The sequence below is a fragment of the Microtus pennsylvanicus genome, chromosome 14, assembly GCF_037038515.1.
Source record: "Microtus pennsylvanicus isolate mMicPen1 chromosome 14, mMicPen1.hap1, whole genome shotgun sequence".
Taxonomy (NCBI): domain Eukaryota; kingdom Metazoa; phylum Chordata; class Mammalia; order Rodentia; family Cricetidae; genus Microtus; species Microtus pennsylvanicus.
The window spans coordinates 31,197,961-31,258,908 of record NC_134592.1 but is presented as its reverse complement, the minus strand read 5'-3'; the positions used below and the strand labels follow the sequence as shown (position 1 = coordinate 31,258,908).

The 60,948-nt window shown below is 50.1% G+C and overlaps 2 protein-coding genes across 4 annotated transcripts in view; one reads left to right on the top strand and one right to left on the bottom strand.

Annotated features, from left to right (window-relative positions):
- The first annotated feature begins 15,455 nt into the window (after nucleotides 1-15,455).
- Nucleotides 15,456-42,930, top strand: Vsx2 (visual system homeobox 2). Of its 2 annotated transcripts, none has more exons than XM_075948083.1 (5): nucleotides 15,456-16,098; nucleotides 17,349-17,433; nucleotides 21,830-21,953; nucleotides 39,819-39,999; nucleotides 40,678-42,922. In XM_075948083.1, exons 1-5 carry the CDS (start codon nucleotides 15,729-15,731, stop codon nucleotides 41,058-41,060), a joined length of 1,143 nt encoding a protein of 380 aa, XP_075804198.1. In that variant the 5' UTR covers nucleotides 15,456-15,728; the 3' UTR covers nucleotides 41,061-42,922. The 2 variants fall into 2 exon arrangements, with proteins under 2 accessions (XP_075804198.1, XP_075804199.1); XM_075948084.1 differs by having other exon boundaries at nucleotides 15,615-16,098; nucleotides 40,735-42,930.
- Nucleotides 42,931-50,215: 7,285 nt separating this feature from the next.
- The window catches only part of Abcd4 (ATP binding cassette subfamily D member 4), a 14,563-nt gene continuing 3,830 nt past the window's right edge, over nucleotides 50,216-60,948 (bottom strand). For both annotated transcript variants that reach the window (XM_075947869.1, XM_075947871.1), the window contains exons 5-19: nucleotides 60,205-60,321; nucleotides 59,766-59,891; nucleotides 59,151-59,201; nucleotides 56,797-56,891; nucleotides 56,417-56,538; nucleotides 56,247-56,338; nucleotides 56,020-56,109; nucleotides 53,855-54,063; nucleotides 53,629-53,720; nucleotides 52,953-52,989; nucleotides 52,583-52,632; nucleotides 51,845-51,897; nucleotides 51,481-51,557; nucleotides 50,843-50,958; nucleotides 50,216-50,686 (exon numbers count right to left, since the gene is read on the bottom strand). In XM_075947869.1, the coding sequence (XP_075803984.1) occupies nucleotides 50,618-50,686; nucleotides 50,843-50,958; nucleotides 51,481-51,557; nucleotides 51,845-51,897; nucleotides 52,583-52,632; nucleotides 52,953-52,989; nucleotides 53,629-53,720; nucleotides 53,855-54,063; nucleotides 56,020-56,109; nucleotides 56,247-56,338; nucleotides 56,417-56,538; nucleotides 56,797-56,891; nucleotides 59,151-59,201; nucleotides 59,766-59,891; nucleotides 60,205-60,321 (1,396 nt within the window). In that variant the 3' untranslated portion in view covers nucleotides 50,216-50,617. The remainder of the gene's footprint in view (nucleotides 50,687-50,842; nucleotides 50,959-51,480; nucleotides 51,558-51,844; nucleotides 51,898-52,582; nucleotides 52,633-52,952; nucleotides 52,990-53,628; nucleotides 53,721-53,854; nucleotides 54,064-56,019; nucleotides 56,110-56,246; nucleotides 56,339-56,416; nucleotides 56,539-56,796; nucleotides 56,892-59,150; nucleotides 59,202-59,765; nucleotides 59,892-60,204; nucleotides 60,322-60,948) is intronic.

Genomic DNA, 60,948 nt, shown 5'->3' with positions numbered 1-60,948 from the left:
CTTCTTTAAAGTGGGTGTTCTTCATAGCAGTCCCCACCTCCAAGGGTTCCGTGAGGGTTAAATCAAGAACGGAAGAAAAGCGCTCAGTACTCTTGAGTGCAGAGTGGGCACTAAGTCAACACGTCCTAGTTGCTGCTCAGTGTCTGTCTGTCTGTCTGCTTCCAGACAAGAGTGCCTAAGCTCAGGGACTGACTTCTCCCCTGCCCAGGCTGGCCTTGAACTCACAGAAACCCTCTTCTGGCTGGCTTCTCCTCTTGGTATTGAGTGGACAGACAGGCCCGCATAGGACTCTCTCAGCTCTAGTCGCCACACCAAAGGGCCCAAAAGACAGGACTAGTATAGCTTACCTAAAACTTGCCCTCCCTGGAGAGATCCATGGCCCACAGCAGGCGCATGTGAGGGGCGGGACTGTGGCAGTCGGGTCTGGGCAGTACACCCATGCGGTGGGCACAAGTGGATATTCTTCCAGGCCGGCCGACACACCATGGATCAAGAGGCGGGTTGTCAGAGGAAGCGGGCATACTGACAAGGTGTGCGGCTGACGTGGGTGACCAGGGCCACCACAGGTAGGACTCTGAAGGGCGTGGTCTGTGGTACAGAGGATGGGATCCTCCCCAAATGTGTAGAGAGACAAAGAATGTGTGCAGTGTTTCTTGATTAGCCCGCTGAGATTCCCCCAAACTTTCCTAGTTATCAAAGCTTCTTTTGAGACAGGGTCTCGCGTATCCTAGGCTGGCCTGAGACTCAATACAGAACCAGGATGACCTTGAACTTCTGATTATCCTGTCTTGACCTCCTGCTTGGACGACTGGCATGAGCCACCTACCCAGTGCTTCTTACATGGTAGGCTGATTACCAACTGAACTGCATCACCAGCCTTCTCTGGTCATGGAGAGAAATCAGTCCAAGAACCTGTGGGCCGCCCTTCAGTACAGAGGATTAGTTCCAGGACACCCATAGCAAAGCTGCACAAGCCCCTTATATTTGATGGCAGAATATTTGCACGTAACTCAAGAGTGTTCTTCAAAACACCTTAACTCCTCTCTCTATTACTTAACTATACAATATGAGTTCTGTGTAAACTGCGTGGTTGTGTTATTATTATGTTATGCTATATTACTAAAGGACAAGAAAGATATGTCCATGTTCCCTGAAGGTGCAGTTTTTCTGAACATTGTCCATCCACGCTTTCTTGAATTCAGGACTGTAGAACTCATGGATAAGGAAGGCCAGTGTATTTGACAGGGGCCCTAGGTCAGACTCCTAAACAGGAAGTTTCTGTATCTGTGTCCTCCCACTCAGGTCAGGGCCTGGAGTTGCAGTGATCTATAGGAATGGGCTGACTGGTGACTCCCATCTTCCCCAGCACCCCTGACACCCAGCAGCATAGAGTCCAGAACACATCCGTCCATATTGCAATGGGGGGTAGGGCTCGGAGAAGCTCCCAGGCCAGCCCAGGCTGTGGGATAATTTGATATTCAAATCCTGGCAAAGACCTGCTTCAAATTGCTACAAATTAAGCTGATTTTGGCCCTCTGGATGAGGGATTTGCTCCTGTGGATCAGCCTTCCCAGGACTTGATGAGGTCAGATGACAGAAGAAGGGACAAGAGAGAGAGAGCCCGGGGGGCTGGGAAATTGCGGGACGTGGGCAGCCGAGATCCTGAGGTTAAGGGAGATTCCCCAAAGGCTCAAAAAACATCTCTGCCGGGGCGGCAGAGCATCTGGTCCCAAATGGGTCAGTGCTGTCCCCCAGATTTCCAGGAAAGCCCAGCCCCTTGCTGTACACAGACAGTCGGTGTAAGTCCACTGTCCAAGGCGTCCAAGGCAGAGCTGATCACTCATTTCCCTGGGGAGGAAACAGGGGCTCTGAGGGTTGAGACGGGGATGACTCTGCAGACCAGACTTGCAGGCCAACTTGCAGTGTGACCTTGAGCCGTTAACCCCTCTTCTAAGGTGTATTAGCCATGCACACACGGTAAAAGGCACACAGCCAGTATTCTGTAAACACTGGCCAGGATTCTAGACAAAGCCTGAGGTTCAAGGTGGCTGAACAGGGGGACCAGAGCCAGGGATACTCTGGGTCTCTCTCAGTTGCTCAGGGAAGCATCAATCCCCTGCCTTCTCCTCGCTCTGCCTCCCTCCTGAGCAGACACCCCCTCACCCATGCAGCACCTCATCTCCATCTGCTTGATCAGGGCCTGGACTGTATATTGCAGCAATTTTAAATTGCACCATTAAAGATTTTATGCTGGAGACGTTAAAATTAAAAAGATCTATGTGCAAAGAGTCACAACGAATTTAATCAACTTGATTTAATAGAAAACAGCAAATGGAATTTATGATGCTCCAAAAGACAACGGATTTTTTTCCCCACAAAAAAAATTATAATAAAAAGCACTTTGTAGAAAACAGAAAGTGGAGTGGGGGGGGGGACTCCTCATCTGAGAGTTTAGAGGGGGGACTCCCCATCTGAGAGTTTACCAGAACCTAATCTGGGGAGAACAACGTTGGCTGGAGCGGTTTGTCTGCTAATCCCAGCTGCCATTAAAATATTAAAGCTAAATCTAATCGTCTCTTTATCCAAAATAAGCGACTTTTGTGTGGAGAGAAAACGTCTAACCCCTTAGGAGGAGAATTAGTCCTAATGCATCAAATGGAATTCGGTCCAGGCTGAGGCGAAATAGGGTTTAGAAGCAAATGAGACGGTAATAGAACTAAAACCCAGAATGACAAATTAAAAACCCTCATTTACACGAATTAAAACGGCTCACAAAAGGGATAGAAACCCAGCCCTGCCCTCCTCAACCCCTAGGCTGCTTCACCACCTATGCCTCCCCCATCTCATCACCTAGTTCATTGTCACCCACCTGCAGCTCCCACCGCGTGACCTCTTCCTGCCCACCTCTGCCATCCTAGATGCTTCCAGGCTGAAGTACACAGCGTTCCCCGTGCAAACCCAAGCCGGAGTCTGGCATAGCCTCACCCATGTCCCAGTGTGTCCCTCACCATGGATCCCCCTGCCTCAGCCCCCTGAGTGCTGGGATTTATAGCATGCTCCACCATCTCCTGTTAGCTTTCGGAAGTAGGGATTACAACCCCTGTCCTCACACAGCTTCCATCCCCAGCCTTGGCCCCTCATGGTTATCACCTGGCCTAGTTCCCGTGGACTTCATGAGGAAATGCCATATGGAAAGCTCTAGAACAGGCCTGGTACGTGGCGACCACTTGCAGGTTCTCATTTATGGCACCTTTCAAGACCTCACAGCTGCTCAGACACTGAGACACCTGGGGAACTAGGCCTCTGCGCCTGGGGAAGAGAGAACATTTAGCAAGGATCCCACGGAGAAGCATAGTGGGTGACCAGCAGCCAACTCGGAACACCAGGGAGGATCACCTCCCCGGGTTGTCACTCATAGGGGCCAACCCATATGTTCTGGCCTCTCATCAAGCAGCCCCCTGTCTCAGTGTTAGCATTGTAGCTCCTCCTTCATGCCCAGTCCCCATGGGACTTGCTGGTCAAGCTCTGAGTCCTCTCACATTAAAACAAAATCCTGCTTATGTGTATCTCAGGGGAGAGACTGTGTCCGCAGAAGTCTCAAGGGCCTCTCTGTACATACCCCGTCACGGATTCATGGAACCTGGGTACACATGAACCTGACAACTTTCCTCTTCTGAGCCTATTTGGACTGCAGAGAGGAGAGGGTGCGGGCCTTTGTGGGCACTTCAATTGCATGGCATCCTCGAATCCTCCCCACCCCTCATTTTTGTTTTTATTTCTGTTTTTGTTTTTTTTTTCAAGACAGGGTTGCTCTGTGTAGCCCTGGCTGACCTTGAACTCAGAGATTGCTGCCTCTGCGTCCAGAGTGCTGGTGTTAAAGGTGTGCACCACCATGCCAGGCCTCTCGGGATGGTTTTTAGCATAGTTTGTTTTTCTCACTAGTTTTTGTTTTCTTGCTCTTTTACCTAGACTGGCCATACCCTCACTCCAGTCCTGTCTTGAGCTTGAAATCTTCCTGTCTCAGTTCTCCAGGTAGCTAAGATTACAGACTTGGCAATAGTTTTCTTTGCATCTGTAATGTCTTACTTTTCGTTTCTTTCTTTCTCTTCTTTTGCTTGTGGTTTGTTGTTGTTTTGTTTTGTTTTTTGTTTCTCTGTGTAGCCCTGGCTATCCTGAAACCTGCTCTGAAGACCAGGCTGGCCTCAAACTCAGAGATCTTTCTAGGGAGCTGGAGAGATGGCTCAGTGGTAAAGAGCACTGGCTGCTCTTCCAGAGGACCTGGGTTCAATTCCCAGTGTCCATATGACAGTTCATAACTTTCATAACGGCAATTCCAGTGATTTGTCACCCTCACAAGACATAGATGGAGGCAAAACACCAATGCACATGAAGTAAAAATAAATAAATCAGAGATCCTACTGCCTCTGCCTCCTGAGTGCCCCCATTAAGGGCAGGCGTCTCTGCCACCTTGCATTGTCTTACTTTTCAACACAAACATGTATGGTAGTAACAATAAATCTGTGCTTTGAATAAATCCTGGCATTGAACCGCTCAAATTCCTGTGACTCATCTAACTCACAGGCAGGGAACCTGCTACACTAGCAGCAGCAGACTCAGCAGGGTTAGAATCCCATGATCCCCTGCAGGAGGAAGGCAAGGAAGAAGTGACCATGACTGCTCAGCGAGTGGGCAGTCGAGCGGCCTGTAAGGCTCTGCCCCTCACATGAAGGCTGGGGTGACAGACATTCCTAGTTGTCAACATCTGGAACAGACCAAAGCCCAAGGGCCGGCTGCACCCATGTGGGATTTTTCTTGACGGGACTATTTGAAGTTAGAAGACCCAACTTTAATCTGGACTACAGCTTCTGCTGGCAGCCTATAGGAAAGACACAGAAGAAGGAAGCTTACTTTCCTGGCCTGTTTGCTCTTGCCCTTGCTGGCAAGTTCATTCCTTCCCCCAGCATTAGAGTCTACTTCGTTGGGAATCCATCATATACTGAAGGTCAACTGAGACATTCAGCCTTGTAGACTGAACAATTAAGGGATTCTTGGACTTTCTTTTGGTAGACAGCCATTGTTGAACTAGCCAGACCACAGCCTATAAACCACTCTAATTATTTCCTTTTATATGTGTGTGTGATATGATAGAATGTATATATGTATATATTATTACATCATTACTATATATATTTTCTACCCTGACTAATACAGTGGGGAGGTGAAGGGGTTCTACAATCACACAGCAATGGTAGAAGGAGAAGACAGAAGGAGGCCCTGGGGTTCAACCGTGCATATAGGTGTGCTGTATTAGGGTTCTCCAGAGTAACAGAACTTATAGAATTAATATATATATATCCCTAATAAATCCTAGTAAATTGATAAATTCTAATAAATCATTTCTATAAAGGGGATTTATTAGAATGACTTGCAGGTTGTCATCAGCTAATCCAATAGTGGCTGCATATAAACGGGAGATCCAAGACTCCGGTAGTTGTCAGGCCACGAGGCTGAATGTCTCATCTAGTCTTCAGCATGCCCCGGAATTCCCAAGACTTAAGCTCTAATGCCACCAGTGGAGGAATGGGCTTCCTAGGGTGGGCTGCCAGCAGAAGGTGAGGTACAGATTTTAAAGGTGGATCCTCGTTAGAAGTGGGTCTTTCCACTTCAAATGATGTAATTAAGAAAAAAAATCCCTCACAGATATGCCCAGTCTTTTGAGTTGTAGTTAATTCCAGATGTAGTCAAGTTGACAACCAAGAATGGCCATCACTGGTGCCTTCTGAGAGGAGGCAGAAATGAGCCCATAGGCAGGTAGGTACCCAGGGTTCTTTGCGTGCTGGATTGAGGCACTGGAAAAGAAGGGAGTGACTCTGAAGTGCCTGAAGCTCAGGGCCCAGAGCAGATAACCAATGGCCCTGAAACGATGACACACGTTCCTGGAGCTGACTTACCCTCAGCCAGATGGACTTAGTGAGAGGAGACTCACAGAGCTGGGGGCGGGGCTTCGTGGTGGGCGGGACTTGGTGGTGGGCGGGACTTCGTGGTGGGTGTCTGCCTAGCATCCCTGCACTCCATCTCCAGCATAAGCAAAAGAGAGGGCAAGAGAGAGAGCTGCAAAGATCCCGTCAGCCAGGGGTTCTTCTCACGACTATTCTGAGTTGGGTTTATTCCATATCGCCATCTTTTTAACTCCATCTTTATTCTCCTAGAGCATGCGCGCAAGTGATTTTTCTCATTCTTCAGTGTCTTTATGACTGCCTGGGGACAGAGTGGAGTTGTCGAGGTGACCAGATTGGCTGAAGAAACTGGACTTTCGGAGTCCCCCTATGACTCAGTTCAAGACCCATCTCTGCCTCTCACTTCCCTGTGTCCCTGGACAAGCCTCTATCTGAGGCTTCTCTCCAATGGGAGTTATGACAGACAACACGCATCTTAACGAAGCTCACCTTTAGCTGCAGGTGACAGAACCCAACTGAGAGAGAACACTGGAGTGTGGAATGATCTCCAGTAGGGTGCAAGCGACCCTTGAGCCTCCACAGCAACAGGACGAAGGACTCGTGGTGTCCTGCTTCCCCCAGCTGGGGATGGGGTTGGGAACCTACCGCTCTACCACAGAACTGCCTTCATCCAGGAAACACAAGCTGACCCAGCTCAACCTAAGGACCTAGTGCGATCATGACGGTTTGGCTCAGTCTCCAGTCACCTTGACCTCTGCCAGGAGACGGCTTGTTTTGTTCATTATCAGTCTCAGAATGAGCTATGTGAAGTGAATCCTGAACCGAACCTTAGTTTAGGCAAGGCCAGAGTCTTAGTTAGGGTTTATTGCTGTGAAGAAGAGACACCATGACCATGGCAGCTCATATAAAGGAAGACATTTAATTGGGGCTGGCTTACAGTTCAGAGGTTTAGTCCATTATTAGCATGGCAGCATGCGGGCAGCATGCGGGCAGCCATGGTGCTGGAGAGGTAGCTGAGAGTTCTACATCCGGATCCACAGGCAGCAGGAAGAGACAATGAGCCATGAGGCCTGGTTTGAGCTTCTGAAACCTCGAAACCCACGCTGTAATAACACACTTCTTTCAACAAAACCACATCTACTCTAACAAGGTCACACTTTCTAATAGTGCTGCTTCTTATGGACCAAGCATTCAAACATGAGTCTGTGGGGGCCATTCCTACTCAAACCTCCACAGCCGGGTGCCAGGGTCGATTCAGGGACCCTGGGGGAGAGAGAAAGTCCCTACGGTGTAGAAATCGTTTGCTACATAGCATTTGTAGAAGTTGTGGATTGCTAAACAGATTCAGTCTTCTTGCTGTACAACCCTACTCATTGTGTCCAAACACACCGTGACACAGCTACTTAGCTGACCAGCTGTGGCCACACGGCGGCTCAGTTTCCTCATCTGTGACAGTAAGAAGAATCAGCATCTGCACCCCTTCAGTTTCTCTGTGACTGTTAAATGAGATAATCCATGTATTAATGCCCCACAGAATGGCTGGCACTTAGCAAGCGCTCAATAAATATTAATTGAGATTGAGAAGCGACTATAAATCTCAACAGATAAGTGTGAACGCTATGTAAATGCCAGATAGCAAAATACCAAGTCAACAGGAATAAATCTCAGGTGGGTCTTCACAAGACTGAAGTGGAGAAAGGCAGGCAGAGGGGCTGTAACTGTGGACAAGAATGAGGCAGAAAAAATAACTAATACTTGTGGGTAAAGGGCTGAGAGCATCTGGATCACCATCTGTAGTCAAGAAGCAGATGAAGGGATTTCTAAGTGATCCTTTTCTATCTCCTGGGCTCTTTCATGAGTGTTTGTCTCCCAGAGCCTGCAAAGAAAGCCAGGGCCGGCATCACTGTCCCCATTTTACAGATAAGGGAACTGAGGCACAGAGGAGTTTAATGACCACCCAGCTGGAAGGACACCTGCTGTGGGATAGTGCTCTGGTACCTGTAAAGATTTGTCACTCGTATTGGTTTAATAAAACGCTGATTGGCCAGTAGCCATGCAGGAAATATAGGTGTGGCAACCAAACTAGGAGAATTCTGGGAAAAGAAAAGGCAAAGACATAGTCACCAGCCATATACATAGGAAGCAAGATGAGAATGCCTTATTGAGAAAAGGTACCAAGTCATGTGGCTAAACATAGACAAGAATTATGGGTTAATTTAAGTTGTAAGGGATAGTTATTAATAAGCCTGAGCTAATAGGCCAAATAGTTTATAATTAATATAAGCCTCTGTGTGTTTCTTTTGAACTGAACAGCTGCAGGACTGGGCAGAACAGAAACTTCCATTCACAGGCACTGCAAGTCAACTGGGATCAGAACCATATCCATACTCTCATTGGGCAAAGGGTGCTAGGCATCCAGGGAAAGATTCTCCCGACAAAGCAGGAGGCCAAGGTTGGTGAGGACTAGGCATGACCCCCACAATAATAAAATCCATCGCAGGACTTTACAACAGTATTTCATGAAATCCACATGATGATCCCATAACAAAGGTTTTGTCATTCCCATTGAGCTAGGGGTGATAGTTTATGCCTATCGGGGTGCCCTCTGTCCCTAGACTAACCCTGTCTCCTGCTTTTGACCCTCAGTGCCCATGACCCTGCAATGCTCCTTTCAAGGGCTAGCCTGCTCTCAACCTTTCCCTCTGGCCTCTTTGCCTTCTGGGTCATCCTAAGAAAAATCCTCATGGCCTCTCCCTAAAGCCTGTACACTTGCTACTAAGATCTGGACAGCATGCGCTCATGCTTTGGTTGCAAGCCTGACCCCTAGCATCGCAATATTGGAATGCAGCAGAACCTCTCAGGGATGGCCCTGGCCATAGGGTAAATCTTGTCACTGGAGCCTTGCCCTCGGAAGAAAAGATGGCAGACCTGCCATCAAAAGAAACTGTGGGGCCCTGTCTCTATCTTTCTTCCTCTCACTTCCTGACCATGGTGAGGTAAGCAAATCATTTTCTCTTGTATTCTCCCCAGGGGGTACTGCCCAACGGTCAGTCCAAAACCAACAGACTAGCAATGAAGCATCTAAAACCTGCCCCAAAGCGATCCCTTTCTCTTCCAAGTTCATCAGCTCAGGTTTTCTTTGCTCTTTAGTTTGTTTTATTTATTCATTTGATTTTTTTTGTTTGTTTGTTTGGTTTTGGTTTTTGAAACAGAATCTTGCTATATAGTCCTAGCTGTCCTGGAAACTCACTCTGGAGACCAGGCTGACTTTGAACTCACAGCGATCCACCTGCCTCTGCCTCCTGTGCTGGAATTAGTGGTGTGTACCACCATGCCAAGCTTCAAGAGTTTTGTTGCAGTAATAGAAAGTTAATTAACAACAGGAGTTCTGCTTTCTTTTCTACTATATTATTGTCTTTTTGTGAAACGGGGTCTTGCCTAGATTACATTTCTCTTGCTAACAAAAATAGTATCTTGGGGAGAAGAGATGGCTCAGTGGTTAAGAGAACTGGCTGTCTTCCAGAGGACCCACAATGTCCCCATACAACCATCTGTAACTCTACTCCCAGGGCCTTGATGCCCTCTTCAGGCCTCCATAGGCATGGTTCACATACACATTAAGTAAAAATAAAGCCTTGCCAGGAGGTGATGGCACATGCTTTTAATCCCAGTACTCAGGAGGCAGAGGCAGAGGCAGATGAATCACTGAGTTCGAGGCCAGCCTGGTCTACAGAGTGAGTTCCGGGACAGCCAGGGCTACACAGAGAAACCTTGTCTTGGAGGGTGAAAAAAAAAAAGAAAAACAGATAAAAATCTTTCAAAGCCAGGCGGTGGTGGCGCATGCCTTTAATCCTAGCACAGGGGAGGCAGAGGGAGGCGGATCTCTGTGAGTTCAGGGCCAGCCTGGTCTATAAGAGTGAGTTCCAGGATAGGCTCCAAAGCTACAGAGAAACCCTGTCTCAAAAAACAAACAAACAAAAAAACAAAACAAAACAAAAATCAAGGTACTTGGGAAGATTCGTTGAGATGGTATGAATAAAGCCAGGAGGCTGGAAAGGTGACTCCATGGTTGGAAACACTAGGTATTTTGGGGGACCTGGGTTCACTTCCCACAGGGCAGCTCACCAGCATCTCCAGTTCCAGTTCCAGAAGATCCAGCGCCCTCTTCTGGCGCCTGTGGGCACTACATGCACATGGTGCACAGACATACATGCAGGCAAAACACCCAAACCCACTAGGTAAAAATAAATAAATCTAAAAACCATTTAAAAAAAGAAATCCAAAACTTAACAAACGCTCATTGTGTGTAAATTAAACATGAGTCAAAAGCCCTCTTGAAAGGACTGAGGGTTAACTTACAGATAGAGCATTTGCCTGGCACCCATGAGGTCCTGCATTTGACTGTCCATGTGGAAAAAAGAAAAACCCTCTCCTGGCATTAGGCTCTTTATTGAACAAAGAGAGCAGATCACACCCAGCATCTGAGGACAGAAGGAAAGAGCAGGCAGCTTGGGTGTGGGCCCATCCTCACGCTTGCGCTTGCTCTCGGGGGAGAACTGTCCAGCCCGAGAAAGATGAAGTTCATCTCCCAGGAGCAAGCCCCCGATAGACGAGAGCGTTTCGGAAAGTACAGCACAGTCCCGGGTGGCAGATTTATAATGGGATTAATGGTTCAAAACCTTCTCCTTTGCTTCCTCGCAGTGTCCAGCCCCTCCCCAAAATGTGTTGCTCGCTGAGTGCTCGGCATTGACTCCAGGACACAGCAGCTGGGGCGAAGGATTTGGCTTAGGGCAGGAGCCTGGGAAGACAGACACTGGGGCCACCCCGACACAGCAAACTCCCTTCTCCCTGATCTCCACCTCTGAAGTTTTATTCACACAGACCTCCTGAACTCTCAGCAGGGCTCAGTGGATTAAATGTGTTAAGAGGCCTGGCAGCCATGAATAATAGCAGGAAGGACTATAAGGAATTGAGTCCTCAAAGCCAGGCTCCATGCTTCATGCTGTAAGACTGCCCACTCTGGGGCTGGAGAGATTGCTCAGCAGTTAAGAGCACTTGCGGCCGTCCTGGAGGGCTCACTCTTGGTTCCCAGCACTGTCATGGCAGCCCTCAACTGTCTGTCACGTTGGTTCCACGAGGTTCAATACCCTCTTCCAACTTCTCAGGCACCAAGCATGTAGGTGGTGCACACGCATACATGCAGGTAAATATTCATATGTAGATTCTGGAAGGCTGGTTTTACTGTGACCCCTGTTTTGCAGGTGAAGAAACTAAGGGTGCAGAGAGTTTGGATGGCTTTCCCAAAATTACTAAGCAAATTCTAGAGCAAAGGTCAAAACCCCGGCAGCCTAACCCATGACCTTGACCTCTGCGTGGACCCAGGGTCAGGGGATACAGACCACTCTGGGGTTATCGGGTTAGGTGGTTTGTTGTTAAATTGTTTTGATTGGTTGTGGCAGAGTCCCAAATTGCCCTTGAAACTTGTGGCAATCCTCCTGTATCAGCTTCCCAAGTACTGAGGCTACAAGCCTGTCCCCATGCCTCTGCTTTATAGGTAAATCAAAGGAGGCTGAGGAAGAAGTTAAAATGACTTGATGCAAGCAGAGCCAGGATTTGAATCCACTCTGACCAGATTAAACGTCTCGGGTAGGGCACAGTTTACTTCTCCCAAGACCTAGCCCAAGCTTTCGGGAACAATCTTTCTCTGTAGACATCCTCCATACCTCACAAATACCTCACAAATGACTTTTTACGTGCAGGAGTTGAAACGGGGTCTCATTTGACACAGACTGGCAAAACTTGCTGTGTAGCTAGAAATAACTTTGATTTTGTAATCTTCCTACCTCTGCCTCCCAAAGTCTCAGATTACAGACCTGAACAACCACACCCAGTGGGTAGCTGTGGTCAAAGCAGAATGTGGCAGCCCCCCTTACCCTGTACCTTAAAATCAATTGAGGGTCGCAGTTCCCAGGGTCTCTTTGGCTTCCTGCTGATGCAGGTCCCTCCCTCCATCTGAAACCTCTGGCAAAGGTGTTTCTCAGACAGTCAAAGGCCACCCCTGTTTGTAACCTCCTGGGACAGAGTGGTCACTCTTGGGATTGGGGACTTGCAGCTTCGGAAATAAGGACTGGTCAAGAGATTTCTCATCCTTGTCTCCTGGCAAGAGCCACCATCATCACTCACTCCCTTACTCTCCATCATTCATGCCCTTGCCCATCGGCTGGCATCTGGCTCCGTGCAGCGGCCTCACAATAAGTCAGAGATGTGACAGATGCCATTAGCATAACCTTTCCTTCTCTCCTCCCAGAGCAGGCTGGCATGGGGCATGGAGAGGAGGCCCAGAGAGGTACAGAGTCAAGAGAGAATAGTTTTTTTGTTTTGCTTTGTTGTTGTTGTTTTTGGTTTTTGAAGACAGGATTTCTCTGTGCAGCAGCTCTAACTGTTGTGGGAACTCACTCTGTAGACCAGGCTGGCCTTGAACTCACAGAGATCCACCTGCCTCTGCTTGCCGGGTGATTGGATTAGAGGCACGCGGCACCACTGTCCTGCAAAAGAGAATAGTTTCTGACTATGAGTGTTGGGGGCTGTCTGGCCTTCATGGCTCACTCACTTGCTGAAGTCTCCGGGAACCTGAGTTTCTGTCTCCACAGAAAGGAGGTGGAAATTCCTCCTGCACACACCCACAAGGCAGCACAACTCAGCATGGCCGGGAGCTCTGCTCTCAGCATTGTTAGTTATGGGAGCGGTTCTGAATTCCATGAATACAGGTGAAAGATACTTTGAAATTGCAGACCTCCTGCTAAGCCAACTTCCACATGTGGTAAGCCAGGTGTTTGGGGAAATGCACCTGACCCCAGAACTCGGGAGTTGGAGGCAGGAGAGTCAGGAGTTCAAGGTCAACTTGGGTATGTGGAGGAATTGTGAGGATATAGGAGCCCCATCTCACAAAAGCCTCAAAAACAGTAATAAAGCCTTCCACAAAATCAAAATCCAAACCAAAACACATTCCCTAATAGGATGTAGTAAGGACCAAAGACTGGACTGAGAGGCCCGAAAGATGTTTATGCACAGGGACAATGACAACATAACGGCTGTGATATGGTGTTCTTGGAGTGACTGGCACTCATCTCCGCTGCTTCTGCTCAGCGAGGGAAGGAGACACCTCACAACAATACTGTTAGCAAGGCCTAGCTGTACTTGGGTTTGTTTCTTTTTCATGTGTTCATGATTCACCTGTGCATTTTTCACATCTGTGCAAGTGTGCATGTATGTGAATGCACACACACTTAGGGAACAGACGGTTAACCTAGGATGGTTTTTTTTGGGGGGGGGTTGTTGTTGGGTTTTGTTTTAGGTTAGAATTTTTTTTTTCTTTTCAAGACTGGGTTTCTCTGTGTTACAGCCCTAGCTATCCTGGAACTACTTTGTAGACCAGGTTGGTCTCAAACTCACAGAGATCTGCCTCTGTCTCCCAAGTGCTGGGACTAAAGGTGTGCACTACCACCTCCTGGCTGTGAATGTTCTTTCTCTAGATACTCCGGGTTTTGTTTAGTTTTTTTTGTTTTGTTTTGTTTTTTTGACAGGATCTCTCCCTAAGACCCAGAGGTGGCTGATTAGACTAGACTGGAAATATAGTTTCTTTTCCTATTGTTGTGGTAAACATTCTGACAGAAGTAACTCAAGTGCAAAGACACTTCCCTCTTTGCTGGGGAATTGGAGGCAGCAGAAGCTTGAAGCCTCTGGTCCTATTGAATCCGAAATCGGGATGGAGGAGACTGATGAGTGTGCCGGGCTGCTTAGCTCCTCCCCTTGTTGCTTTACTTTCTGTATGTATAGGTTTTGCCTACATGTGTGTCAGTAGCCAAGGGGGCCAGAAGAGGGTGTTGGATCCTCTGGAACTGGAGTTATAGACAGTTGTTAGCCACCGTGTGTGTGCTGGGAATCAACTCAGATTCTCTAGAAAAGCAGTCAGTACTCTTTTAACTGCTCAGCCATCTCCCCAACCTCCTGACTTAGAGTCCAGGACCTCAACCAGGACAACATATGGCTCAAAGTGAGAGGGTCTTTCCGCCTCAATTAATGCAATCAAGATATAGATAGATATATAGATATTTAAATTTTTAAATTAGCTGGGTTGTGGTAGCACACATCTTTAATCCCAGCACTCAGGAGGCAGAGGCAGTCGGATCTCTGTGAGTTCGAGGCCAGTCTGGTCTACAAGAGCTCGTTCCAGGACAGGCTCCAAAGCTACAGAGAAACTCTGTCTCCAAAAACAAAAAACAAATCACATGTTCTGCACAGTGGGTAGGATAGTCCCAGAAGAAATAAGACAATCTCCAGTTCTGGAAGGTGATAGAAGCACTAACACTAACTGGAGGGACCATAGCATGTATGGTCACATGTTCACCTTGGCTAGTGACACTTGGAACAGGCTCTGATCTGAGACCTGAAGCGATGATACAGGAGAAACCAATAGCACCGCCTCCAACTCAGGGATCCATCCCGCCTACTCTCCAGGTGAAAGTCCCAGGCCGCCTGGAGCAGTGTCCTTATACTTCTCACTACGTTTCAGCTGGCACCACTGACCGCCCTTCTGCAGCTAGTGGAGAAGGAGGGCGTCAGAGGTGCCCCACCAAGTGGGGCAAGCGGTTTACTTTTCATTACCCTTCTACAAGGGCAATCCCAAGGCAATCCCAATTTCTGCCTTGAACTCCGAAGCCCCCTTTGTCTTACCTCTGGTTTGGGGCAGAACTCAAAGCTGCTAACTGAATGACTGGACCACAGAATAAATGAAGACCATCTATGAGTGAGGTTGGCCACACCTCGTGCTTATTCTATGGAGATCTTCAGAAACACGTAGCTGATCGGTCAAGTTGGCCTCAGATAAAATCCCGGCCCTTGGGAGGATAATGCGGGAGAATAATGAGTTTGAAAATAGACTGTAGAGACAGATTCTGTCCTTAAAAACCAGGAAGAAAGCAAAAGAAAGGAAGGGCAAGGAGAAAGGGCTAGGGAGAAAAGGGGAAGGGAGGAAGCTCCCATCCTTGTCGAAGAAAATCCTACCTGTTCCCCTTTCCCAACAGGGCCTGATCCCTCTAAGGGACCCCAGTATTTATTGAGCAGCTGTTCTGAACTGGGGAGACAAGCCACATAGCTCTCTCTCCACAGGCTTAATCCAATTCCCGTACCCCGTTCCCACCAAACAGTTCAGGGCCCTCCAGCCTTCCTTGTCCCGTATTTGAGTCTATTTGAGGCTGCTGAGTTAAGGGAGGGAGGAGGTCTCCTAGCCTCTAGTCTCAAGTCTGCAGCCTATCCCAACGCGCGCCCCCCACCAGGGTTCTGTCTCAGTTAACCTTGGGACTGGTCCCAGGGAGGTTATACAACTCATAGCCCCTATCCACTGAGTCTCCTGGAACAACCTCAAACCTAGCTGTTTCTCCTCGCCCCGCCCCCCGCGGGATCCCTGCCCAAGGGTACCCTTCAGAGCCCACCACTCTTGGGCCTGCAGCGCCCTGGCCCCTAGGTGCCGGTGGCGGCGGGAGCTGCCAGCTTTTTGGAATTCCTAATCGCTCCTGGCCCCGGTGATTGGCTGTTCAGCTCTGACCCCACTTGGGCAGCCGCCTGGTTGGATAAAAAGGGAATCTCCTTGGGGCTCCAGAGCATTAGACACCGGAGGGGGCACCTGGGACCAACTTCGCGGAGCGGGGAGCCCGGCGGGGGGGTTGGGGGAGCAAAAGACCCGCGGCCTCAGCCCCTCCAAAGAACCGGGAGATGACGGGGAAAGCGGGGGAAGCTCTGAGCAAGCCCAAATCTGAGACAGTGGCTAAGAGTACCTCGGGGGGCGCCCCGGCCAGGTGCACAGGTTTTGGCATCCAGGAGATCCTAGGCTTGAACAAGGAGCCTCCTAGCTCCCACCCGCGGGCTGCCCTCGACGGCCTGGCCCCGGGGCACTTGCTGGCTGCGCGCTCCGTGCTCAGTCCGGCAGGAGTGGGCAGCATGGGGCTGCTGGGGCCCGGGGGACTTCCCGGCTTCTACGCACAGCCCACCTTCCTGGAAGTGCTGTCCGATCCGCAGAGCGTCCACTTGCAGCCACTAGGCAGAGCGTCGGGGCCGCTTGACACCAGCCAGACGGCCAGCTCGGGTAGGTGAGGGCGAGGCAGCTCGCCTGCCACTCTGCTTGGAGAGCCGCAGCCCTGCGCTGTGGGCTCTTGCCTGCGGGCCCGCGACCTCCCCCGGGAGGAAAAGTTCTTGCAGGCCAACAGATCTCAGCCCAGGCCTGGTGTCAGAGGGCCCCGGCCAGCGATCTGGAACTCAGGGTTTTCAAATTCAGCTTGTCCGACCCCCTACTCCGTTCTTGTGAACTAGTGTCTGACCCTGCTCGATCGCATCTGTGGGTTGGGGCCCCTCTAGATGCTGAGCTCTAGGTGGCCAAGTCCTTGTCGCATCATCTCCCAGGGAGCTTAGCTAGAGGGCCCCAGGTCTGCTGCTCCGCCCGTGGCCAGGGCCTACGCTCCAGAAGCATGATGCTACTCCTTGGGCTGGCGGGACAGGAAAGCGGGGCTGGCCCTGGCCCTTGCCCCTGTGTCCAAAGTTGTCTCCTTTTCCTCCCCTCTTCTCCGTTCCAACCCCATGTATTGCTCAGCTGAAGATCGATGTCCTTCCCCTGCGACCTGGGAAAATAAAGCCACCATGGCAGCCAAGGGGCATCCCTCAGATCCAACCTAAGCGGCACTCTGTATTGGATCCCAGTTTTTCTCTGGATTAGGGACCCTGGATGAGCTCCCCTTGGCCCTTTCAGGGCCACTTTCCCTGCGGTGTGTTCCAGCTCACCGGCTCTTAGTCATTCAGATTTTTCGTGCCTTTGTTTATTATGTATTAAATGTAGAAGGGACAACGAAAAGTGGTTCGTTGCAGGCTCTCCGTACTCGAACAGAAAAACATTTCGTGGGTGCCACGAAAGAGACAGCGAACCCGCAGTCTCCAGACCTTTCCAGAGCCCGATCTCCCCTCCAGCAGGCCCCCATTCCTTGGGTCAACTTTTCGACCTGGGACTTGGACTTGGCTGTTGCCGCCGCAGGGCAGAGCACCTACCGGGGTCCCTGAGACCTCAGAGCCTACCTCATTCTCCCACGACCGGGCCAGTCACCGAGCCTGGGCCTTGGCCTTTCTTGCAAAGAAATTTGTTCAAAATTTCTGGCTTCAGAAACAGACCCGGGGAGGGTCAGCCCGGGCTTAGGGATGGGAATGGTTGCCCAGGCCCGGGAGGTCTTAGTAGAGACCACAGGCCAGCGCCACTCTCCTAGGCTGTGGAAGGTGGGGTCCTCACCATTTTTTGCGGCTCTGCGGAGCGCACTCCCCATTCCGCCTCCTGCCTCTCCGCCCGCTTTTCAGATTCCGAAGATGTTTCCTCCAGTGACCGAAAAATGTCCAAATCGGCTTTAAACCAGACGAAGAAACGCAAGAAGCGGCGACACAGGTAAGGGCCGCATGGTTCTTTCTTGCCCCCATCTCTAGCTTCCTTCTCCCGGACTGGGTCACCCAGATTTTGTTCTCTGCGGAGGGCAGATGTGAGGGCCCCGGCTGCACCAGGGCAAAGACACCTGCGTGGTTTGCCAGAGCCTGTCCTGGGGCCCTGGCACTCGGTGAGGTTGACTGTGTAAGCCGGAGCAGCCGCACCATTTCGGCTTTCTCCTTGTGCTGGAGAACGGAAAGACCAGTTGGGGGCCAAACCTGAGTTGGAAGGGTGTCGGGGCGACTCCAGACCCCTGCATTGATCAGAAAGTCACAGACCCGGTGGGGAGCAGATAAACAAACTCCCACCTCCCGCTGGAGCCAGATTCGTGCAACCTCGGCTCTGGACGCCCCTTCCTCCTAAACCGCCCCATGTCTTGCCAACTCTTCAGTTTTCCGTTGCAATCGTCCCCTCCCAACCCCCCGCAAAACAAAACAAAACTCCCGGGACAGCTGCACTGCCGGACCTTTGCTTTCGACCTCTGCTCCTTTATGTTACCGAGCGGACCGCTACCCTTCCGTGAGCCTCAATTTCCTAGTCTGGCAGATGGGGAAGAAAGTGGACTGTCTGGTTCCACCTGCGGAGACCGGAGTTGGGTAGAATACACTGGTGGACAAACCAAGGGGAGTTGGTCAGCTCTAGGAGATTCGTGCATGCTTCTGGCCTTCCGGGGACCATGTGCGCAGACTAATAAACAAACACACACGCTTATTTTTAATGTGAAAAGATGTCTTTAAATAGACGTTGAGTGTCCAAAGTTAAAGTTCAATGGTTCTGCCCTAAGAAGTATGCTCCCTCCCTTCACCCTGGGAGGAGGGCAGACTCAATCACGTCAGCGTCAGTATCAACACTAATTCGTTCCTAGTGGAAATCTTGAGGTGATTATTTTTATTTTTATTTTTTTAAGCAAAGGAAAGCAAGAGAGACAAACGACTAAGTTTCTGGGAGCGCGGTGCGCAGGTCCTGTCCCTGCCTGCACTCCCCAGCTAGCCAGTGTCTTCACTTTTCTTTCTGTCCTGACCAAAGTCGGGAGGCCACAGGGACAGTTCTCTGGTTTGTGGTCCCTTCGCATCCTCTTCTCTCCCGAATTTGGTCTTAGTCTCTACATTTTCGCTCTCCCACCCCCACCCCAGCTTCTTCGTGGCTTGAATTTCCCTGGCTTCCCCCACCCTCAAAGGTCATTACTGACTCTCCTGACCTCAGAACAGATCGTGGCTTAAGGGAACGTGAACTTCAGTTTGGGTCTCTCTTTCCTGCAGGCAGCTGCTGGCTTTAGCTCAGTTTGTTTTATTCTTTTCTCATTCGTATTCGATACTATCCTGTGCATGTGATAGCTGGGGGGTGAGGGTGAGGGTGAGGGACATTCTGGAAACGGACCTCATGGTCCAAGATAACTTTGTGGAGTGGATTCTCTCCACCTTTTCGTGGGTTCCAGGGAATCTTCTAAGACTCTAAGGCTGCCCTGTAAGTGCCTTTACCTTAATGTTTAGCCAGCTTGCCAGACCAGTTTATTTTAAACAGAATTTTTTTTATTAGTCCGGTCACTGGTCTTTAAAAAAAAAAAACCATCAACATTTATTAATTGAAACATTACCTATGCAACTGTGTCCGACAGGTCCTAAAGGAATCTTTTCCTGCCGGGACAAGATCAATGCAGTAGGAGCACTCTGCTCCTGCCCTGGGGGTAGCATTGAGAGCCCTGGAGTGAGCACTCCCCAAAATCTGGGAGTGCTGGGAAGTGCCGGGAAGGCTTTAGGGCATCTTACTCCGCTGCCCACTTAAAAACAAGCGAGGTGTTTTTTGAGCTCAAGTCTGTACCTAAAGTCTCTCATTTCCTTCACCTGCCACCCTTATTAGCAGAGAACCATTCTGGATATTGGTGGGTTGGGAGCCAGATAAAACAGCTCACCAAAATCAGAGAACTAGCTACCCTGGGTTTCTGTTTATTTCTGGTGCATGAAGGTAGCAGATAATTGGAAAGAAGAATGGCTATGGATTTCAGGGGGAAGGATAGAAAAACAAAACACACTTTCCTGAGCTTCTGTCTGAGCCCCTGGAATCCTGTGGTGGGAGACGGGCTTAGGAAAAACAAAGCAGTTTCAGCAGGACCTGGGGGTAGATTGGGGGTGCGGCAGGTGACCCAGCTCTGAGATTTTGTTCTTGGGGAAAATGTAGATCCTTTTGCAAGAGATCCTGGGCTCTGCTGCTGCCAGGAGCAGTTTAGGGTCACTGGGTGAGAGCCGGGACCCTGCTGAAGAGTTTGTGGTCAGCAATAGGAAGACCAGTTCTGAAGTGGAAATGAGGGAAAGTTGGGCTTTCTTCTTCCTTTTCTCTCTCTCTCTCTCTCTCTCTCTCTCTCTCTCTCTCTCTCTCTCTCTCCTGACCGGCCTGTACTGTGTTGATCAAACTGGCCTTGAACTTGCTGTGTTTTTCCTACCCCATTCTCCAGTGCCAGTAGCACAGAGCAAGCAGTCCCCACTGTGCCTGAATTTTGTTTTTTGAATGGACTCTTCAAAGTACAGAAAGGCCCTTACTGGCCCTAAATGATCCACAGTCAGCTATCTTCTTAGGCTTTGGCCAGGCCACACCAGTTGTGTTCCTCAGTTTGCCCGGTTTTAAAAGGAACTTGCATTTGGTTGTTTAGTTTGATGATCTCTCAGGGATCTCCAGCAGAGACAGACAGAGAGCTGTGGATCCTCAAAATCCTGAAGAGTTAACTTTTTTCTTTCTTTTTGTTTTGTTTTGAGACAGTTCCGGCTAGCCTGGTGTACACCAGACTGGCCTCTAACTCACAGAAATCAGCTTGCTTCTGTCTCTGTAGTAGGATTAAAGGCATTACTACCATACCCAGACTATGAATTAACTTTCTGTGAATATAAGCATTCCACATATTGCCATCAAGAAAATAGACAAAATAACTTAAAGCCAAACTATAAGGAGCACAACTTTCCTCTCCCATGTGCCCTGATAATATCCCTGGTGATACTGAAGACCTTTCCATATTAACTCGAGAAGTGAGGATTATATGTGCACCTTTTCTATGCACTAGGGAAGGGGAGGGCTTAGCAGGGAGACACTGTACATATAAACCCTGTGCTGGTCCCAGGATCCAAATCTCAGAGGATCAAGAAGGGACAAGCCACTTTTTACAAGTTCTGTTCATAGAAACTGGACCTGTGGACTTGATGATGAGGGTGTAAGATAAAGGCCAGGTAAATACAGTGGGTGTAAAATCCGTGGAAAGAGTTTGCATCTGTAGTTGGGTAGTCCCTGGTTGTGAACCCCATGGTATCTGAGGCTTGTTCTTTGCACCTTTTCCTGGGGTGAGAGACTGCAGCTTTCCTCAGTTTCTTGTCATTGTTTTTTTTTTTTTTGTTTTGTTGTTTGTTTGTTTTTTGAGACAGGATTTCTCTCTACGTAGGCTGTCCTGAAACTCACTGTGTAGACCAGGCTGGCCTTGAACTCACAAAGATCTGCCTGCCTCTGTCTCCCAAGCGCTGGTATTAATGGTTTATCATCTCTTTAAATGGATCAGTGTGGACCATTCTGGGGGAGATCAGAGAGGGGACCGGTAGGTGCATCCTCACTCACACTTACCTGTGAGCAGTTGAATCTGTGTGATGGAAAGTTGGAGGGGATCAGAAGGAGTGACTCCATTCTCATTGGACAAACGCTGAAATTGAAGCTGCATTTAGTCCTTAAGGAGAATCTTTACATCTGTCTGGTGGGAGGAGCTCAAGAGGCAGGTCCACTGTGCCAAGGCTTCATTCATTTGATGAGATTTCCTCTTGTGGGAGAGGAAGACTGACTTTCTCCTTTTTTGTTTTGTTTTGTTGTTTTGTTTTTTGAGACAGGGTTTCTCTATGGCTTTGGTACCTGTCCTGGCACTAGCTCTTCTACAAGAAGAGATCCTCCTGCCTCTGCCTCCCAAGTACTGGGATTAAAGGCCTGTGCCACCACCACCAGGCTGGAAGACTGACTTTCAGTCTTCTAGAATTTTCTTCTTAACACACTTTCCTCCCAGCATGTTTCCAGAAAGATTCTGGGTAAAATGTCACTTAAAGCTAAAGTAAAGTCCACCACCCGAATAATGTGGGCCCTCTTCCCTGGATAAAGAAGTGTGACTATGTGTTCCTGGTGTGTGTGAGTGTGAGTGTGTGTGTGTGTGTGTGTGTGTGTGTGTGTGTGTGAGAGAGAGAGAGAGAGAGAGAGAGAGAGACAGAGACAGAGACAGAGACAGAGACAGAGAGAGAGAGAGGAGTTGACTGTGACCGAGGCACAGGAGAGAGAAATCCTGCTTTCTCCAAGGTAGGCTCCTCCAAGTTTCCAGGGTTCTGAGTTCTGATCTTGCTCCCCACAGGACAATCTTTACTTCCTATCAGCTAGAGGAGCTGGAGAAGGCGTTCAATGAAGCCCACTACCCAGATGTCTATGCCCGGGAGATGCTGGCCATGAAAACGGAACTGCCAGAAGACAGAATACAGGTACCAGCTGCTAGCCTCTCCAGTCGCCTGGAGACATCTACGTCCCCAGAGGCGGGTACTCATCCTCTCACCATCTATGTCCTTCCCTGGGGTAAAGTCATTTGCCAGTGATCAGTAAATATATATATATATATATATATATATATATATATATATAGTTTATCTAAGTCTATTAAGCTGACAGGAACTTGCTGAATACCTAGCATGTAAGTGGACACCAGGTGGACGAGAGTCTTGGTAGATACTCGATACGTCCTGCCTGCTCTCCCAAACAGTAGGCTTCCTGGGCTGGGGATGGGGATAGTTCAGTGGAGCCGTGCTTTGCCTAGCATGAGGGAGAACTCAAGTTCTATTCCCAGTCACTGCAAAAACCAAATCAAACCTCAAACCAAAATGAACAAAATGCAGACGGCAGACTTCCTGAGAGTACGTTGTGGAAGAACCATGAGGAGGCCTGGCGATGAGAGACAGAGCTGACTGGAGTGTGGGGAAGCGTCCTGAGCAAGCCTGTCATAGCACATGGCTGTTTTAAGACCAGAGTGAGGGCCAGGTGGTCATGGTGGCTGAGAAGGGGAAGCTGGCTTTTGCCTCTAACCCTCCTCTCTCCTCCCTATGAAGAAGCCTTGCCCCCTCTCTTCTTATCCCTGGTCACTGTACCCAGCTGCAGCTCAGTGCTCTGCTCATGACCAGGACCAGGCAGCCATTGTCCCTGCCCACACCTCCAGCTCAATACTTCTTCCTGGACTGACCCAGAAAGTGACTGGTACCCATGCCCTCTAGTGGGACTCGCCAAGTCCCTCCTCCTCTCCTGGGTGGTTGTGTGGTCGGTGTAACCAGCCACTTTTCTGGGTTGGTGCGCCCTCCTGTGGTAGGGGTGGAGGCACAGCATCTTCCCCAACCCAGAAACCCCAGGATACAGGAACATCATGAGGCCAGAGAATTGAGTGGGAAGAGCTGCTTCCAATTAGATCTTAGCCTCAAGTGCAAACTGCTCCAGGAAGGCGAGGAGGGTGGATTCCTGCAGCTCCAGAACTGGCCCTGGTGAGGGGATATTGGCGGGTGGAGATCAGGTCCTGACTTCCTGCTGCTGTTGCCTGCCCAGCATCTTCCTCTCCATCTCCACCGGAGGTTCTTTCTGCCAGCAGGTGTCCCAGGTGCGTTCTAGAGATGGAAGCAAAGGTTACGGGTTGTTCGGATTCTCCAACTAGAGCACCAGGGAATGGGAATGAGGCCAGGAGCTGTTTTTCCAAAAGAGATTTTCTTTCATGAAACATCCGTTCAGAATTTCAGCTCCGGCTTTAAACATCGACACTAACAATAAACTCAATTATTCATAGGCAGCTTATGCTTATGGCAGAGACCTGGGACTGTTCCCACCCAGCTGAGTTTTAGTGGGGGAGACCTGGGTGTTGACTTTGAACTGTTTGTGTGTGCACACAAGTGCATGGGGCTGGGGGTGCCCTGTAAACCTGGTTTATCCGGTCATCTCCACCCGGCCTTCATTAGCGGCAAGTTGGCCATTACATGCGGCTTCGAGGCCGCCCGTAGTTGACAGGCCCGTGTGTGCCCAGCTCGTTAGTAAGAAGGAGCCTCTGTCTCTCTAGTATGCTATCTAGTCTCTGATTGGCTGTGGTGTGGTGGGCAGGTCTGTTGGAAGCCGGGACCTCCCTGTAACTGCGTTACACAAGCTCCCAACAGGCCCAGGTTAGCTTTACTAAGTCACCTGGAGGTTGTCTATAGGGAGAGGTTTGAAGTCACCATAACCAGCACAGGGAGGAGAGGGCATGCATTGCTTTGGGACTGGGACTGCCAGCTATGGATGGGGGGGGGGGATATCGCAGAGATGAGGTCAGAGTCTTGCCAGTCTCCTGGGCACCACATAGCTAAGTGCTGCCCCCTGCAGGAATTTATGAGCGATTAAGTGGTTTTGCCCCCAGCAATTCAACCATGCGGGTAGGAAATGTCTTGATGTGTACTGGTAACAATTCCAGGTATCTCAGAGAAGGTTTCATGTTCCAAGGGTGTATACAGGCAATGCAGGGTGACTTCGGGGGGTGGTGCCACTGATCCCAGAACCAGGCTCCTGGGTTCACAGCCAGGTATCGCCTCCCAGAGCCTCCTTGTACTCATAGGATTAGAGCGAACAGACCCCGCCCCTTGTGCAGGTGCAACTGGCTGCACGTGAGAGTGGACCCCGCCCCTTGAACTCCGTGAACGGAGTTCAGAGCAGTGAAGGACACGTGTCCACGCTCGCTCAGACTCGGCTCTGCTGTCATTAAATCTCAGTGACAGGGGTCAGGGTAGAGACCAATAGCCCTCCTTTAGAACTAGGGAAAGGGAGGTTGGCAGCTTCCTGCGCTCAGTAGCTAGAAAGTGGAGGTAACTAGAACGTGGTCGAACGTGGTCTGAAAACCCACCCTCTGCGGTGGGCTCCTTGTGTCTGAGGGCACTGAACCCACATTTGGGAGAACAAAGGTGGTTTAAGGTCTGGGTACGTTGACGTGCGGAACTAACGTATCTGAAGATGGATGATTTAGTACCACAGCTACCACTTCAGCACCGTCCCTTGCCTGCTCCAACACTGGGCCAGCAGGGGGCGATGTGCGTGTGCAAGTGTGTGCATGCGCGTGTGTGCCTGTGTGTGTAAGAGACGGGGAGTCTTTAGAGTCAGGAGTTTACAGGTAGAATGGAGCAATGATTGCCTTTTGCTTTGTTTTTGTGGTGGTGGCGGCACGGGGTAGAATTTACAACCTTGGCCCTGCGGTGGTGGCACATGCCTTTAATCTCGGCAGAGGCAGGCAGATCTCTGAGTTCAAGGCTAGTCTGGTCTACAGAGTGAGTTCTAGACAGCCAAGGCTACACAGAGAAACCCTTTGTATTCGCCCAGCGCCCAACCCTGAGCTACCTGAGCAGGAGGCATTATCAGGATCACCTGCCCCACCGAGCTCTGAGCTGTCCTTGATGGGATGGGAGCATGGGCCAACTAGAGTTCAGCAGTCCTAAGTAGGCAGTTGGGAAGCTTCACCCTTGCTCATCCAAGCCAAGTAAAGCCACGGTATATCTGAGACCTCCTGCCTGGTCTAATCACAATTCATGGCACACACGTGACTACGAGGCACACCGACTAACATCTTTGTTTCACACAACTCGTTTGTAAAAATAACAATACTAGTAGTTCCCCAAATTCTCACCTAGCTGACAGCATTGTGGTCTGAGCGAGGCCTCTGCTGAATACTTGGCACTGCCCTAGGCATGCGTTCAGTGCCTGGCATGCCTTGTGGTGTTTCATCACTCAACACCAGATGAGTCTGGTGTTGATTTCATACCCATTTTCTGGATGAAGAAGCTGAGGGGCTGAAAGGTAAAGTTCATAGGAGATTGATAAGAGACTGGGATTCAGAGCCCAGTTTGACTGCTATCCCATGAGATGAAATGACACTCTGTATACCAACCATAATTGGGGCAAAGGGCAGTGACAGCGGGCCAGGCCTCCTTGGGCAGCTCTGGGCTGGGAGTGTAGTGATGTGGTACATGCTGGGGAAAGAAAACATTCTACGTCACTACAGTAGAGTTGGCCGCACGGTTCTCTTTATGGAACAAATTTAGAATATACTTTCTGGAAGCTGCTTCAAGATGTCAGTCCTTGGGAATAGGAAATGGATTTCTAGACTAATTTTATTTTCTCTGAGGTCACGCATTACTAGAATTTCAAGAGAGGGCTATGTACACAGGGTTTGGGTTTTGGTTTTTCTTTTTGGAGCTAATGGCGGAACCTAGGCCCGTGCCCGTGTTTGGCAAGCACCCTGCCACTGGGTTTTTTTTTTTTTTAGATTTGTCTTTAATTTTTTTTTAATGTGTTTAACTGTGTGCACAATTTCTGTGGAGGCCAAGAGAGGGTGCTGGAGCCCCTGGAACTGGAGTTTCAGGCGGTTGTGGGGCACCATGTGGGTGCTAGGGATTGAACCCTGGGTCCTCTGCAGGAGCAGCTGGTGCTCTTAGCCACTGAGCCATCTCTCCAGCCTCCTTGGCCCTTTTTTAAAACATATAATTTTTTTCTTCTTTAAAATTTGATTTTTGCTTTCAATTTTTGTGTGTGTTTGGGTGTGCTTGTGATATAAATGCATGTGGGGTGTGGTGCATGCATTCGGGCGTGTCCTCGGGGACCAGAGAGGAGGTCACGTGTCCCATCCTGTCACTCCAGACTGGCACCCAGTCAGCCTCAGCAATCCTCCTGCCTCAACCTCCCAGGTTCTACGATTATAGGCAAGTGCCGCACCAGGTCTGGCTCTGTTCTCTTAACCGGTTATTATGTTATTGCTGTTCCTTCCTTCCTTCCTTCCTTCCTTCCTTCCTTCCTTCCTTCCTTCCTTCCTTCATCCTTCCCTCCCCCCTTCCTTCCTTCCTTCCTTCCTTACTCCTTCCTTCCTTTCTTCCTCCTCCCCCCTTCCTTCCTTCCTTCCTTCTTTCTTTCTTTGAGACAGGGTTTCTCTGTAGCTTTGGAGCCTGTCCTGGAACTCAATCTGTAGACCAGGCTGGTCTCGAACTCACAGAAATCCGCCTGCCTCTGTCTCCCAAGTGCTGGGATTAAAGACGTGTGCCACCACCGCCCGGCTCTATTATTGGTTTTTTTTTTAAACTTTTACAATTCATCCATTCAAGGCATATTTATTTATTTATTTATTTATTTATTTATTTATTATGTATACAATATTCTGTCTGCATGTATGTCTGCAGGCCAGAAGAGGGCACCAGACCTCATTACAGATGGTTGTGAGCCACCATGTGGTTGCCGGGAATTGAACTCAGGACCTTTGGAAGAGCAGGCAATGCTCTTAACCACTGAGCCATCTCTCCAGCCCCCTCTATTATTGTTTTTAATGAAAGAAAGGTACCCTAGTATAGAAAAGCATCCATGCAAAGTGGATGGATATAGTCACACTGCTGGTAGCAACTTATTGTGTGGGAAAAGGTGAGCATGGGTTATCTGGCTAGCATTATTCTACTCTGGCTTTTTAATTTATTTTTATTTTTAGACATGGTCTTGCTACGTAGCCCAAGCTGGCCTGGAACTGGAAATCTTCTTGCCTTACCTCCTAAGAGCTGGGATATGAGGGATGTATCACCGTACCCAGCTACCACCTAACACTTCTAACATTCCCTTGGCTGGAGACCACTTTGTAACAGGCATGGTTGGAGCTAAGCATGGTGGCCCATCTGTGATCCCAGCATTTGAGAGGCTAAGCTAGGAGGAACTAGAGTTCCATCATAGCCTAGGTTCCATTGTCACGGCCAGACTTGGAAACACAGTGAGATTGTTCATCCAGCCCACAAAGTTCTATCCCAGAAGTTCACGGTAGCTGTCATAGTGGGAAAGGGTTTGTAGGATCCTGGTTTAGTATGCTTATTAATATCTGTTTTATGTATACAAATATTTTACCTGCATGTAGATCGGTGCACCATGTGTATGCCTGGTGCCCTCAGAGGTCATAGAGGGTGTTGGAGCCCCTGGAATGGGAGCCACCACATGGGTGCTGGGAACTGAACCCAGATCTTCTATAAGAAAAACAAAAGCTCTTAACTTCTGAATCAGGCCTCCATTTCCTCATTTATTATTTTTGCAGTGCTGGGGATTGAGCTCAGGGCCTTGTGCACTCACAGATAACTTTCTAGAATACCCCTGTGTCATCCCTATACCCGCTGATCTAGATTTGATTAGTCTGGAGGAGAGCTTTGGTGTCTGCATTTCAAACTTTTCCAGGTCATTGCGTCTGTATGCAGACGGTGTAAAAACACCACGTCTCAGGCATAGGGTAGGGTTGTAAGTGGGCTAACAGAAGTGGGAGATAATGTAGTTTGGGGTGACAGAGGTGAGGAAGGAAGTAACTTGTCATGGGGGATAGATGCTCTGTGCAGATTCCCAGAAATGTGGGACGAGCTGCCCCTAGTGGGCATCAGAGACCATGACAGGTTTTATGTTCGAGCCCTAACTGGATGGGATGGAAGAAGTTGGCTGAAATAGGGCGGGCGTAGGAAGCATTAGGTGCACCGAGGAGCCTGAAGTAGAAAAATTGCTGTAAGGGAGAATGACGACATGAGTTAGAGGTCCTCCGTGGCGACCTGGCGTGTCTCGAAAAGCCCCTCAAAATCAAGGTGTCATGCTACATATCTTAATCCCAGGGCTCTGGGAGTTCCAAGTTTGCCTGGTCTACAGAGGAAGTTTCAGATCAGTCAGGGCTTTGTACTGAGACTTTGTTTCAAAGGAAAAAAAAAAAAGTCGGGCATTACAGCGTACCCTTTTAATCCCAGCACTCAGAAGGCAAAGTAGCAGATCTCTGAGTTCAAGGCCATCTTGGTCTATAGCCAAGGGTACAAAATAAACATATAAACAAATAAATAAATAAAATAAAGTAGAGGGGCTGGAGAGATGGCTCCGTGGTTAAGAGCATTGCCTGCTCTTCCAAAGGTTCTGAGTTCAATTCCCGGCAACCACATGGTGGCTCACAACCATCTGTAATGAGATCTGGTGCCCTCTTCTGGCCTGCAGACATACACAGACAGAATATTATATACATAATAAGTAAAAATAAATATTTTAAAAAAATAAAATAAAATAAAGTAGAGTTAAAGTTTAGTTTGAGCTAACCTGAGGCCTTATCTCAAAACAAATTAACTCCTTACACACACGCACACACACGCACACACAGACACATGCACACACACACACGCACACACACGACACTGAGTGGCTGTGAAATGTTAGGATCATGTTAGCAATAATCCCAAATTCATCAGCTCCCAATCAGAGAAGAGACTGGATGAATATGACAGATACCACATGGCCATTAAGCCAGACATAAAGGCATCTAACGAGCCTGGAAGGCAAACAACGGGGTGTAGGGGTCCCTGGCTACAAGGCAGGCACTTGGGAGGCTGAGACCAGAAGACAGAGTTTAAAGACTTAGGTTAGAAATGCCGTTCAGTCAGCAGAGTGCTTGCCTGGGTCCAGGCCTGGGTCCAATTCCCAGCATCACAGAAAACAGGCCTGCGGGTTTGTGACTGTAGTCCTAGCACTGGGTAGGTAGATGGTCAGAAGTCCAAGGTCATCCTTGGCTAGACCAATGAGGTCATCCAGGGATGACATGACACCTGATCTCAAACAACAGCAGTGAAAACAAACCAGAGGGCTGGAGAGATGGCTCAGCAGCAAAGAGCGCTTGCTCTTTCAGAGGACCCAGGTTCAGTTTCCAGCACCCACAGGGTGGCTCATAACTGCCTGTTACACTAGTTTCAGGGGATCCAACCTCCTGGCATCTTCTGACCTTGAGGGACATCCTGCATACATACCTGCAGACACTCACAAGTACACATAAAAAGAAAAATTAAACTTAAAAAACAAAGCAGGGCCAGACAGTGGTGGTGCATGCTTTTGATTCGAACACTCAGGAGGCGTTGCAAGCAGATTTCTGTGAGTTCAAGGCCAGCCTTGTTTACAGAGCAAGTACTGTTACACAGAGAAAGCCTTGTCTTGGAAAAAAAAATAAAAAATAAACAAAGAAAGCAAAAACAAAGTAGGGTTGTTTAAAGCCAATGTGGGCTACATAGCAAGAACTTGTCTCAAATAAAAGCAAACCTTGCAGGGTGTGGTAGCTCAGGCCTGTAATGGCCTTCAGTGTGCAGAGACAGAAGGACTGGAGTTTGAGGTTACCCTCAGCCGCCTGGGGAGTTCAAGGCCAACCAGAGCTTCCAGAGTCTTATCAAAATAAGCAAAAAGCAAAGGTTGGGTCACAAGGTGACAAATACTCAAACAGCATCTGTCCTGCAAAATGGGGGGGGGGGTGTGATCTAGGAAGGAGCCCTGGGCGTGTTGTCCTGTGGGGGTACAGGGTGGGGCTGCAGGGTGGGGCCTATGTGAGGAGCAGGAACAAGAGGGGTCAAGGGGCTATAGCTACTGGTTCTGGTCTCTTACAAAGCGGGAGGAAGGCTTCATAGAGCTGCCTGGCTGGTCTGCTTGCTGTGTGCCCGGAAGCAGAAAACAGGCATCCGTGTGGTGAGGAGTCTTTCCTTGAGCTGGTCACCTGGGAGCTCTGCCAGCTGGAGCGACGACCACTCCAGCTGCTGACAGATAGCTAGAGACCACCTAAGCTGGGCTTCCTGAGCGCTGCCGGGCTCCACCTCTGAAGGGGTTTGTATCTGGAAACCCAGGCTCCTTCCCAAAGCCCCAAAGCCTCCCAGTGAGCCTCTGCTGGGGACTCCAAACTTGGTGGCCATTTGTGTCACTTTAGGACCCTTGTCAGGTGCTCTGGAAGGCAGGACACTGGTCCTCCCAGGGACCAGATTTCCATGACAGAGGGACTATCTGTTTTAGAAAGTAGAGCATCAGGAAACTCCAGGGATTCTTGGGGGCTTCTCAGAACCAAGACTCAAATAGAAAAGGGGCTGCTATGAACTCTGCAGGGTGGGGGGCAGGGGAGGTCCCTTTCTGTGACCCTAATGCTGGTGCTAGAAAGAGACTTAGTCATATAGCATTGTGGTGCACAGAATCCACCAAGTGTCAGGTCGGTTCCTTCTAATTCTTCCTACACGCCAGGCATTCCCCCACATGCTATTTTATCCCCCGCCCTGACAAACACACAAGCTTGCCAGAAGAGAAGCAGGGAACTCTTGGAGGTGCGTGGATGTGTGTCCAAAGACACAGCACCAACCTCCAGTGTAGAAACACTGAGATGCAGACACACTGAGATAGAGACACACTGAGATGGGGACACACTGAGATGCAGACACACTGAGATAGAGACACACTGAGATGGGGACACACTGAGATGCAGACACACTGAGATAGAGACACACTAAGATGATAGAGACACACTGAGATGATGTAGACACACTGAGATGATAGAGACACACTGAGATGATGTAGACACACTGAGATGATAGAGACACACTGAGATGATAGAGACACACTGAGATGATGTAGACACACTGAGATGATGTAGACACACTGAGATGATGTAGACACACTGAGATGGAGACACACTGAGATGATAGAGACACACTGAGATAGAGACACACTGAGATGCAGACACACTGAGATGGAGACACACTGAGATGATAGAGACACACTGAGATGCGGACACACTGAGATGGAGACACACTGAGATGCAGACACACTGAGATAGAGACACACTGAGATGCGGACACACTGAGATGGGGACACACTGAGATGGAGACACACTGAGATGCAGACACACTGAGATAGAGACACACTGAGATGGAGACACACTGAGATGATGGAGACACACTGAGATGATAGAGACACACTGAGATGCGGACACACTGAGATGATGGAGACACACTGAGATGATAGAGACACACTGAGATGCGGACACACTGAGATGGAGACACACTGAGATGCAGACACACTGAGATAGAGACACACTGAGATGCGGACACACTGAGATGGGGACACACTGAGATGGAGACACACTGAGATGCAGACATACTGAGATAGAGACACACTGAGATGATGGAGACACACTGAGATGATGGAGACACACTGAGATGATGGAGACACACTGAGATGCAGACATACTGAGATAGAGACACACTGAGATGATGGAGACACACTGAGATGCAGACATACTGAGATAGAGACACACTGAGATGATGGAGACACACTGAGATGAGGACACACTGAGATGGGGACACACTGAGATGGGGACACACTGAGATGGAGACACACTGAGATGAGGACACACTGAGATGATGGAGACACACTGAGATAGAGACACACTGAGATGGGGACACACTGAGATGGGGACACACTGAGATGGAGACACACTGAGATGAGGACACACTGAGATGATGGAGACACACTGAGATAGAGACACACTGAGATGGGGACACACTGAGATGATGGAGACACACTGAGATGATGGAGACACACTGAGATGGGGACACACTGAGATGCAGACACACTGAGATGGAGACACACTGAGATGAGGACACACTGAGATGATGGAGACACACTGAGATAGAGACACACTGAGATGGGGACACACTGAGATGATGGAGACACACTGAGATGATGGAGACACACTGAGATGGGGACACACTGAGATGCAGACACACTGAGATGGAGACACACTGAGATGCAGACACACCTGAGATAGAGACACACTGAGATGATGTAGACACACTGAGATGATGGAGACACACTGAGATGGGGACACACTGAGATGATGTAGACACACTGAGATGCCGACACACCTGAGATGCGGACACACTGAGATGTGGACACATTGAGATGTAGACACATCTGAACCGGCTCTGGGCAGGTGAGGTTTGCAGATCTATTGCCATTTGAACCTGGACTATATTGGAAACCTAGAGTTTCAGCATGATCTGCTTGGAGCTTCAGATGCCACAAGAGAGGCTGTGTGTATGAAAAGATGAAAGCCCAGCCTGGGGATGGCTCAGCAGCTGAGAGCATGTACTTCTGCAGGAAGGCCTGGATTCAGTTCCAACACCCACATCAGATGGCTCGCAACCCCCTGCAACTCTAGGTCCAGGGAATCCGATGTTTTTTGGTCTCTATGGGCACCTACACACACATGTGCGTATGCAGACGAGCAGGTGTGCACACACATACACATACATTTAAAAAGGAAGGAAAGGGCTGGAGAGATGGCTCAGAGGTTAAGAGCATTGCCTGCTCTTCCAAAGGTCCTGAGTTCAATTCCCAGCAACCACATGGTGGCTCACAACCATCTGTAATGAGGTCTGGTGCCCTCTTCTGGCCTGCAGGCATATACACAGACAGAATGTTGTATACATAATAAATAAATAAATATTTTTAAAAAAAATAAAAAATAAAAAAAAAATAAAAAGGAAGGAAAGCCTCAGGTTTGGAAAGCGGCTTGACGATAGAACATGTGTAAGGCCCAGGTGCCATCGCAGGTGCCTGGAGATTCTAATCTCCAGGTGCATGGAGGTGATAGCCTGGAAGTTAGCTAACTCTCACCTTTCTGCCTTTGATAGCATCCCCCCCCCCTCCTCTGTAAGTCCAGTTTTGCTAACGGACAAGTGTGGGAGGACAGAGGGACAGGTAATGCCATTGATTCACCTGCCCTTTGGGCAGACCCCCATTGATTTTTCTGTGTCTCCTTTGAAGTAATAATAACTAGCAATAATTGAGCACCATCTGTATGACGAGCACTGACGTTAGGCCCTTTCACTTCTTTCATTTAATCTTCAAATAATCCCAAAATGTAGCACAAGTGTCCTTCATTACCCAAGGGGGGTTAGTTCTAGTCTTTCTCCCTTATCTAAAGAGACAGAGATGGTGATGTAGTTCAGTGGCAGAGCCCCTGCCCAGCATGTTTAGTCAGTGGCTTCTATGATTACCATGGCAAAAAGAGAGCATAGAATTTGTACATAATGTATGTACATTCTCATGTATGCTTTAAATCATCTGTTAATTATAATATATAATTGACGTAAATCCTATGTAAGTAGGTCTTACACCATGTTGTTTTGGGGAAAACAGCACACACACAAAAAGCATCTGTAGGACTAGAGAGATGGCTCAGTGGGTAAATGGTTGCTATGCAAGCAAATCTGAGTTCTGATCCCCAGAACCGTGGGGAAAGACTGGTGTGGGGCATGCACCTGAGATCCTAGCGGGGCATGCACCTGTGATTCTAGTGGTGCATGCACCTGTGATCTTAGTGGGGCTTGCTCCTGCGATCCTAGCAAGGCATGCACCTGTGATTCTAACGGTGCATGCACCTGTGATCCTAGTTTTTCAAGGTGGAGACAGGATTGTGTAGAGTTCACGGGGCAGCCAGTCTGTCAGTCAGTGAGCTACAGGTTCAGTGACAGACCCTGCCTCAAAACATAAGGTGGAGTGCAATCAAGGAAGGCAGATGACACCAACCTCTGGACCTCTCACATGTACATACATGGGTGCTGTCACATGCACACACACTCATAGACCACACACACACACACATCTGTACTTGTTCTTTTTTCAAACAGATTTGCCCACAGTTGTAGAGCCCACTGACATGGACACGGAAGGCCAATTGCATTTTTTTGTCTGAAGAATCTAAGATCACCCAGCTCCTTTCAGTTCTGATTGCTTTTGGCTAAGATCAAGTGTGGTGATTATTTTTTAAAGATTTTAACTTAATTTGATTTATGTTGATGGATGTTTTGCTTCCATGTATGTCTGTGTACCACATGTGGTCCTGGTGCCCACAGAAGAGGGTTCTGGATCTCCTGAAGTTATAGGCAGTTGTGAGCCACCATGTGGGTGCTAAAAATGGAACCTGGGTCCCCTGGAAGAGCAGGCAGTGCTCTTAGCCCCTGAGCCATGTCTCCAGCCCCGAGTGTAGTGACTTTTAAGCTCTGAGCACTTGCTGGTTGCTCCCATCAAGACAAGAGACGGGGAGCTATGAAAATGGCTCGCTCATCCCTCAGCCGCTTCCCTCCAAGACAGTTACCATTTTGATGCCAACTGCCCTGAAACAAAATCATTTTGGCCGGTCCAGGTTTCCTCCATAAATTGGAGCCACATCTGGTCTTCACAGAGAGCCAGGCATTCCAGGAACTCATAATTGAGGGTCCGGGTTTGAGCCACCAGCTGGCAGCGTGTTCCCCTGGGAGAGAGTCATGGGCAAAAGTTGATCTCCACAGTAGTGATTCATTTGCCAGAGGAGAACCAGGAAAGGGGTTCTGCTTATGAGTCCAGAACGTATCCGTAAGCCTGTACACTCCCTCTTTAGTAACTAAAATGTTCTTCCCACCCGATAGCCCTGCCCCTCCCCCAGCACTTCCTGGACCATCCAGGGGTCACACCTTCCATGGAGGGCAGCCAGGAGTTCTTTGTCATCTGCACAGTCCACAATGCCTTCTCCACAATCCCGCAGTCCAAACTGTGCTGCCGCTGGGAGGTCTGTAATGATTTTAGCAACAAAGCTCACTTGGTGGTGAAAGCAGACCTCGCGCAGTGTATGGGTATCTCTCTGTGGGTGTGGGTGTGTTTGGCTGCAGAAACTGGTGGATATGGTTATGCGGTGCTCAAGGAGGAGTGGCATCAATGTGTGGTATGTATTTCCTTCCTTCCTTCTTGATTTTTGAGACAAGGTCTTATTTGACCCAGGCTGGCCTTGAACTCCTCCTCCATCTGCCTCTACCTCCCAAGTGCTGGGGTCACAGATCTATGCTTCCTTGACTGGCTACATATACTTTCTTCAAAGATTCGTTTTTGTTTCTGTGGGTGCCGGTGCCTGGGTAGATCATAAAAGAGCATTGGACACCTCTGCAGCCTGAGTTACAGGAGGCTGTGAGCTATAATGTCTAATGTGGATGCTGAGAACTGAACTCGGGTCCTCAGAAGGAGCAGCTCAGCTTGTAGATTAACTACTAGCCATCTCTCCAGTTCAGGCTATGTACAGTTTCTAAAATCCCAGATAGCCTTTGGCTGTAGGGATTCTGTTTAAATAATTATGCCCTCCATGACTTCCAAAACACTGTGCTCCCGCAGAACCAGCTGTCTCCTGGCCTGCAGGCATATGGCGTGTGTTTCTGTTCCTAGTTTTGATGGGTGGAACCTGTCCTTATCTATTCTATACTGTCTCATCTGAGGAATGGTGGACAAGGAGTCATTTATATATACTTGTATACAGATTGGTCCTTTTAGAGTTTGCCTCTGTTGCAAGAAGGGAGTTTGGAACAAGTGGATACTTTGTAGACGGGGACCAAGGGCAGATGGGAGATGAGACAAGTCCCAGACAAACTTCGTACTCTGATAGGGCAGTCAGACACCCTGGAGAACAGGCAGGCAACCTTGGACCTAAACAGAGTGAGGCCAGGGCAGGACAAGCAGGCCGTCTTCATGTCTCGGGACTCTGATGCACACAGGATGGTCAGCTTGCGGTCATCACTTGTTTTTAAGATTTATTTATTCTGTACACAGTGCTTTACCTGCAGGCCAGAAGAGGGCACCAGATCTCACTGTAGGTGGTTATGAACCACCATGTGGTGGCTGGGAATTGAATCCAGGGCCTCTGGATGAGCAACCTGTGCTCTTAACCGCTGAGCTATCACTGTATATGAACTCTTTCTCCCTGAGTTTCCCAAGCGTTGGGGTACCAGGAGGAGGTTTTCTGTCTTTGCTCCCCAGATCTAAACAGGAGCAGCAGATTCTAAAGGCATGTGGCGAAAGTGTGTCTCTCCGGCAAGTGCCACCACCCAGGAAGGGTCCAGCAATGGCTTTCTAAAGCTTTTGGTCATCGGGAGGACAGAAGAATCACAGCTTCTGAGGCAGTGATGTTCCCATTTTGATTTTTTTTTAATTTATTTATTTTTGAGGCAATCTCACTATGTAGCCATGGCTGGCCTAGAACTCATTCTGTAGACCAGAATGGCTGAGATCCACCTCCCTCTTTCTCCCCAGGGCTCGGATTAAAGGCATGTACCACTGCATCTGGCCCTTTCCTGTTTTTATTTTTATTTTATTTATTTATTTATTTTTTTGTTTTTCGAGACAGGGTTTCTCTGTGGTTTGGAGCCTGTCCTGGAACTAGCTCTTGTAGACCAGGCTGGTCTCGAACTCACAAAGATCCGCCTGCCTCTGCCTCCCAAGTGCTGGGATTAAAGGCGTGCGCCACCACGGCTCGGCCCTTTCCTGTTTTTAGAAGCTCCTGGTTATTGCAAAGGAAGAGGTCCCCAAACATGGCTTTGTGCTTTGTGAAAGCTGAGGTCTTTCGCAGGCAGGGACAAGAGAATCCCTGTACTTAACTGGATGGGCAGCGTCAGGAGCGCCCCCTGCTGGGTGTGGCCGGCCCGACTCCGGACTGTGCTGCTAAAGGACAACCAGCGCTCACTGCGCCACCTGGCGGCGATGGTGGGAAGCGCCAGTGAGTGCGGCCACCTAAGCCCAGCGTCCGAGCCTTGACTGCCAGCTGCCCAGGCAGCAAAGGGTTAAGCTGTCAGCGGTGCGAAGTTAAACAGGTGTCAAAGGCGCCCCATATATCTGCAGATTGAAATCAAATTCTTTGCCGTATAAAAAGATAAATTACCCAGGCGCTGCCGCGCGTCCCACTCATCACGCCAGCGCCAGACGGCAAGCAATTTTTTTTTTTAATGTGCTAACGACCTAATCAAGCAATCAAGTCGGAGAAGATTGCAGAGTGACCGGGGCAGCCATCTGCCGGCGAGCCCCGCATTCATTTCCGCCCCCCGCACCGGGTGGGGGCCGGGGAGGGAGCTGCCGGGGAGGAAGAGGGGGAAAAATCCTAAACAAATTAACACCCAATTTTCCCCGTCTAATTAGTTAAATGAGAAGTGTTTGGGGTCCCCCGGGGAAGGGGAGCAGCTCACGGTGAGGCGATCACTGCCTCCCCAGCATTAATTAGTGCGGGTCAATGCCGTAGCTCCCGGGAGAGAAGCCGCTTTAATTTCCCGTGATATTTCAGTGCCTGAGGCCCATCGATTCAAACTGAAATTAACTTATTTTTCAATCAGCCCAGGGCTGCCCCTGGGGGTGACTCTTCTTTTGCCGCCTCCTGAATAGAGCAGGAGCAATTTTTCATCAAAAGCTGATACCTTGGCCGCCCTGGGCGGGGGAGGGGCCCACAGGGAAGGGCGGGGGCGCCAGAGGCGAGTAGATGGAAAGCCCCCAGGAAACTGGTTTTCTGTTCCTAGTTTCCTACCCTGCTATCAAGATGTGACCAGAAGCGCCCTGGGGCTTCCAGGCCCACCGGTTTCCCAAAGAGTATCAAAGACAGTCTGGGGAAACTCTGGGCTCTGTCGGCAGCTGGTCTCAAGAAGGCTGCTTGGGGGAGATGAGAAACATCCTGATCCTCTGAATAGGGCTGGATTCCTGGATCTCCCCTTGGAAAGAAGCTGCAGTGGAATGGGGGATGTAGCTCAGTGATAGAATGCTTGCCTAGCATGGGCAAGCCCTGGGTACCATCCCCAGCCCTGCAGATGGTGATGATGAAGCTGCAGCTGTAGACACCCCCAAGGGACCCCAGTGTTATGCTTATTCAGCACATACCAATCAACTCTGGGCCAGATATTCAGTCTTTGGAATGTCACCTACCAAGTCCTCTGCTGGGTCCCTATCTTCTTGGACCTAAGGCGCTAGAAAACCTCACGTTCCTTTCCTGACCCAGGAATGTCACCCACCTTCCTAAAATTCCATTCGAAGTTAGGTCTGAAATGGGGGCAGCAAAGTATGTGGCAGGCGACGGTGGTACAGATGGGAGAAGTCAGGAAAACATGGCAATCAGTACCCAAGAAGTCTACCACCTGCTGCCGGACCCCCAGACCCCAGCAGGGCCAGGCCTCCAAGTATACAAGTATACCCACACTTCTGGGCCCCACAGACATACTCTTGCACCTTTCCCTCACTGTGGCAGGTAATAGGGCCAGGGAATTTGCTCTAAAAAAAAAAAATCTGCCAGAGGGGGGCTGGAAAGATGGCTCAGAGGTTAAGAGCATTGCCTGCTCTTCCAAAGGTCCAGAGTTCAATTCCCAGAAACCACATGGTGGCTCACAACCATCTGTAATGAGGTCTGGTGCCCTCTTCTGGCCTGCAGGCATACATGCCAGATAGAATATTGTATAATAAATAAATAAATAAATAAATAAATATTTTTTAAAAAATCTGCCAGAACTGTTATACAGAAAAACCCTGTCTCAAACAAAAAAAAAAAAAAAACCAAAACAAAACAAAAAATTCTTATTTCATTTAATGCATATGTGTGTTTTGTCTCCATGTATCTCCAAGCACTTCTTGTGTGTGCCTGGTACCTTCACAGCTCAGAAGAGTGTGTCAGACCCCTGGAACTGGAGTTACAGGATGTTGTGAACTCATGTGGGTGCTGGGAATCAAACCTGGGTCCTCTGGAAAAACAGCTAGTGTTCCTAACCACTGAGCCGTGTCTCCAGTTCCTGGAATTTGTCATTTTGCAAACCAGAGGGTCTGTTACAGGCATGGCCTGTGGCTTGGACAGCTACGAAAGTAGCCCAATACAAAATTGTAATGTTAATTAAAACATGATAGGGTGGGGGCTGGAGAGATGGCTCAGTGGTTAAGAGCATTGCCTGCTCTTCCAAAGGTCCTGAGTTCAATTCCCGGCAGCCACATGGTGGCTCACAACCATCTGGAATGAGGTCTGATGCCCTCTTCTGGCCTGCAGACATGCACACAGACAGAATATTGTATACATAATAAATAAATAAATATTTTTAAAAAACATGATAGGGTTTAGGCTTTTGGGGGGACAGGGGGTGTTGAGACAGGGTTTCTCTGTGTATGTAGCCTTGGCTGTCCTGGAACTCATTCTGTAAACCAGGCTGGCCTCGAACTCTCACAGATCCGCCTGCCTCTGCCTCCCGAGTGCTGGGATTAAAGGTGTGCATCACCACTGTCTAGTTGGCTTTTATATTTTTATTTAAATTTGATTGTGTGGTAGTCAAGCCAGAACTTCATAGATAATAACACCCTGTTGCAACACCAGGAGGCAGGACACACCTCTACACTGAAGTGTGAGCATCTGCAAGGTCCCTTGCATGTGTGTGGGCATTCTACCTGCACACTGTGAGCCATATCGGCTGCTGCCCACCTGCAGAGCCTCGTTTGGAAACGCCCTTAGCCAGTCTTCCTAGACAGGCTTTGATTTAAAACAAGAAATGGATCCATGTTGCCCACGGGTGTGCCATCCTCCCTGAGACTCCGAGACTCCATGGAATAGGAGAGCTGGGTCAAGAACCCCCTCTGAGGCAGAGCGGGGTGAAGGCCTCGGGCCTAGGGTTTCTCAGAGCCCAGCTCTGCCCGTTTCTCTGCACTGCCAGGTTTGGTTCCAGAACCGCAGAGCCAAGTGGAGGAAGAGAGAAAAGTGCTGGGGCAGGAGCAGTGTCATGGCTGAGTACGGGCTCTACGGGGCCATGGTCCGGCACTCCATCCCCCTGCCTGAGTCCATCCTCAAGTCTGCCAAGGACGGCATCATGGACTCCTGTGCCCCGTGGCTACTGGGTAAGAGCCCGCACCCTCCCTGGGGCCCTGCCCCTGTGGCGAGGAGAGCAAGCGGGCTCCAGGGAGAGGGAACTGAACACTGGGTAGGGAGGCCTGGGTCCCAGAGACCCGTCGGGAGAGAGGTCTTCCAAGCAGGCCACCCCATCTTCTGCGGCCATCCTTTGTACCTACCGCCTGGGTGTCAGGACTCCCATTCTGGAGTCACTGGCTTCCTTTGTCCTGTGAGGAGGATGTGACCCTCACCCTAGGCTTTGTCCTCCTTCCTCTGTGACTAAAAGTGAGCTTAAAGTGGATGAACTATCTCCCCGTGTGGGTTAAGCGAGCTCCCATGTCCCTTTGGCCGCCTCTCTAGTTTTGTCCAAGAATTTCTTTGCCCCAAACCTCCCCATCTTCTTTCTATCAACTGCCATCCGGGCATCAGCTTATCTTGGGGTCTTAAGACCTGGGATCCTGTGACAAAAGGCCAGGGGAGATGCCCTGAAGGAACAGGACAGGTTGCGGGGGTTGGTGCTCAAGCCCAAGGTCTGGTGCAGAGAATTTCGCTGAAGACCTGGTTCCCCGCCAGCCACCCTCCCACCCCCTGACCCTGGTCGAGCTGTGGGACTTGACTGTGGTGTGTGAAGAAAGACTTTCTTCTCCTCCTTAATTCTGGCCTCTCTCTATCTTTGCTGTTTTCAGTTCAAGATGGCTTTCCCAGGCGCTTTTCTAAACCCGAATACCAACAATTCTTTTTAGGGATGCACAAAAAGTCGCTGGAGGCAGCAGCTGAGTCGGGAAGGAAGCCTGAGGTGGAACGGCAGACCCTGCCCAAGCTCGACAAGATGGAGCAGGAGGACAGGGCTCCAGATGCCCAGGCAGCCATCTCCCAGGAGGAACTGAGGGAGAACAGCATTGCGGCCCTCAGAGCCAAAGCTCAGGAGCACAGCACCAAGGTTCTGGGGACTGTGTCAGGGCCGGACAGCCTGGCCAGGAACGCTGAGAAGCCAGCAGAGGAGGAAGCCATGGATGAAGATAGGCCAGCAGAGAAGCTCAGCCCACCACAGCTGGAGGACATGGCTTAGGTCAAGAACAGCTGGCTCTGGAACCCGGAGACTCTCCTCCTCTCAGGGCCTATGGTGCAGGGAATTCTCTCCAAGGCGAGGCCAGGCCTGGCTTCTATCTCCTCCCTACACCACAGGCCGTTGGTTACCCCAGCAGCTCTAGGCACAGGCCAGTTCTAGCCGTAGTTTTTCACTGTGCTGAGACATCCCGGACCTACTCCTGACTTTCAAACTTCCTCTTCCTCATCCTAACAGCCTGCCTCTGGAGCCTTCTTGCCACCCCAGCGTCAAGGTTCTACCACTCCATCCCTTGGTGACGCTTGGTTTTCCAAGCCTACCCCTTACTCTCCGCTGTCTAGTCTGCTTTTACAGCTTGTGGACTCCACCCGCCCATCCCTAAAGCCTGCTCCTGTGAGCCCACAGCCTGGCACAGCTGTGACTTGGACCTGCACCGGCTCAGGTGTCCTGGGCACCCCAGCACTCAGCAGGTCCCTCCCTCTCCATCGGTTCCGGTTCCTTCTAGCAGGCCTGGACCTTGGCTCCTGCTGTGTGAATATATCGCTCTGTTGGTCCATGTGTACCCTCTGCATCTTCCGCCCTACCCACCAAAGGCCAGAACCAAGACTAAACAAAGCAAGTCTCAGACTGGTGTCGTTCCCCCCCCTCTCCCCCCCGTCCCACGCCACGCTGTGGATCACCCTCCGGCTCTTTCTCATACCCAGCTTGCCCTAGGTTCCTCCTTTGCAGAGGTAGCAATACCATAGGTATCGGTGTACAGGCCCTGCTCCCTGAGGGAGGGAAAACTTCTCACCAATGCCGCGGCTCACTGTACTGCTGTGGAATTGTGCCCAGGGCACAATTGTGTTTCTGAAGCATCCTGGCTCTTCTGCCTAAGACTTTGACCTGCTGTTTAAGGCTTCCTTCCGCTAGAGCCCCTGAGATACCAGTAGTCTCAACCTTCCTAATGCTACAACCCTTTAATACAGTTCCTCAGGTGGTGGTGACCCCCCCAACCATAAAATTGTTTCGTTGCTACTTCATAGCTGTAATTTTGCTACTGTTATGAGCTGTAAATATCTGATATGCAGGACATCTGTATGGACCCCTGTGGGGGTTCGCGACCCATGGGTTGAGAACCTCTGTCGTAGCCTATCGGCTCACACGTGCCTGCTTTGGGGAAACACGGTGCAGCTTGAAAGCCACAGAGCTGGCTTTACCTTGACCTAGGCATTCCTAAAAGGTCTAAAAACCTAAAGCGGGCCTGTGCTACACATATGTGTCACGGATGTGCGACAGGGAAGAAACAGAGCAAAGCTCATAGGCAAATAAGGCAGGTGGCCAGCGAAAAACCTACAGAAAGCTGCAGATGCTCATAGCTTCATGCCAGCTGTATGTCCATAGAGGAGGAGCCATGCTGGACTGAGGGGCTTCTGCCTGCAGAGGAGGGGAGCGCTCTCCCCACTCCACCCCTATCTTTATATTGGCAACAGGGCACACAGCCTTACGGAGTCCTCTGTCCCTGGATTCCCAGGCCAACAACAAGACTCCCTTTGCCCCATGACATCCCACACAACTTTGCAGGGGCTGCTTCACAAGAAAGGCCCGAGCCAGGGAGTTGTGACTTTTTAATCTGTTTTGATGGTTGGTTTCTTCCTCGTTCTGCTCATAGAATGCTCCCACTTGCTAGTTTTTGTCTCCTTCCGGGCTGAGATGTTAGACTTTCGCCCTGGCGTGTAAATAGTGTACATACTATGAGAAGGAAGAAGCTGGATACTGGGGTGTTTGGAACACTGAACGTCAGAACTTTTCGGTGTTCAGAGCATGATTTCTCTGCTGTTTTCTGTAAAGACACGAGCAAGAATAAAATTCATGCAAAGACTGCTGGAAATGGAACCAGGTGTCCTCCCTAGGCGGGGCAGTAGCTTCCGCGTGTTGGTAGGTGCCATAAAAGGTAATCCACAAAGATTTTTAGGCCCAAACCAGGTTCTCCCTTACAAAATTACTACAGACTCCAACTGGGCATGGTAGCACATGTCTTTAATCCCAGCACTTGGGAGGCAGAGGCAGATGAATCTCTGTGAGTTCCAGATCAGTCAGGCCTACATAGCGAGTTCCAGGACAGCCATGACTACATTAAAAAAAAAGAAAAAGGCAAAAGAAACACTCCAGACTTCAAGGAATAATGGAGTAACTGGCTTGTCTCTAAATGCTCACATCATACCACCTCCGAGTGATACTAAGTCACTGCAAGTCCAGTTTCCTGAGACATTATTTTCTCCCTCTGTACTTCTTTCTACGCAAGGCTATTTCTCTGGAGATTCCCTCAGTTCACAGCCTCCTCGCTCCTTTAGTCTACACCTGTGTGCTTGCCTGTTTCGCCTTCAACCTTCACAATAGCAAGTAGGAAAGGTACATGCATCCGGTGATGCTAAGCCAAAGAGGAGGGGGACCCAGAGAGATGACCCAGCCATTGAAAGTCCCTGCAGCCAGGCAGTGGTGGTGCACATCTTTAATCCCAGCACTTGGGAGGCAGAGGCAGGCGGATCTCTGTGAGTTCGAGGCCAGCCTGGTCTACAAGAGCTAGTTCCAGGACAAGCTCCAAAGCTACAGAGAAGTCCTGTCTTGAAATAAAAAAAAAAAAAAGGAAAAGAAAGTCCCTGCTGCTCAGTTCTAAGGACCAGAGCTCAGATGTCAGTACCCATATAACTAGCCAGATGCCTTGCAAAATGCCTGAAACCCCAGTTCTGAGGGATTTGACATTCTCTTCTGGCCTCTGCGCCCAAAGGCTTGAGCACCCCTCCCACAGACACACAGAAACACATATACAGACACATACCACACAAACACACAGAGACACATACCACACAAACACACACAGAGACACACACCACACAAAAATACACACACACCACACAAACACATACACACATACACATAGACACACACAGACACACAGTGACACACACCACACAAACATGTACACACACTACACAAACATACACACACACCACACAAACACACATACACATAGACACACAGACACACACCACACAAACACACAGAGACACATACCACACAAACACACACAGAGACGCACACCACACAAAAATACACACACACCACACAAACATACACACACACCACACAAACACATACACACAGTGACACACACCACACAAACACACATAGACACAGACACACCCATACACCACACAGACAGACAGACAGACAGACACACATCTTTAATAAAAGAGGAGGATGGAAGTGAAGAAGAACGGCATCCAGAAGATGCAGAAATTGCGCACAGCTGTGCCCCGCGACATGATGATTCTTGGGTGGAATCATGAGATGAGAGAGAGAGCATGAGCAGACGAGATAGGTGGTTTGGGCTCAGAAAATCTCATAAGATTGTTTCAAATTGGCTCAAGTCGTGGAACTCCCTGGCAGAAGAGATTGCTGGCAGCCAGTCAGGCTGAATGACAGGAGAGGGAAGTCTTCAGACGACCCCAATTAGACCCAAATGTGGTCCTCCTCATCCGGAGGCTGAGGGTGCGCATGGGAACCAACTGTCTCCTACGTGGTGAAGGGACGAAATGTGTCCTGTCTGCGTGGGCTCCCTGTGCACCCCTCAGTCTAGGAAGGCCTCCCCCCCCCCCCCGTCCAGGAGAGCATACCGCCACTCCCCAGACCTGTCCTTCAGTCAGGACTGGCAACCTCCACTCGCGACGTCACAGCACCGGTGTTTTCCCAGTCATGGTGAAAGTTTTAATTTGCAACGCTATCTTCCTCTCCAGATTGATTTCCTTAAGGGTAGAGTCTACATCTAATTTATCCTTTTATCCCAGGCCCCATCAAAGGGCCTGCTACTCCAGCATTGTTAGGTGAATGGATGGATGGATGCATGAATCTATAACTTACTCATCGATAACTGAATGAGACTTATTGAGCTCCGATACATACCAGCATCGCATGTGTCTCACTGGGCAAGGCACTGGGCAGCAGTGGCAGGCAGGGCAGTCCTGAGTGCCTGTTCTCGTGGAGGTGACAGTCAGGGGAGAGACACTGAGTCCAGTGGCCACCCGAGTGAGTGAAAAATAACAATGGCCTAAGGTCTTAGAAGCATAAGGGGCCACGAAACCAAAAAGAGACAGTGACACGACCATCTCGGGGACCCGGGTCAAGGAGCTTCACCTTTGAACTTCTTGCCTTTTATCGTCTGCTCTCATAGCTCTGGAAGGACACTAGGAAAAGCCCCACAAAACCACCAGGCCAAGGTCTGAGCCTTGGCGCTGCTCCACCCCTAGGCAGATCTGGGGGACAAACACCTAAGACAATGGAGATGATTGGGAGATGCTAGCAATCCTCTTGGACAGTCACCCCGGACCTGGGAAGAGATAGGGGCTGGCTACCAACCATCAGCAGGAGGCATGGGACTGGCTACTGGTCTCCAGATCATCAATGGCAGAGAAGCTGGGTTGGAAGGGCAGATGGCCAGGCACAATCGGGGCAGAGCAAAGAGTATGGTTGTTCAGGTGCCGGACCAGTAACTCCATCCCTGGAAGGGCTGAGGCCCTGGGGCCACAGGCCCACTGGCTGGCCATAGAAAGCCGCGTGCTTCGGGAAGCATGAGAAAGTGATGGAAAGGGCTGGAGGGACTGATTGATGAGGGTTGTCCGAGATGCTGCCTGGCCTAGGCAGGGATAGATGAGGAGGAGGCCAGCTGGGGGCGGGGAGAGTGGTGCGTCTGGAGGGGGTGGAGTGGGAGCTCCTGAGGGCAGGGGCTGTGGCTTGGAGCAAACACTACCAGGAGAGATCTGGTCTGTGTGACCACCGGAATCTGGTTTCCACTCCAGGCTGGCCTCTCCAGCCTCCTGTGTCACCTGCACACCCACTCCACTGGGGCCTTAGGGTCTTTCTCTTGTTCTGCAAGAGGCACAGACCTGGGGTGCTGCACCTAGCCCATCGGTTATGACTAAGGAGACATAAAAATGCCAGATGTGAATAATGGGAAACTGCGGGAGAGGTGCTGGGAACGCTGGACCCCAGCTCTCAGTTCTTCTGGAGAGCCCTCTGAGGAGAGCACCTGTAACACAGCCCTCAGCAGGTGGCATCTCTGGGTTAAACAAGCGCCAGACCCGCCCCTTACCCTGTCTCTCTAATCCCTAGGTCTCTGGTTACCAAGTTAGTCCCCTGGCACCCTCTGGTCAAAAGCCAGTGGTCTCTTTTGTCCTTGGGCCTCCCTGGGGTCCTCTCCCCCACCTCTGCCCCTCCCATGCTGTCCCTCAACCCAGGCATCAGGCAGTCTGCTTAGTCACAGCTGAGCGGAACCAACAGCGTCTTCCTCTATTAACTCCCGACTACGGATCAGTCCGGCAAGTGCTAATGGTTCTGCAGATTGGCTGCCTCACCCCCCTCCCTACTCCTCTCCGATGTACCTGAGACCCCTCCATTCATCTCCGTGGCTTTGCTCCCAGTGTGGCTGAGCTAGGCTGTGTGGACCTCAGGGAGTCTCTGCTGCAGGAAAGGGGTCAGGACCGGTGGGTGAGGTAGGTGGCCTTGGTTTAAGCTGGAAAGATACAAGCTGTCCTCTAGTACAGCAGCTGGACACTACCCTCTGTGGTATTTTGAATGAGAATGACCTCCATAAGGCTCCCGTATTTGGATGCTTGATCCCCCTTGGATTAGGGGGTGTGGCCTTGTTGGAGGAGGTGTGCCACTGTGGGTGGGCAATGAGGTTTCAAAAGTTCAGGCCCAGTCTGTGTGTGTCACTGTGTGTGTGTATCTATCTGTCTGTCTCTCTGCCTCCTGCTTGTGGCTCAGATGTAAAAGTGCAGCTACTGATCCAGCACCATGTCTTCCTGCTACCATGCTCCTTGCCATGAAACTCACCCTCTGAAACTGTAGACAAGCCTCCAGTTAAATGCTTTCCTTTAGAAGTTGCTTTGGTTATGGAGTCTCTTCGCAGAAGCAGAAAGGTCACTCAGACACTCTCCTATTCTTGCTTGGGGTCTCTTGACCTGGGAGGGGGTGGTTGAGCAAGGTAATCATGGTGGCCTCCAAGACGAAAGGGAAGCTTACCTTCAGTTCTGATAGGTGAAGCAGAGGAGGTTTGTATGTGGTCCTGGGGATCAAATTCAGGGCTGGAACCTGATCAAAAGCAGAAGTGGTTCATGAAAAGCCGTTCAGTGGCCTGGAGAGGCTGCTCAGTGGTCAAGAGCACTTGGTGTTCCTCCAGAGGACCCGAATTCAATTTCTAGTGCACATCGAGCAGTTCCTAACTATCTGTAAGTCCAGCCCCATCTGGAATCCTCTTCTGGCTTCCAACAGCATCACACACACACACACACACACACACACACACACCCTTTAAAACAAAGTGGCTCAGCTAATTACAAGGACACAGGAATCAGATGGACAAAACAAGAAATTGCTAGGACAGTAATAGACACAGTGTGTTCAGATCAGTCTCCAAAGGGTCTCTTCCCCATTGCCCATGTCTTCGTGCCTCATAATGTGCTAAGTTTGGCTCAGCCGTAAGTCTGCCCAGGGTTTCCACGTGTGCAAACGGAGCAAGTGTCTGGGAAGTGGGGCGGGGAGGAGCAGAGTAGCGTGAAGGACACGCTAGGGGACAGACTCTGGAGCCAGGCACAGAGCCCTACCCCATCTGGGGATTTCTAGGCCTATGCCCAGGGGTAACAGTTTCCCATGCCGACAGTGTTGCCTGGAGGTGGGAAGAATGTCAGGCTGGATCCAAAAGATTGAGTTTAATAACTGCAAACTCTTCCCGGCAATGTCTCCTGGTTGGCAGACTCATCTACCATGACACCCACCGCCTCACAGGGCTCTGGCCATGGTCCGAGGGCATGGTGAGAAACGATCTGACAAACTATTTGGCCTGGAGTGTTTGGAGTTCTGCTGATTGAATTCTTTCTTTTTCTTTTTGGTTCTTTGAGACAGGGTTTCTCTGTAGCTTTGGAGCCTACAGAACTAGCTCTTGTAGACCAGGCTGGCCTCGAACTCACAGCGATCTGCCTGCCTCTACCTCCCGAGTGCTGGGATTAAAGGTGTGTGCCACCACTGCCTGGCTTTGATTGCGGCTTTGATTGAATTCTTTAGTTATCATTTTGGTTTTGTGTTCTGGAGACCAGATCTCATATGACCCAAATTGGCTTCAAATTAGTTCTGTGGTGAGACACCAGATGCTCCAGCCCCATTCTCCCGAGTGCTGGCATTACAGGCACAGCCTCCACACCCAGTCTGGTTTTTGTTCGTTTCCTTCCAGTAGCTGCAGTTATAGTCCATAGAATGGCCATGCCACACCCCACCACTTCCCGGATGACAGGCTTAGGCTCCTGGGACTTTTTTCTTCAGTCTCTCTTCTTATTCTTGTTTTTCTGGCTCCTTTCTGAGATACCAGCAGAGGAAGAGAGAAGTGGATGGAAGACTTGTTGACAGAGTAAAACTGACAGAACCTAGGCGTGGGCTGGACCAGGGGATGAATGGGTGTCATAAGAATGGGCTGCTCTGGGAGCTGGAGAGATGGCTCAGAGGTTAAGAGCATTGACTGTTCTTCCATAGGTCCTGAGTTCAATTCCCAGCAACCACATGGTGGCTCACTTTCTGTCCAGCCTGGTCTACAGAGTGAGTTCCAGGATAGCCAGGGCTACGCACAGAAACTCTGAATCGAAAAACAAAACAAAATAAAACAAAAGAATGGATTGCCCTGAGGCTGGAAATACGCTCAGAGATGAAGAGTGCTTGTTCCCAGCACGCATGCATGCACGCAAGCACGCACACAAACATGCGCATCCGCACATACACACACACACACACACACACACACACACACACAATGGCTCACAACTATCCCTAACTTCAGTTCAAGGGGATCCAACCCCCTTTTCTGACCTCCAGAGTCACCAGACACACACATGGTACAGACTTAGATACAGGGACGACACTCAATCACATAAAATAAAATGAATTTATCTTTTCAAAAATTAAAAAAAAATGACCTGTCCTGTGCCGGTTGTGGGAGTACACATCTTTAATCTTCACAACAGGAGGGAAAGGCAGGCAGATTGAGTTCCAGGTCTGTCAGAACTGCATAGTGAAACCCTTGAAAATGGGGGTAGGAGTAGGCGAGGCCTTTCCCAGCGCAGGCAGCTGATGGGACAGTGGCATCGCTTATCCTCACAGGGGAAAGGCCATCAGTTTGCTTTGGTGTGTGAGTTTATTTTCTGTTGCTCTGAGGCAGTGGTTCACAGCCTGTAGGTCCCAACCCCTTTGAGGGTCAAAGGCCCTTTTACAGGAGTCAAGGGCCCTGTCATAAGGGTCCGTAAGACTATTAGAAAACACAGATATTTGCATTATGATTCATAACTGTAGCAAAATTAGTTATTAAATAGCAACAAAAATAATTTTATGGTTGGGGTCCACCACATGAGGGACTGCATCAAAGGGTCGCAGCAGTGATTGAGAAACACTGTTCCAAGAGAATACCACAGGAAACAGAAGTTTATTTTTATAAAATATCTTATAATAAAATATAAATTATAAAACAGAAGTTTTTAAAAAATATTTATTTATTTATTATGTACACAATGTTCTGTCTGTGTGTATGCCTGCAGGCCAGAAGAGGGCACCAGACCTCACTCACTACAGATGGTTGTGAGCCACCATGTGGTTGCTGGGAATTGAACTCAGGACCTTTGGAAGAGCAGGCAATGCTCTTAACCTCTGAGCCATCTCTTCAGCCCCCTTAATTTTTTTTCTTGTTCTGTAATACAGATTTTTTTTTTTGGTGTGGGGAGGAGAAACAAAAATAAGACAAAACCCATCAACCTTATTTTAGCTGATAAGGAAAAAGGGATTATTTTCTTCCGAGTTAGATAATACAGACAACTGGGGATGTAGATGTAGCTCCATGGAAAAGCACTTGCATAGGAGTCATAAGCTGCAGGTTCAATTCCCAGTAATGAAACAAACGAACGAAAGATAACAAAGACAGAGGGTCCCCATGGTCAGTGGTCCAGGCACCGGCCACATGTGTCCTCTCCAGGCTCTGGTGGAAGGCGAGGGACACAGGCTGAGTGGAAGCACCTGGCAGGTAGGAGAGCAGACCTCCACACCGTGCAGGACAAGTCTGGAGACTCAATCAAAGAGACCACTCTACAGTAGAGAAAAACCACGTTTTTATTGTTTATTCTTTTTTTTTTTTAAAAAAAAAACCTTATAAAATTTAAGTGGTTAATTAGAATTTAAAAAATCTATCACTGAATTTAGTCAGCATACTTGAGTCCCACAGCCGTCTCATTCTGATCTTGCACTTTTTAGTGCATTCGGTTTTTCTTCAGCAACTGTCATCTGAAGTCATTTGGAAAAAAATCACAGGAGCAGTGCTGGGGAGACCTCAGGTTCCCTGCAGGGTCACACCTGGCAGGGCCCGCGGCTGCTAGGGTTCCTACACAGAACCTGAGGTGAGTCTGAGGCCTCTTGCCTCACCAGTCTCCGCCGTCTGCCCTGGGCACTGCAGGCCTACCCAGGGCTTGGCTGTCCTGGTGCATCCATGTTTGGCTTCACTCCATTTTGATTCTGGTCAGTTCCCACCGTCCTCCTCCATAGAGTTTCAGAACCCAGGAGTGAAACTGCGAGAGACCATTGCCCCATGGAGGTCAGACGGCTGCCAGGGCAGTCACCCAACCCCTCTGCCCCCCAGCGCCTCATTTGAGGGGCCTCTGTCCTGGCCAGGCCCGGCCTCTGTGTTCTTCCTCTTCCTCAGGCCTTCCCTGAGACATGGGTACCTTCTCAAGGCTGGGCCGATGTCCCACGCTGATAAATGTCATCCCCAGTTGTTGGCCAAGGCGATAGAGCTCACTCTCCACCTCCTCCGTCAGGGCACTGGTGGCTTCATCAAGCACTGACAGCACACGTGGTGCAAAGGATCACAGCCCTGCCCTTGCCCTCTCTGTCACTCCTCCAACCCGTATTCACCCTGGGGTGTGGAGGACAGACAGCTGCCCTGGCTTAGAGGATCCCTGCCTCAAAGAGACAACCGTCCAAGAGAGCCACACCAGGATAGAGAACATACCTGTGGGCACTGCCCAGCTCTCTCAGCTGCCTACAGGTAAATAACAAACTGTACAATCCAGGACGTCCATACCCGCCACACATATATGCCCCTGCCAGACACAGCTTGGGGGATGCCCACTCATCTAGGGCAGAACCCAAAGAGCTCTAATCACAACCCCTCTAACTGAGGAAGTTTAATAATGGGTATTTACATTCTCAGGACCATGCTAAAGGGCTAAGATCATCACAGACAGGGGACACAGGGATGCCTCGTCACGGACAGGTACGCACAGGTGCATGTGACCACACGCTGTGAGCATCTGCGAGCACACACAGCACCTGGCGCCTGCACCCACGGTGCGCTCCTCACCTGCGTACTTTGGCTGCAGGTAGAAGAGGCGAGCGAAGGACAGTCTTTGCATCTCCCCTGGTGACAGGACATCATACCTAGGCAAAGTAACCAGAAGGGAGCCCTTACAGGAGGTGGCGACTTGACTTTTGCCAAGAACAGGTCTTGAAAGAAGCAAGCTCACTGCAGACACTGGTTGCAGGACAGAGGCCCTCCCGCTTAGCCACAAGGCAGGTGAGGCCCAAACCGCACCCTAGATACAGACCCTGAACAGGTGGACCAGCCCAACATCTGGCTGTTGGTGACAGGAGTCATTCTGTCCCTTTGCAGGGCTGCTGGGACCCACTGTCTTCATGGAGGAGCTGTCTGAAATAGTCATCCTTACCAGTTCCAATCCACCTGCTGGTCCAGACCTCCAGTCCTTGCCACCAAGCTGGACTGGAACAGAGGACACAAAGTTCACACACGGTCCACCCGTTTTCTGCAGTCCCAGATCCCCATTATGCCGACACAGCAGCGCTTTGCCACGGTGGGCGTTGTCACCTGCACTACAGGCCAGCTGGAGGACGGTGACAGAAGAAGCAGACACACTCTGTCAGCTCTGTTATTGTTTCTTTTTTAAGATTTATTTATTTATTATGTAGACAGTGTTCTGTCTGCGTGTATGCTTGTACACCAGAAGAGGACACCATATCTCACTGTAGATGGTTGTGAGCCACCATGTGGTTGCTGGGAATTGAACTCAGGTCCTCTGGAAGAGCAGCCAGTGCTCTTAACCTCTGAGCCATCTCTCCAGCCCTTTGTTATTGTTTTAAAATTTTCCACAGAGGTGTGATAGCTCAGTGGGTTGAGTGCTTGCCATACCAGCCTGCCTGGCAACCTGAGCCCTATCCCTGGAACCCAAAACACACAAACACACCCCAAAAATGAAAATAATATCTCTACAGAGAGCAAGAGCACAGCGCCTTACTGCCTGTACCCTGTCTGCCGTTCCTACTGCCAACGTGTAACTCCCCGTTTGCCCCAGTCTTGGGTCCAGAATGGCAACAGCTCCGCTGGCCAACAGCTACCTGTGGCCAGTGCGCTCAGGTGAGCCTGAGTCCCCAGCGCCCATCCCACTCACCAAGCCTGCCAACTCCAAGAACCTCATGATTCTCTCATCATCAGCAGAACCTGTAAAACAGAGGCTTCTTCAGTACACTGGGGCCTCAGGCGGGCAGGATGGAGGGCACGCATCCCAGCAGGGGCAGACGCCCCGGACAAACCTCAGAGCAGAACAGCCTGTGAGAGGAATACTTGCTTACCTTCTCCAGTGGCGTCTCTCTTCGGGAAAGGGAGACAGGACAAGAAGAGGACCCCAAAATAGTGAGCAGATAAAGGATAACCAACAGCCTGGCTAGAAAGTCTTCCAGGGGCGGGGGGGGGGGGGGGCTACCCAGGCACAGCAGGGACAACTGGGGTGAGAAGACAGGAGTTGAGGCGGGACAGCTCACCTGAGTCAGGGTAGATCTCCTTCAGGGGATAGATCACCTGAAAACAAGAACAGCTCTGGCTAGGACAGGTGAGAAGAGCCAGCTGCACTCAGTCCCACCCCTTAACATCCCTAGGAACCACCCACAGCAGCAGACTCCTCCCCCTCTAAGCAGAGGGGTGACACCAGGCTGAGGGCCCAGTAGGGGAGACACAGATTTTTTTTTTTTTTTTTTTTGGTTTTTCGAGACAGGGTTTCTCTGTGGTTTTGGAGCCTGTCCTGGAACTAGCTCTTGTAGACCAGGCTGGTCTCGAACTCACAGAGATCCGCCTGCCTCTGCCTCCCGAGTGCTGGGATTAAAGGCGTGCGCCACCACCGCCCGGCTTGGGGAGACACAGATTAACCAGTGGGGCAGCTGTAGCCTTTAGAAGTGTCTGTGAGGCAAGAATCTTGGAACCTTCTGAGCTCAAACTCTAATGCCCAACAAACAGACGGGGTTACTGGCTAGATACCCTAGGAAGTCCTCTGGGTTCAATCCATAAATACTGCATAGTACGTTCTCAGAGGCTGGGAGCTCCCAGGCAGGAGCACTTTACTGGCGCTAACCTCCTAGGGCTTAGGGCTGTCACACTGTTAAGAAGTCCTGGATGTAAGTGGATGGAATGAAGTTGGAGGGATGGACCCCTGACCCTGCTGACCTGCTCCCGAAGTGTCCCATCAGTGAAGAACGGCTTCTGTGGCAGGAACAGCACCCCGTGGGGCCCAAAGTCAGTCAGCATCTGCACTGAGCCTGCAGAGCCCACAGGAGCCGCCATTGGGAGACCTTGCAGAGTAGGTACCTGCCTTTCCTCTCATCTCACCCGCTTCCCACCACGCTGCCCACCGGGGCCAAGGCTGCATCGGGGGCAGGGAGGGCTGGCTCACCCTTCATGCTCTCCCACAGACCGCCCAGCACCCTCAGCAGGGAGGTCTTGCCGGTGCCTGTGTTGCCTGTGATGAGCAGACTCTGCCCCTCACAGATCTTCAAGCTCAGGTCCTTGATCAGGGGCTTGTCAGAGGACGGGGAAAGGATGGAAACCCGGTCAAGCAGAAAAGCTGTGTCTGATGGCTCTGTGACTGGCCACCCTGGGGCCCTGGGACAGAGAAGGGAGGTGGAAAGACAGGCCGTGAGAGAAGTACAAGTAAAGTGCTTGGCTTAGAAGCATCACCTTTGTCCCATCAAACTCAGACACTGACGTTTCAATCCTCATACTTCAGGGTGTAAAGCACAAGATGGGGTGATGTTAAAACAGGCTGTCAGAGTGGACCCCAGGGACAGGGCTTGCAGGGAGGCCAAGTGACCACAAACGTGGAAGTAACCATCTGGGAGCCAAGGTGACTCGGGAGAAACCAAACTCACCCACTCTAACCCAGACCTTAAATTCCTAGTCTGCAGAACTGTGAGAAAGGTCCTGTCATTTAAGGTGGCCTGTGGTAGAAATGTCATGGCAGCCTACGAATCAGCATGAAGCTGGAGCTGGGGCACTGACCTGTGACCCAGTGTGACCAGCCCTACGTGACTTATCTTAATCAGTCTTGGCAGCCATGAACAGTGAAGGTTGCCCTGCTTGGCTGATAAAAACCCAGCTCAGATGGCTAAGTGACTTGTCCAGGACTACACGACTTCATGCTAGTATTAGTGGGGTTTGTTCCTCTTTTCTGACAGCATAGCGCAAGCCATCCTGGAACCTGCTCTGTGGATCGGGCTGGCCTCCAACTCAGAGATCCTCTGCTCCCGTGGCCTAGGATTAAAGGCATGGGTCACACCCGTGTCACACCCAGCCAGATTTCCATTTTTTATTTTTTTTATTTTTATTTTTTAATTTTTTTTTTTTTTTTTGGTTTTTCGAGACAGGGTTTCTCTGTGGCTTTGGAGCCTGTCCTGGAACTAGCTCTGTAGACCAGGCTGGCCTCGAACTCCCAGAGATCCGCCTGCCTCTGCCTCCCGAGTGCTGGGATTAAAGGCGTGCGCCACCACCGCCCGGCCCCAGATTTCCATTTTTGAAAGGTGGCCACTGTTTAAGAACTTTTCAAGGATGACAACTGATTTTTACTTCTGAGGAGGAGGATTTCATTACTATCCTTTATATAGAGATAAAGGAAATGATACTCAGAACGGTTAAGTAATTTGCCCTTGAGATGAAACACTGCGGGACTCCAGGGATGTATGAATAAAGATATCTCTGAGCCTGAGGGAGGCACGGAAACAAGGGGCACCCTGGGAAAGGGGCAGTGGTGGGCTCAGCGGAAAGAAGAGATAAGGAGGGCATTGTTCAGATTTTTCTTCTTTTTTTTAAAAAAACAAAAGATTATTTTTGTCCTGTGTGGTGCACGTAAGTGTGTGCATATGTGACCAGAAGTCATGTCATGTGTGTTCCGTCTTAGGTCTAAACCTGGAGCTCACTGTTTGCCAAGGCTGACCAGATACTGAACCCTTGAGAGCTGCCTGTTGCCACCACCCTGTGGTAGTATTAAAGACACACACTGGCTTCTGTGCGATCGCTAGAGACTTGAACCTAAATCCTCAAGCACCTTACCCACTGAGCCATCTCCCCAACCCCTCTTTTTTTTTTATTCATTTATTTTCTATATTTTTATTGATACATTCATAAAATATAATATTTATTTTATTTAGCCAGGGTCTCACCATACAGTTCAGGGTGGTCTTAAACAATCCTTCTGCCTTAGCCTTCTAAGTACTGGGATTAAAAGTGTAAGCCACCGCGCCTGGCTTTTTGTTTTGTTACGGTGCCAGGCAGAAGGTGTGCACATTTGCTGGAGAATGATGTAAATCTATACAACGGGTGCCAGGACGAAGGTGTCAGCCAACAGTGTACACTTATAATGCACTTAGTACAGCATGAAGATTGCTTCCACCCACTCCTTATCTCCGCTGTCTAGGGGAGGGGGCTCCACATTCACATCAGCTGGTGATCACCGTGTTCTTCCACCCACTCCTTATCTCCACTGCCTAGCCGGGAGTGGGCTCCACATTCACTTGAGCTGGTGATAATCGTGTTTTTCCACCCGCACTACAGCTCGGTACTCACTTGCTCAAATCCCACTCACTCTCGCCCAGGCTCTCACAGTCTTGGGATTTTCGGGACATGTCCAGCAGGGCCTCCTGAAGCTCTCCAATCCTGGGCAAGAAGGAAGAACTAAGGCGGGATCTCGACGCTGGGTGAAGGGGAAACGCCTTCCTGTCTCCCGCCCGCTGACACACAGTGGGATTCTGTCCTTCCCCGCTCAGTGTTTTCTAGTGGCACACCCTGCTCACCTGTGCGTATAACCAGCGACGTCTGAGAATGTGGTGGACAGGTCAATGAGCTGGGTGAAGCAGTTGATGAGGTAGATACACACAAAGGCATTCTGGTCAGGACAGAGAGCAGTGAGCGCAGGCCCCGGGCACTGGGCCACAGGGAAAGGGTTTATCAGAAGCGACCTCACCTTGCTGACCAGGGTGCTGAGCTCTGTGGGGCTCAGGTCGCCATAGATCCCACTGAAAATGGGGATCGCGATGACAACGTAGCTCAGAATGCTGCCCAGATAATCAAAGGTGTTGATACCAACTGTAGGAAACAGATTTTGTGAGACCCAGGAGACACCCATGTGTTCTGCCGGGGAACCCTTAGGATGTGGAGCAGAAAGCCAAGCAAGGCCACACTCCCCTAGGATACCCACAGCAAAGGCAATGGCTCCCCTGGTTAATCCTTTCAGGAAATGGATCCCTAACCAGGGCAGGCAGACAGTAGGAGTGGTGTGCGGATGAGGTGTTAATCGGACCACCCCCATCCTGTGGTCCCACCTCCCAGGGCCCCTCTGCCTACTGTACAGCCAGAGCTCCCTGGACATCAGCTCTCTCTGGGTTTGAAGGAGTCTCTGCAGCCTGCGGTCCGTTCTCATGTGTTCTACGAGCCCAGCTCTGATGGAAAAGAATGAGATGTCTCAGGACTTGCAGGGGGCACAGCAAGGCTGGGGCACCTTCACCCCCACCACAGCCTCCTTTAGAGACCACGCCCATGCTTGATCCTAGCCTCAGACACTCTCTTCCGTGAACATCCACAGCTTGAGCCCTGCTACTCAGTCTGTGGTCATGAATTCTGAAGTTGGCCAAACCTGGTTCAGATCCAAAACTCTGGCTGGTTTCTGTTAAAATAATAGTTATGTAAACTTCTAACACCTTTCTTACTTTACAATTGAACCAGTGACAGCTACATAGTACGTTAGATAGTGATTTAAGAGTTCTATGGGGGCACTGAAAAGAAGGCTCAGCCCTTGTTGCTCTTATAGAGGACCTGGGTTCAACTCCCAGCAAGTACATGGCAGCTCATAGCTGCTTGTTACTCCGGTTCCAGGAGATCTGACTGCCTCCTCTGACCTCAGCGGGTACCAGGCACACAGATAGTACAGATATACATGCAAGCAAAGCACTCATACACATAAAATAAGGAAATCTTAAAAACTTTAACCCAGCATAGTGGTGCACACCTACAATCCCAGCACTTATCTCTGTGAGCTTGAGACCAGCCTGTTTACAGAGAGTACCAGGACAGCCAGGGCTACACAGCGAGGCAGTAGGGGGCTGGAGGCCTGGTTAAGAGCACTCTTGCTCTTTCTTCCAGAGTGTGCTGTTCCAATCCCAGCAGCTACACTAAGTAGCTCACAACTGCCTGTAACTCCAGAATCAGTGGAACCAGTACCCACTTCTGGCCCCTAATGACACCAGCACACACCCTACACACATACCTACAAATAAAGTAAAAAAAAAATTTTTTTTAAAAATTTAAAAATTAAAGTCAGGCTGGGTGGTGACGGTGCTTGCCTTTAATTCCAGCACTCAGGAGGCAGGTGGATCTCTGTGAGTTTGAGGCCAGCCTGCTCTACAGAGCGAGTTCCAGGGCAGCCAGGGGTGCACTGAGAAACCCTATCTCGGAAAAAGAAAAGAAACTCACAGTAGATGGCAGGTGGCCTTGCCTCTAGGAATACGGAGTGCCAACTGTGTCCTCAGCACTATGGCAGCAAACAGGTGTGTCCACTAAGGGAGTCTTGGTCAGCTCCCCAGGGGAGGTAACTTAAAAGGCTTCAAGCCTTGGCAGAAATTCTCCACAAGAAAAACTGGGGGGGGGGGGTGCTGGAGAGATGGCTCAGAGGTTAAGAGCATTGCCTGCTCTTCCAAAGGTCCTGAGTTCAATTCCCAGCAACCACAGGATGGCTCACAATCATCTGTAATGGGGTCTGGTGTCCTCTGCTGGCCTGCAGGCATACACACAGACAGAATATTGTATACATAATAAAGAAATAAATATTTAAAAAAAAAAGAAAAACTGGGGAGAAGAAGGGGGTATTTTAAGTTGGCAGAGTCGTCAGGAGGAGCAGTCTGCCGCTGTAAGAGCTAACCTGTTGGGATCTCACAGCAGAAGCTGCTGAATCCAGAACACGGGCATCACTGGACTCATCCCACCTCCAGAATCCAGCTCAGGTCCTTTATGTATTTTTTTTTTCTTTTAGACAGAGTCTCACTATGTAGGCCCTGGATGGCCTTCAACTCAGAGATCTGCCTGCTTCTGCCTCCTGAGTCTGGATCGAAGGTGTGCGCCACCATGCCCTCCTGGCTCATCTCAGAGTCTGTGTTCCTGGTGTCCCCATGTGGAGGGGGCTGCTAACTGCAGTAGAGATTGACTGAGCACAGAGGATCTATTAGATTTCCCCATGAACAGGGGAGCCAGGGAATAATTCAGCTTCTTAAATACAGCCTATGCTACCAGCCCAGACACTAGGACCTGCCCTGGTCCAGGAAGGAAGCAACTCCACAACACCCAGCAAGACCCCAGGCCCTTGGCTCCAGCAAGTGTAGATGTGACCTTCTGTGAGGAGCCCACCCCCACCCCCACGCTGCAGAGACAGAGAAAGTCACTCCACAGACAGCAAGAGAGACAAAGGCAAGGCCTCAGTCAGGATGAAGTCACCCACTCATCTTTTCCCTTGGTCATTTTAGAACCCATATTAGGCCATTGAGACTAACTAACGAAGCCACCAGCTTCACAAGCAGTCCCTGTACCTGAGGACAGAGAGGAGGCTGGGGAGAAGGTCACAGTTTACGGTACCAGGAGGGTTGCGGTCTTTATCTTTCCCTTCCTAATACTAACGTGGGGAGAAGGGGAACTTCCTCTGTTAGGCTCACCTGTAGAAAGCGGCGGGCTCGGCATTCACTCGAATCTGCATGTGCTTGAACCTAGGTAGATAGAAGGCAAAGGTGCTGGTGCTGGGAGCCCTGGATGGAGAGCAAGTCCACACCCATACAACATAGGGTCCAGCAGCTCCCTGTGGACCGTGGCTGCCTTTCCCTGGGCTGTCACAAGGGTGAAACCCCCAGGGCTTGGGTGGGGCAGCAGGAACTGTACAAACAGTGCTGACTTCAGCTTGCTGGAATGAGTCGGGTGTATTCTTGTCTACGGGACCTCCTCCCCTATGCCTAGCTTAACTAAGGCAAGAAGCAGGGGCAGGGGCAGGATGTTGCTGGTCCAAGAGACTGGGCAGCTGAACCACGAGCTTGTGAAAAGGCCCCCAGAGGATGCTGATGCTGGTCAAGCCACACCTTTCTCACTGCGTCACATGCACGATGTCCCTAATTCTCACAGTTCTCTCAATAGACAAGTACATTTTCACTTCAGAGATGACAGAACGGAAACGGATATCTCAAGATGCATATAATACCCATTTCCTCCAGGAGATTACACATGGCTAGTAGCTGGAACAGAAATTACCTTGTCCCTTAATCTTACCCAAGAAGACACACCTAAAATCCCCCTCCAGCTTCTCCTGCTGCACCAGCTTCGTCACAATGGGCCCCATCAAAGCCTTGTTCACCATGGTTCCCATGATGAAATATCCAAAAATGCACACAGGCCCGAGCCAGCCTGTGCTGGAAGACAGAAACGGAGGGTGAGGGGGGTTGTGGGATGCCACACACTTAGCTTGGTGAACCCCCTTCCAGCCTCGTCCCTCTCAGGTAGCCCCTGATGGAGCTCTGCATCCCTGTGACATCTGACACCTGGCTAAAGCTACTGAGCCAGTGGTGAAATATCCCAAGACCAAAGAGGGGGCGGGGTCATGAGCAGTGTGCTGGGAAGCCTCCCTGAGGTGCGGGTGGGAAAGAAGAGCCTCTCTTGGACCCTGCCCTGCCCTGGGTGTGGGAGGCTCAGGCTGGGGAGGACCCCTGGAGAGAGAGGCTGCACCTTTGGAAGCACTGGTACGTGTAGTAGGCCAGGGTGAAGGGGGAGACGATCAGCCGGCTGGTCATACTGCTGAGCTGCCTGCAGAACCGCTCCACGTCCTGGCTGATGCGCTGGTCCCTACAGCCGCCAACACGGAAGAGGAGCTGAGCCCAGTGAGTTGGGGACCTCCACTTCCAACCCTGACTGACCCAGACACACAGTCCTTAGACCCTCACCAGGATTCTAGACTGATGTCTCAATTTACCATACAGAAGAGGAAAAGAAAACCAAACCATCAGAAGACCCACGGAAATCTGAGGATAGAGCTTTCTTTCTGCATGGTAAAGAACACGCTCTCCTTAATCTCAATCCTCCCTTATCTCTACAGACCCGGGGCGACTCCAGGTCAGGGCTGGTTGTGACAGTTTCACCAGGGCTGAGTCATCATGAAGAGCCCATCTTCTCAGGACCTTCCCTGGGAAGCTCAGCCTGAGCTGAGGAAAGGTCACCCCAGGCAGGCAGCACAGGCTGTGGCTGGTGAGTGAGGGGGAGATCCCACAGGTCCCATCTCACCACCAGGGCCACCCTGACCCCTATTCCCACGAGCCCTTCTGCAATCCCTCACCTCTAAAATTTCAGCTTACGCTGCCACACTTGATGTCGGGTACGACACTGGCCCCACCAGGGACAGTGTCAGTTCACCTGACCACATCCTCTGAGACAGGACTATTGTGATCGTCATTGTACAGGAAAACGAAGACTTAC

What these genes read in the sequence shown, in the direction of transcription:
- Vsx2 (XM_075948083.1), top strand. Translation starts at nt 15,729, where the DNA reads ATGACGGGGAAAGCGGGGGAAGCTCTGAGCAAGCCCAAATCTGAGACA. An exon ending in TGCCAGAAGACAGAATACAG is followed by an intron (nt 21,954 to 39,818) that starts GTACCAGCTGCT and finishes CTGCACTGCCAG; the next exon opens with GTTTGGTTCCAGAACCGCAG. An exon ending in CTGTGCCCCGTGGCTACTGG is followed by an intron (nt 40,000 to 40,677) that starts GTAAGAGCCCGC and finishes TGCTGTTTTCAG; the next exon opens with TTCAAGATGGCTTTCCCAGG.